This window comes from Camellia sinensis, chromosome 10 (genome assembly GCF_055761805.1).
Source record: "Camellia sinensis isolate YWXY chromosome 10, ASM5576180v1, whole genome shotgun sequence".
NCBI lineage: Eukaryota > Viridiplantae > Streptophyta > Magnoliopsida > Ericales > Theaceae > Camellia > Camellia sinensis.
Genome location: NC_138970.1, coordinates 144,069,401 through 144,141,489, shown reverse-complemented (window position 1 = coordinate 144,141,489; position 72,089 = coordinate 144,069,401). Strand labels below are relative to the sequence as shown.

Genomic DNA, 72,089 nt, shown 5'->3' with positions numbered 1-72,089 from the left:
GGTCCAGTCTCTCCATGGTGTTTGCCAACCCTTTCCTATTATTTGTCCAGGTGATTCTAGGGTCGACACTCCCGAGGTCGATAAGCTTGCATTTATTGATTCGTTCTGTGAATTTTTGAGCTCGGTTATGGTTGTAGTTAAAAGAGAAGCTTCTTCTTTCATTCTGGTTAGTGAAGTCATTAAAATCCCCTGCAACAAGCCAAGGTTTAACCATGGTATGAGCAGTTTCTTCGAGGTTATCCCATAATTCCTCCATTTGAAAAGAGTTGGGGTTGGAATTGACAGTTGATAGGATCCATTCCTCATAGTCCTCCTTGTGGATGGTAGCCTGAATGACTTGGCTGGTGGCATGAGAGGCTCGTATATTGACTTGTGTTGTATCCCAGAGTAGCCAAATCCCTCTTGCCCTTCCTATTAGGTCCACTATGGTTACCGCAGTGAACCCCAAGTTGTTGAAGAAGTTGCCCATAGAGCTGTAGGGAACTTTTGTTACCATAAGTATGAGAATTGTTGGTTTGTGGATGCTAATAAGCTCTCACATGTTGCGCTTAAAGGCATTATTGCCTGCCCCTCGGCAGTTCCAAAATAGCATACTGATAGAATCCATAGCAGGGTATTTAGCGAGGGGGTTAGTAACCAAGCTTATGAGGATACTTCGGATTCTTCTATGATCTTGGTCCCGCATAGATGCCATCTGAACTGAGAGAGTTGATGGCCCCGCTCTGTGAGTCCATCTTGGCTCTATGCTCAGTCGTAGTTGTTCGATCCCTTATACCGTAGTGACGAGGTGAATTGCTTCTCTCTCTTGATCTAACAATAGACTCAGAGGGTGGTTCTCCATCCTGTGTGTTATGACCTCCGGTCGTGTGATCTCGTCGATCTCCATGGTGGATTCCTGGGTCAGGTGGTTTCCTGTGTTTGGGGGTTGAGAGGTTATCTCTGATCCTTAAGATGGGATTTGAGGATGGTGCGTTTGGTGTTTGGTTGGGAGGTACGTGTTCAATTATCTCACCCATTGAAATTTCTAGGGTTTCAATTTCTTTACCCAAATGACTGGGATTGGCAGTCAACTAAACAATAGACTGGTGGCTATAAGTTGCTTAGGGCAGAGGGTCTCTATCTTTAGCTTTATTAGCCTTAGGTGGGGCTGATCATGGTTACTTTGGATGTGATTCTGATTTTGATTCGTAGCAGACTGGTATGAGGATAAATCTTGTGGAATGGCTTTGGTCTTACTTGACCTAGCATGGGTTTGAGGATGTGGGCTAGATAATGCCTTTTCTAGGCCCAGTCTTGAAGTTTTCTTTCCTCTATCGTGGGCCTCTTCTTGTTGGATTCATTTGCCCAGTTCGGTGAACCTGTTTGTATTTAGGCTTGACCCAGTTGGTTGGCCCTTTCTGTGAATTATGGCTTTGCGAGTTCTCTTAGTGACCATCATCCAAGGCCCGTAGGTATCTTCTTCTCCGCCTGTTTGTTGCAGGTTACCGTTGGTACCAGAGGTAGCCGTTGTAGCTGGAGCCTTGTTCCCTGAAACAGCTAGTTGGCTTTCCTCTGCCAGTGGCATAGTCCGGTGAGCCTCTAGGGGTTTGGGATTTGCCGCTTGGTATTTGCATAATTCCTTGCAATGGTCTACCCTGCCACAAAAAAAAAAAAAAAAAAAAAAATAGAATGAGTGGATTGATTCATATTCGATATCATAGCTTTTCTGACCTAATATGAATCATGGACATAGTGGTTTGCTCAGATCCACTTCAATGCACACTTGAGCAAAGCGACCTCTAGTTGCCATGGCTGTGGTCAGATTAATTTTCAGAGGTTTACCAATTTGCCAGGCGATTGCATAAAGGACCTTCTCCTGGAAATATTCAATCGGAAGCTCTGGAAACCTAACCCACACAGCGGTAGAGGTTTCAAAAGCTTCTGACACCTTGAAGTCAGGCTCCCATTTGCGCACTGTGAAGTAGTGGTCCATGATGACCCACAATCCTCCTAAGTAAACTCTAGCGCAGTCATCCAAAGATGAGAATTTGAACAAAAAGTAATTGTTGCCTAGATCTATGGCATTAAATTCCTCCTATAGGCCCCATAAGTTTTTAACTCTTGTACAGACGATTTTTGTACCCGATGCTTTTACGCAATAGGCGGACTATTAAGGTATTAGTCCAAGGTTTGCGAATCTGCTCCAGCAACTTCTTGGGGAGATGTACTTATGGGATACCCTGATGGTTCTGATGAAAATTGTCATCAGGGATATGGGTGTCTCCCTCATCATCTTCCTCATCCACCGAGAGTTGATCCATATTGTCACCATAGTACAAATCATTGTTTTTGGGAGTTGCTAGAGCTTCTTTAAACGATTTTAACTTCTGGCCCTCAGTAGGTGAGGATGAGTTACAGTGGCTTGCAAATCATGCTTAGACAAATAGTGAGAGGACAAGCTAGGGATTGCAACAATATCCATGTCGTCGTCACCTGTATCGTCTTTGCTTTTGATCTTCTTGGTGCTTCAGATCAGATGATCTTCCTCTTCTTGGGATTTCGTGACTGAATCTGAGTTGCAAGTCGTTGGGTCACTAGTCTCCAATTTTTTGCAAATTTCTTATGCTTGCTTATAAATTTTGTCATTGCTTTTAAAACAATTATATTCATTTTCTCTATCTCTTATCTTTGTTTCTCTTTACTATTTTATATTTTTATTAAAAGATTTGACAAAAAAGTAAGAATTCAGGTGCAAAATCTAAAAAATTCGATCCGTTTACGTACAATGTGAAAAAATAAAATAAAATTTTATAAATCAGCATATATTAACAAAAAATAATTTTAAAAACATATGTGTAGACACCCCATTTTTGACCGACCTTGAGACTCAGACGTCACCAGTTGAGCACTTGGTAATATTGCATGATGTGCTCGTTCAGAAGTTTCGGAGTTGCGGCCGTGAGCCCTGCCTCCGGACTCCCGAACCCTTTTCTGTGCCTTGTCTCGGTTTGCGAACCAGACTCGATTTTCTCTGTTTCTTTTCCTGAGGGAAGGGAGAGGTCCCGTAGACTATCTCTCAGTGCCCGTGGGCTACATTTGGTGGCCGTAGGCCATTTTTCCCATTTCGGAGCCCGGTTTCCGGTTTTCGGAGCCGTCAGGCCGTGTGCCTCGGTTCGGGACCGCCTAACCATCTCCGTTTGCCCCAATTTTTGGCATACTTCTTATTTTCTCCCTTTTAAGGGACACTGGGGTCTGAGAAACCCACTTCGTGGCCGAACGCCACTTTCGGTGTTTAACGGGCAGTTTCCGGGGCCCCGAACTGCGTGTTTTGGCCCCCGAACATTCGTTTTGCATCGGTTTTCGTTCATTTTTGGCAGGTACCTCTGTTTTATCACCAGGAAGGTCACTGAAGGGTGGGAGGCTAGTAATTGTTGCAGCAACCAGTTATCTCTCCTCCGGAGCCTCCCGGCGCCCGTTTTTCGCATTTCCGGGCTAATGTTGAACACCCTAGGGTTAGTGTTGCCAACTTTCAACCACATATCTGTGATCTACACACCTGAGAGGCCACTAAAAGTTGGTGGCCGGCCATTAAGGTCACCTGACCCTTTTGACCCCTTTCTTCCGGGCTAATGTTGAACCCCTTGGACCTTTTTTCTTAAACTTTGAACCACATATTTGTGATGTACACACATGGGAGGCCACTAAAAAGTGGTGGCCGGCCATTAATTCAACTTGACCCTTTTGACCCCTAGCTGGCCGGCTAGGGGGGGTGGCTGGCCGGCTAGTAGGGGTGGCTGGCCGGCTAGTAGGGGTGGCTGGCCGGCCACCTGCAGAAAAAGTGACAGGCCGGCCGTGTTCCTTACACTGTGCACTTTACAGCTGTGGGGCAATATCCCCCAGATATTTTCTGTGTCCGGGGGATATTTTGTGGGGCAGTTTTACCCTCCTTTTTGCCCCACCTTTACACCCTCTTTTTGTCCATATAACCAGCTGGTGGCCTCCTTTGTAAGGGTTAGAAAAATTGCTCTTCAAGCTTCCATAGCCAACTCCATCTTCTTCCTCCTCAATTCCTCAAAAAACCCTAAGTCACTAACCATCATTCCTTCTACACCACCAAGCTCTACCACCACCATCTCATTTCCAGCAACAAGGAAAGATTCTTGAAGGCTAAAGAAGCTGCAAATCAACCCAAGAAGCAACAAAAGCTTGGATCTTCAAGGGTAAGTTACACTTTGATCCTTTTGACCCTTTTCCTTGATCTATTTCTAAGCCCCACTTCTTTTTGGTTTCAAGCTCCGACCCTAACTGAAAAGGGCCATATTTTGAGCTCATCTTCACTTCTCATTAAGGGCTCAACCCTGTTTGAGCCCTCCATAATATACTTGCTTCATTGATCATCTTGTATGTCATGATTTTGCATGCTATTTTTGGCCCATGAGCAATCTGTTTTTGAGCATGTTATAAACTGATATAAGGCTTATTTTGAGCCCCTCTTCAACATTGGAGAAGGGCTCAACATTGTTTGGTGTCTCCATGTATCACTTGTAGTTATATCCCTTGTTTGGCTCCATTTTTGCATAAATTGGTAGCCCTCTTTTCTTCTGTTTTTGGACCTTGGTCCGAACTTAAAGTGGCCTTATTTTGGCCTATACTTAATGTTTCATTCACACTTTTTTTCTGTTTGGTGATTATTTTGTATACTTCATGTTTTAGCACCTTTTGAGCCTCATTTTGCATCATATTTTTAGCATGTTTGTATACTGATTTTGAGGCTGCCATATACTGTAAATGTTCATATTTTTGGTCCATCTTCAGTGTTGTAGAAGGAAATTTTTCAGTTTGGGTTTTGCTTATACCACTTGCTTCATTACCCCTCTTTTGGCCCCTATTCTTGCATGCTATTTTTCCCCTACCTATACTTGCAGTTTGACCATGTTTATAACTGTGAAAGTGCATCTTTTGGGACTGTCTAGCTTCTGTCTTTGCATTGCATGTCCATATTGTGCATGTTTAGCATAGCTATAGGCCATTTCGGGTGCCTAATGTTGCATTTCGGGACATTTCCTTGTATTTCATGTCATTTCGCTTCATTTCGGGACTGTTTTCCCCCATATTTTGTTGCTGAAATTCCATTGGCATGCTTGCATATCATTTTTGCCATATTTCATTGCATTTTATCACTGCCTCGGTTTGCGTGCCCGTGTGCACGCATTTCGAGGCACTCCATTTTTATCCGCCGGCATCCTATGTGAGTGTGGCTGAGGCTCACTCATGTTGGTATAAGCCCATTTGTCATTTCCATGTCATTTCATCACATTTTATCACTGCCTCGGTTTGCGTGCCCGTGTGCACGCATTTCGAGGCACTCCCGTTTTATCCGACGGCATCCGATGTGAGTGTGGCTGAGGTTCATTCATGTTGGTATAAGCCCACTTGTCATTTCCATGTCATTTCATCACATTTTATCACTGCCTCGGTTTGCGTGCCCGTGTGCACGCATTTCGAGGCACTCCCGTTTTATCCGACGGCATCCGATGTGAGTGTGACTGAGGTTCATTCATGTTGGTATAAGCCCACTTGTCATTTCCATGCCATTTCATTGCATTTTATCACTGCCTCGGTTTGCGTGCCCGTGTGCACGCATTTCGAGGCACTTCATTTTTATCCGCTGGCATCCGATGTGAGTGTGGCTGAGGCTCACTCATGTTGGTATAAGCCCACTTGTCATTTCCATGCCATTTCATTGCATTTTATCACTGCCTCGGTTTGCGTGCCCGTGTGCACGCATTTCGAGGCACTTCATTTTTATCCGCCGGCATCTTATGTGAGTGTGGCTGAGGCTCACTCATGTTAGTATAAGTCCATATTGCATTCTGTATGTCATTTGCATTGCGTATGCATTGCCTCGGTTTGCGTGCCCGTGTGCACGCATTTCGAGGCACTTCATTTTCTGCCATCGGCATCCGATGTGAGTGTGGCTGAGGCTCACTCATGTTGGTATAAGCCCATTTATCATTTCATCATATTTTATCATTGCCTCGGTTTGCGTGCCCGCGTGCACGCATTTCGAGGCACTCCTTTTTTATCCACCGGCATCCGATGTGAGTGTGGCTGAGGCTCACTCATGTTGGTATAAGCCCATTTATCATTTCCTTGTCATTTGCATTGTATCTGTCATCGCCTCGGTTTGCGTGCCCGTGTGCACGCATTTCGAGGTATCTCATTTTTACTGCATTTATCATCGCCTCGGTTTGCGTGCCCGTGTGCACGTACTTCGAGGCATCTCATTTTCATTGTATCTGTCATCGCCTCGGTTTGCGTGCCCGTGTGCACGCATTTCAAGGCATCTCATTTTCACCGTATTTATCATCGCCTCGGTTTGCGTGCCCGTGTGCACGTACTTCGAGGCATCTCATTTTCATTGCATTTATCATCGCCTCGGTTTGCGTGCCCGTGTGCACGTACTTCGAGGCATCTCATTTTCATTGCATTTATCATCGCCTCGGTTTGCGTGCCCGTGTGCATGTACTTCGAGGCATCTCATTTTCATTGCATTTATCATCGCCTCGGTTTGCGTGCCCGTGTGCACGCACTTCAAAGCATCTCATTTTCATTGCATTTATCATCGCCTCGATTTGCGTGCCTGTGTGCACGTACTTCGAGGCATCTCATTTTCATTGCATTTATCATCGCCTCGGTTTGCGTGCCCGTGTGCACGCACTTCGAAGCATCTCATTTTCATTGCATTTATCATCTCCTCGGTTTGCGTGCCCGTGTGCACGCACTTCGAGGCACCTCATTCGCATCGTTTCTGCCATCGCCTCAGTTTGCGTGTCCGTACGCACACACTTCGAGGCACCTCATCTTCATATCATTCTGCCATTTTCTCGGTTTGCGTGCCCGTGTGCACGCATTTCGAGGCATCTCATTTCCATAGCATTATGTATGTTAGGATTATATCTTAGTTGCATTTCATGCATATCATGCATATTGCATCGTGTCCGGAATAGGAGTTAGCCCGGGCACGGGAAACGAGGTACATTTCGTACTCCGAGTGACGGAATGTGTCTCAATTCCCCAGTCACCGACACTCCGGATTATCCATGATGGAGTTAGGTTTTAGCTGTAGTTCCATGTGCATTCATCCTATATTGAGTTGTGCATTTCGATTCCTCGGCCATCATGCCTCGGTATGCGTGATTGGTGGCACGAAGATCGAGACATGCATATATCTGTGCAGATACATTGCTATGCCCCCTTTCCTGCTCTCTGTTGCAGCAAAACAAAGAATCAACAACCTTTTGGGACTTGGGCGCATTTCAAGAACAGGTGTAAACAGAGGCTAATTGGGGCATTCCGGTGGATTTCCGCGCAAGACAACCCGGATATGCATCATCCATCAGAAGCAAGGCAGTCCCTGGCTTGCACGCCAGTTTTATTTGCTTTCTTAGCTAATTCATTAATTAATTAGAACTTTGTAATATTTCGGACTGTAATATTCTTTTATTCGGGACTGTAATATTCGGACTGTATATTTATTCGGACCCTCTGAGTGAGGGCACAACTGTAATAAGTGTGGGTGAGTGTGATGTATGTCTTCCAACCCCACGTCTTTCTCCCTTTTATTTATCCGCTTTTTATGGTTAGATTAGGGCATGTTTAAATTAGCATACAGTATGACAGCATGTTTTGCATTCATTCATCTGTATTGCATGCACCGGGCTCGGCGCATCATACTAACTGCATTGTACTTTCAATTTCAAAATTGAATACATGTTAGTTGTCGCATTTCATATATCATCTTAGAATAGCCGAGCCTACTATAGTTGCATTTTCGCATGTGTTGCATTAGGCATTTCGTTATACTTAGGATCATACATGATTTCTAATATAGTTCCTATTTTGGCTCGGAGTACTCGGTGAGTTTTATGCTTTAGCATCCTTGCATGCGTGTGAGTGTTGCCATGAATAGCATGCTTACCATGAGGCTATGTGCTTATGTGATATAACTGCCTGAATGCCTGTGGGTGAAGGTTGGGTTATTTGAATTGGAATAATTCATCAAATGTGTGTTTTAAGCCCACTAGATAGTGGCAAAATCATATTTTTCTAAGCCCACCTGAGGGTGGCAAATCCACGTCTTAGCCTACTTGCGGGTAGCACCATCAAACCACTTTCAAATAAACAAACATGAAATGTTTTGTTCCAATTCGGGCGACCCAGTCTATACTTATATGCTGTGCGCATCACATAGTAACCTAGGCTAATAACCGGTATAAGAACTCACAATGTTTTCAAAAATTGATATCATGGTTAGTAGAGGCCGGTCTATGACCGGGCGAGCGGGGGTGCTCACGAAGTGACCTTCCCCAATCGTACCCAAGTTCCCGAGCCGAGGCAACTTTGGTGATGACGGACACGTGGCCTTTTGGCACCGAGTCAGGGTTTCCTAAATTTCCCAAAATAAAATATTTAGGTGGCGACTCTGTATCTGGCAAAGCAGTCCATGTTTGGCACTTCTTTCAAAAATCTGTTTTTCTCAAAAATGATTTGCCGGATTTGGACTTTTTGGTTCAGACTTAGAACCGTGACTGACGAAAGTCGAGTCCGAGCTGTAGCGAGGTCCCCCGCGGGCTTGTTACAGTTTCTGGCGACTCTGCTGGGGATTTAGAGAACTTGACTCGAACTCATGATATCTGTTTTTGACTACACTTGTGTGCTTCTTTGCATTGCATTTGCATTGGTGCGCCTAGGACACCGTGTTTGCCATCTGCTATTCCTGAACGGTTTGCCGGAGGCTTGTCTTGTCAAGGCATGACCATAAGGCTGACCGGTTGTGGGCTCTGCCAGTATGGGAACACAAACCCCGGTTTTACCGGGGCACCCTTTTTGACCATTCGACCTAGTGCATATTCGGATCCATAGTGACCATTCCAAACTAGGACAGGTTGCGTACCCGTTTATAGGTTGTTTGAAACTGCTGCGTGCGTAATGAAACCCTAGCTCCTGACAAAATAGGACAGGGAAACCCTACCCCAACATAGGGGTGTTTTGGCTCTCACTCATCTGTTATGTGCTTTAGAGTGCGTCTCTATAGGAATGCATGTATCAGTGTATGAGTTTGGGCATCAGGCCTGCGGGCATCAATCAGTATCTGGGAATCAGTTTTGCCTGAGGGTATCAATTCACCGGCAGAATTTTGGGCAGAATTCAATAGAGAGCACACTCATTCAATTATGCTCGTATCTGTTCAGATGGAATCAGGCTGAGATGCTATCTGTTTTCCCTTTTGCTAGGGTAATCCTGGAACTATAGCTTCAGAAGGCTCCGATATCCCCCGGGTACATTGGATCCGTGTTGATAGACTTTGTCAGGTCGAAAATTCAGTTCAAAGGCAAATCGGTGTTCCTTCGCTGAGGTAAGACAAAGGAGGGCCAGATAGGGTTCATTTTGTTCATCTGATCCGACAGTCACCAGTCACATCATCAGCAGACTCGCGATGACGCAAAATTCGGAAGAAATTATGGTTATGGCAGCCGCATCAGACCAAGGAATCACTTTGCGGGGTGATACCGATGTTGGAGTGCCACACCCACCCAGGTCACTTGCAGCACATCCGATCTGGGAACCCCAGTTATTTCAAACCCGTGAACCCACTAATTCTGAGCTAAAAAAAATGATCGAAGACCTTCAAAGAACTGTGACGGATCTAGCTTCTGGGACATTGGCTCCATCATCAACCACAACACATGCCAGGAGTCTCACGACAAAAGGCTCCCCAATCTTGGGACGGGCTGCATTTGAAGAAGGCCGATCCCTTGACCAAGTGGGGGGAAGTGGTGAAAACAAGATAGGGACGGACATGGATCCCCATGAACACCTTCTGTTGGCTGTCGAGGCTTTGAAAGCCAAGGGACTGGACAAAGAGCAAGTCCTCACAGTCGTTGCAAAAGCTGTGGATGACACTTTCGCTACTTTGGGAGCAGTCTGAATCGAAGGGAAAACCGAGAGAAGGGTCGTTATACCAGAGGCAATCCTGTTAGCTCTAGTCCCCCACTTGGAAGAGATCAGCGAACCAGGCCAGCACCTGCCAATCCCTTTCTTGGTGCGTCTAGCAAAAATCCACAAACCTCGAAGTATCTACCCCGAGGTCAAAGAGTCTTCCATGCTCTCTATATGCCTTTGTCCAAAGCTCTCCAAATCCTTGTTGGACAAGGCCATCTCAAACCCCTTGAGCCTCGGCCTCTCCCGAACCTTCTTCCGGCTACACATGATACTACCCAGTACTGCGCGTACCATCAACAAACTGGCCATACTACCAACGCCTGCTTCCGTCTTCGCCATGAAGTACAGGATCTATTTGACAATGGGGTCATCCCCGCACCAGGTCCTACAAAGTCTATCGGCATTTGATCAGTGAATTTGTAGGGGATAATGTGATGTGATTGGAGGGATAAACCACCTGCGGGCAGCGCTCAGTTTACTCCAGATATGGTGGATGGCATGCACTGTTTTGAGCATTGGCGAATGCCGGTTTCCGACTCGGGTATTGGGTCAGTCTTGTTGTTTTGTTTTGAGTCTGTCTTTTTGTTTTGAGTCAGTCTCTTTTTATTTTGGATCTGTCTTGTTGTATCGAGTCAGTCCTGTTGTACAGGAGTCGGGTGATTCCGGGGGGGTGTTACCTCGGGCGTCACCATTTTGTTTTGTGTTTGTCTCTTCGTTTTGTTTTGAGTCTGTTTCTGCCAGGGAGCCAGTTGTACCAACAGATTTGAATGAAACAGCAGTAATTTTGCACTTCTATGTTCGCTTCTGCCGTGTGCTAGTTGTGACGGAATCTGAATGAAATGGCAGTACATTCCACCTGCTCTCTTATGCACCCCAAAATCATTGCATTTAACCTAAGTTTTTCAAAACTTTTTGAACACTGCGGTGAAAACGAAGAGGAAGGAATTCCTCGGGATTTGCAAAACTTTGATCATTTTAGAGAAAGAGAGGCATGCTAAGCCCTTAATGAATGAAATCATGCTTGTTAGCGTGAGTACTGAGAAGGACCCTGGCTTGATCCAGACTGGTTTCACACTATCTTCAGCGCGAATGATTTGTCGCTTTCTTAAAAAATTTCAAAAACAAAATGCTTTGCGCAGTCCTGCGAAGACTTGTGTGGAATCGCTCTTGAGATTGTGCAGCCTAGGATCGCTCTCGGCCTCGAGACTCAACCCCTTCGCTTCCAAATCTTGAACTTAAATTCAGAAGGTTCAATGGTCAACTACGACGTGAGGCCTGGGTGGCCAGATTTCAAAGCAGCCTTCGAACAAGAGGCAAGAAAGTCAGATCAAGAAGATCAGATGTCATCAGAGGAAGCTTACAAAGCAAAATAGTAGCCATTCTCCTGGGTTCAGATGACTTCAGGATCTCAAAACCATTTGACATGGACTAGCTACACTTTTACCCTTGAGAGGCTCGCTGGGCCGAAAACCCGAAAGGGCGACCCAGGCAAAAGTTAGAGCAAAAGAAAAATACAAAAAAAGAAGAAGCAAAAAAATGCAAAAAAGAAAAAAAGAGAACAAAAAAGAAAGATGCAAAGAAAAGAACGAAAAAATCAAAAAAGGAAAAAGAAATGAAAAGAATTGAAAAGAAAAGAAGAACAAAGCTCGCAAGGTCGAAAACCCGCAACGGGCGCCTTGGCAAAAGTTAGAGCCTAAAAAGGAGAGGTTAATACCCGAGTGTACCTTAACCCCGAACTACGTGAGGCTTGATTCCCATCTTTGGGATACGTAGGCAACTTCATTCTGAAGTCCAGCCGTAAAACACTTCAAACTCAATCATGTCCATGTAATGGTTCTGATAATCTTTGCCTTCCCTATATCTGAGAGTCTGGTTGCAATCATCGCTCTGAGGACTGATTACAATACACTACGGTGCCATTCAGACAAGGGGCAACTTTCCGTTGCCATTCAATGCACCGCGGTGTCATTCAAACAAGGGGCAACTTCCCGTTGCCATTCAATGCGCTGCGGTGCTATCCAAACAAGGGGCAACTTTCCGTTGCCATTCAATGCACCGCGGTGTCATTCAAACAAGGGGCAACTTCCCGTTGCCATTCAATGCGCTGCGGTGCTATCCAAACAATGGGCAACTTTCCGTTGCCATTCAGAACGCCGCGGTGCCATTTCAAGCAAGGGGCAACATTCCGTTGCCATGCAGTGTCCTTCAGACAAGGGGCAATTTTCCATTGCCATGGATCCGAGGTTGCGCATCTCAAGAGTAGGTCCCATGCTCGTTGAGCAGTGGTCGTTTACGAAAATAGTTTTTGAGAATTTTTACTAAGGTTGACTAATCTTCTCGAAAAGTATTCCATTTTCAAAACTGGACCATTTCTTGGACCCAAAAGAGGAAAATTTTCAGTGCTCATAGCCTGACTTGCATGATTTTAAATCAGAAAATTGAACAAGCATGATTAATCTAACTCTCATTTTGGTCAAATTTTTTTAGGAGAAAACTAAAACAAAAAATGGTCAAAATGATGAACTAGGGGCTCAGTTGAGTCAGGCTTCCTGTCTTTCCCATTGTCAGCATTCTTGCCAAGAAGGGCATTCTACCTGCCAGAATAGGGCACAACTGAAGTTAACAACAAAGGGCTGAAAGCTCTCTCATCCTCCAAGCAACGAGGTATCAAGCCGAGTGCGAAGCACAATTCGGAATGGATCAAGATGCTCCATTCCCTCATCCGGCGCATCGACAGATGTTACCGAAGGAAAAAGCCGCGAGCTGATTATGTTGGGCGTGAGCCCGCAACTTCCTGTTCATCCATCAACCACCCAGGGGAGAGATGAAAAACGAGAGATTGAAGAATAGAGAGATGTACGATGAGAGAAAAAGTGAGAAAGGGGCTTTTTCAGAAAAAAAACGGAGCTTGAGGGCCGAGTGATGTGAGAACCACAAATAAGAAAGGGTGGGAAACACTACCCGGTGAAACAGGCTCCCTGTGCACATTTGAGTGTCGTGTGTTTTTGTTTTATTTCGATTCTCGTTTTGAGTCGTTTCGAGTGTTACCCGATGTGTCTAGGTTGTGTGCCTTTTATTTCCGTGTTGAGTTGTCTTGCTGTGTTCAGTCGTAGGCTCGATACCCGGTCAAGAGCTCATTTATCAATTTCAAAATAAAATCGTTTTGCGCTCCGAGTGCCGTGCCGTTCTCCACATCTGTGCAAAACAAGATTTGTTCTTTCATAAAACCGCAGGGTTCAGCCCAGGTTATGTCAGAACAGCAAAACCAGGACCTATTTGAAGCTATAAGTTCCGGACTACGAAGCAAAAGAAAATAGGGAAAATTTTGAGCATCTGAGTGTGTTTCACCTTCAGAAAATTCTGCGATTACATTCCATATGTACCTCTTCAGGCCTTGCCAGTGCCCTGAAAAATGAGTGTGCCTCTACTCCAAGTTTAAGCATGCTTCAATCCAGAACGGTAATTAAAGCAGCAGCAGCAAATGTTATCTCCCGCCAATATGAACAGGGTGTGCCCCTTTTGAGCTGAGTGTGTTGCAAAGTCCTCTAAGAGGTAAATCAGAGGCACCAGAGTACATATTTGATGCTCCTCTACTGCATAGAATGTGCACTTTCATATACACTTCTGTGACATGCGTGCCGCGCATCGTTATGATTCATGCATAGAATATGCTTGCTCTCGATTCTGCATAGAATTTGCTTTCAATATTGCATAGAATATGCATTTCAAATCAATCGCGCTGTTTAGCGCATCGCACTGTCTAGTGCATTTCAATCGCGCTGTTTAGCGCATCGCACTGTCTAGTGCAATTTCAATCGCGCTGTTTAGCGCATCGCACTGTCTAGTGCATTTCGAATCAATCGCACTGTTTAGTGTATTTCAATCGCGCTGTTTAGCGTATCGCACTGTCCTGTGTATTTCAAATCACTCGCGCTTTCTTGCGCATTGCACTGTTTTGTGCACTTTACTTGCATTTTGCATGCATTCCATCGCGCTATCTTGCGCATCTCACCTGTACTTGTTAGTGCATTGTATCGCGCTATCTTGCGCACCTTATTTGTATCGCACTGTTTTGTGCATTCACCTTGCTCGTACTGTTTTGTACACCTTTAGCATCGCACTATTTTGTGCATCTGTATCGCACTGTTTTGTGCATTCACCTTGCTCGTACTGTTTTGTACACCTTTAGCATCGCACTATTTTGTGCATCTGTTTAGCACTGTTTTGTGCATTCACTCTGCATCGCACTGTCTTGTGCACTCCCCGGTCTAGGAGACCTTAAATCCTCTGGTCTGCGGAGACCTTAAATCCTGCATCTTTATTCGCACTGTCTTGTGCACTCCCTGGTCTAGGAGACCTTAAATCCTCTGAAGGTGCAATTCCTTTGGTGTTTGTCGTGCCCGAACGACTTTCGGTGGTCTGGTATAGCCACCTGCCTGTGTTTGCGGTGAGTTCCTTGGAGACCAACTGAGACGGTGGAAACTAGAGTTTGAATGGCTTATGCCTAGAACGCAAAGGTTCGGGATTTCCGAGACTAAAGTCTGGTTTAAATACCCAGGGGTATATCCTCGGCTTGAAATCTGTATGGCAGCCCCATAGATTGAGATAGCATCTGTATGCGCCTCAATTCTGGATACTGATCCAACCTAGTCTGTCACCCTGTTGGAGAATAGGGAAAGCTGCGACCATAGTCAGGGAGAAAAGTAATACCTACAGTTCAACCAAGAAGGAGCGAAAGATCCCCAGCAGCATGAGGTAAGTCATTGCCAATGCCCCTGTGAGGTACCTTTACCTCTTAGCTATTACATTGCATTTTAGTTATTACATTACAGTGCATTGCATGCATGAATCCTCAATTTTCAAAACCGGCTTCGCGTAGCGTATAAGTCCAACTTTCAAAACCGGCTTCGCGTAGCGTATAAGTCCAAATTTTCAAAACCGGCTTCGCGTAGCGTATAAGTCCAACTTTCAAAACGGCTTCGCGTAGCGTATAAGTCCAACTTTCAAAAACCGGCTTCGCATAGCGTATAAGTCCAATCTTCAAAATCTTCTCGCATATCATTTTGCATCTTGCCCCCCCTGCCTGAGGGCATGCCTGCGGGCACATTTCTGTTTATCTTGTATGTTTGTCTAAGTCTTCGGCCTTGTCAAAAATGGGTCGTCTCTGGGCTTTGACATTCACTCCCGTCACTTGTGACTTCCGAGTTCTATCAAAGAGGGGCAACTGTAGACACCCCATTTTTGACCGACCTTGAGACTCAGACGTCACCAGTTGAGCACTTGGTAATATTGCATGATGTGCTCGTTCAGAAGTTTCGGAGTTGCGGCCGTGAGCCCTGCCTCCGGACTCCCGAACCCTTTTCTGTGCCTTGTCTCGGTTTGCGAACCAGACTCGGTTTTCTCTGTTTCTTTTCCTGAGGGAAGGGAGAGGTCCCGTAGACTATCTCTCAGTGCCCGTGGGCTACATTTGGTGGCCGTAGGCCATTTTTCCCATTTCGGAGCCCGGTTTCCGGTTTTCGGAGCCGTCAGGCCGTGTGCCTCGGTTCGGGACCGCCTAACCATCTCCGTTTGCCCCAATTTTTGGCATACTTCTTATTTTCTCCCTTTTAAGGGACACTGGGGTCTGAGAAACCCACTTCGTGGCCGAACGCCACTTTCGGTGTTTAACGGGCAGTTTCCGGGGCCCCGAACTGCGTGTTTTGGCCCCCGAACATTCGTTTTGCATCGGTTTTCGTTCATTTTTGGCAGGTACCTCTGTTTTATCACCAGGAAGGTCACTGAAGGGTGGGAGGCTAGTAATTGTTGCAGCAACCAGTTATCTCTCCTCCGGAGCCTCCCGGCGCCCGTTTTTCGCATTTCCGGGCTAATGTTGAACACCCTAGGGTTAGTGTTGCCAACTTTCAACCACATATCTGTGATCTACACACCTGAGAGGCCACTAAAAGTTGGTGGCCGGCCATTAAGGTCACCTGACCCTTTTGACCCCTTTCTTCCGGGCTAATGTTGAACCCCTTGGACCTTTTTTCTTAAACTTTGAACCACATATTTGTGATGTACACACATGGGAGGCCACTAAAAAGTGGTGGCCGGCCATTAATTCAACTTGACCCTTTTGACCCCTAGCTGGCCGGCTAGGGGGGGGTGGCTGGCCGGCTAGTAGGGGTGGCTGGCCGGCTAGTAGGGGTGGCTGGCCGGCCACCTGCAGAAAAAGTGACAGGCCGGCCGTGTTCCTTACACTGTGCACTTTACAGCTGTGGGGCAATATCCCCCAGATATTTTCTGTGTCCGGGGGATATTTTGTGGGGCAGTTTTACCCTCCTTTTTGCCCCACCTTTACACCCTCTTTTTGTCCATATAACCAGCTGGTGGCCTCCTTTGTAAGGGTTAGAAAAATTGCTCTTCAAGCTTCCATAGCCAACTCCATCTTCTTCCTCCTCAATTCCTCAAAAAACCCTAAGTCACTAACCATCATTCCTTCTACACCACCAAGCTCTACCACCACCATCTCATTTCCAGCAACAAGGAAAGATTCTTGAAGGCTAAAGAAGCTGCAAATCAACCCAAGAAGCAACAAAAGCTTGGATCTTCAAGGGTAAGTTACACTTTGATCCTTTTGACCCTTTTCCTTGATCTATTTCTAAGCCCCACTTCTTTTTGGTTTCAAGCTCCGACCCTAACTGAAAAGGGCCATATTTTGAGCTCATCTTCACTTCTCATTAAGGGCTCAACCCTGTTTGAGCCCTCCATAATATACTTGCTTCATTGATCATCTTGTATGTCATGATTTTGCATGCTATTTTTGGCCCATGAGCAATCTGTTTTTGAGCATGTTATAAACTGATATAAGGCTTATTTTGAGCCCCTCTTCAACATTGGAGAAGGGCTCAACATTGTTTGGTGTCTCCATGTATCACTTGTAGTTATATCCCTTGTTTGGCTCCATTTTTGCATAAATTGGTAGCCCTCTTTGCTTCTGTTTTTGGACCTTGGTCCGAACTTAAAGTGGCCTTATTTTGGCCTATACTTAATGTTTCATTCACACTTTTTTTCTGTTTGGTGATTATTTTGTATACTTCATGTTTTAGCACCTTTTGAGCCTCATTTTGCATCATATTTTTAGCATGTTTGTATACTGATTTTGAGGCTGCCATATACTGTAAATGTTCATATTTTTGGTCCATCTTCAGTGTTGTAGAAGGAAATTTTTCAGTTTGGGTTTTGCTTATACCACTTGCTTCATTACCCCTCTTTTGGCCCCTATTCTTGCATGCTATTTTTCCCCTACCTATACTTGCAGTTTGACCATGTTTATAACTGTGAAAGTGCATCTTTTGGGACTGTCTAGCTTCTGTCTTTGCATTGCATGTCCATATTGTGCATGTTTAGCATAGCTATAGGCCATTTCGGGTGCCTAATGTTGCATTTCGGGACATTTCCTTGTATTTCATGTCATTTCGCTTCATTTCGGGACTGTTTTCCCCCATATTTTGTTGCTGAAATTCCATTGGCATGCTTGCATATCATTTTTGCCATATTTCATTGCATTTTATCACTGCCTCGGTTTGCGTGCCCGTGTGCACGCATTTCGAGGCACTCCATTTTTATCCGCCGGCATCCTATGTGAGTGTGGCTGAGGCTCACTCATGTTGGTATAAGCCCATTTGTCATTTCCATGTCATTTCATCACATTTTATCACTGCCTCGGTTTGCGTGCCCGTGTGCACGCATTTCGAGGCACTCCCGTTTTATCCGACGGCATCCGATGTGAGTGTGGCTGAGGTTCATTCATGTTGGTATAAGCCCACTTGTCATTTCCATGTCATTTCATCACATTTTATCACTGCCTCGGTTTGCGTGCCCGTGTGCACGCATTTCGAGGCACTCCCGTTTTATCCGACGGCATCCGATGTGAGTGTGACTGAGGTTCATTCATGTTGGTATAAGCCCACTTGTCATTTCCATGCCATTTCATTGCATTTTATCACTGCCTCGGTTTGCGTGCCCGTGTGCACGCATTTCGAGGCACTTCATTTTTATCCGCTGGCATCCGATGTGAGTGTGGCTGAGGCTCACTCATGTTGGTATAAGCCCACTTGTCATTTCCATGCCATTTCATTGCATTTTATCACTGCCTCGGTTTGCGTGCCCGTGTGCACGCATTTCGAGGCACTTCATTTTTATCCGCCGGCATCTTATGTGAGTGTGGCTGAGGCTCACTCATGTTAGTATAAGTCCATATTGCATTCTGTATGTCATTTGCATTGCGTATGCATTGCCTCGGTTTGCGTGCCCGTGTGCACGCATTTCGAGGCACTTCATTTTCTGCCATCGGCATCCGATGTGAGTGTGGCTGAGGCTCACTCATGTTGGTATAAGCCCATTTATCATTTCATCATATTTTATCATTGCCTCGGTTTGCGTGCCCGCGTGCACGCATTTCGAGGCACTCCTTTTTTATCCACCGGCATCCGATGTGAGTGTGGCTGAGGCTCACTCATGTTGGTATAAGCCCATTTATCATTTCCTTGTCATTTGCATTGTATCTGTCATCGCCTCGGTTTGCGTGCCCGTGTGCACGCATTTCGAGGTATCTCATTTTTACTGCATTTATCATCGCCTCGGTTTGCGTGCCCGTGTGCACGTACTTCGAGGCATCTCATTTTCATTGTATCTGTCATCGCCTCGGTTTGCGTGCCCGTGTGCACGCATTTCAAGGCATCTCATTTTCACCGTATTTATCATCGCCTCGGTTTACGTGCCCGTGTGCACGTACTTCGAGGCATCTCATTTTCATTGCATTTATCATCGCCTCGGTTTGCGTGCCCGTGTGCACGTACTTCGAGGCATCTCATTTTCATTGCATTTATCATCGCCTCGGTTTGCGTGCCCGTGTGCATGTACTTCGAGGCATCTCATTTTCATTGCATTTATCATCGCCTCGGTTTGCGTGCCCGTGTGCACGCACTTCAAAGCATCTCATTTTCATTGCATTTATCATCGCCTCGATTTGCGTGCCCGTGTGCACGTACTTCGAGGCATCTCATTTTCATTGCATTTATCATCGCCTCGGTTTGCGTGCCCGTGTGCACGCACTTCGAAGCATCTCATTTTCATTGCATTTATCATCTCCTCGGTTTGCGTGCCCGTGTGCACGCACTTCGAGGCACCTCATTCGCATCGTTTCTGCCATCGCCTCAGTTTGCGTGTCCGTACGCACACACTTCGAGGCACCTCATCTTCATATCATTCTGCCATTTTCTCGGTTTGCGTGCCCGTGTGCACGCATTTCGAGGCATCTCATTTCCATAGCATTATGTATGTTAGGATTATATCTTAGTTGCATTTCATGCATATCATGCATATTGCATCGTGTCCGGAATAGGAGTTAGCCCGGGCACGGGAAACGAGGTACATTTCGTACTCCGAGTGACGGAATGTGTCTCAATTCCCCAGTCACCGACACTCCGGATTATCCATGATGGAGTTAGGTTTTAGCTGTAGTTCCATGTGCATTCATCCTATATTGAGTTGTGCATTTCGATTCCTCGGCCATCATGCCTCGGTATGCGTGATTGGTGGCACGAAGATCGAGACATGCATATATCTGTGCAGATACATTGCTATGCCCCCTTTCCTGCTCTCTGTTGCAGCAAAACAAAGAATCAACAACCTTTTGGGACTTGGGCGCATTTCAAGAACAGGTGTAAACAGAGGCTAATTGGGGCATTCCGGTGGATTTCCGCGCAAGACAACCCGGATATGCATCATCCATCAGAAGCAAGGCAGTCCCTGGCTTGCACGCCAGTTTTATTTGCTTTCTTAGCTAATTCATTAATTAATTAGAACTTTGTAATATTTCGGACTGTAATATTCTTTTATTCGGGACTGTAATATTCGGACTGTATATTTATTCGGACCCTCTGAGTGAGGGCACAACTGTAATAAGTGTGGGTGAGTGTGATGTATGTCTTCCAACCCCACGTCTTTCTCCCTTTTATTTATCCGCTTTTTATGGTTAGATTAGGGCATGTTTAAATTAGCATACAGTATGACAGCATGTTTTGCATTCATTCATCTGTATTGCATGCACCGGGCTCGGCGCATCATACTAACTGCATTGTACTTTCAATTTCAAAATTGAATACATGTTAGTTGTCGCATTTCATATATCATCTTAGAATAGCCGAGCCTACTATAGTTGCATTTTCGCATGTGTTGCATTAGGCATTTCGTTATACTTAGGATCATACATGATTTCTAATATAGTTCCTATTTTGGCTCGGAGTACTCGGTGAGTTTTATGCTTTAGCATCCTTGCATGCGTGTGAGTGTTGCCATGAATAGCATGCTTACCATGAGGCTATGTGCTTATGTGATATAACTGCCTGAATGCCTGTGGGTGAAGGTTGGGTTATTTGAATTGGAATAATTCATCAAATGTGTGTTTTAAGCCCACTAGATAGTGGCAAAATCATATTTTTCTAAGCCCACCTGAGGGTGGCAAATCCACGTCTTAGCCTACTTGCGGGTAGCACCATCAAACCACTTTCAAATAAACAAACATGAAATGTTTTGTTCCAATTCGGGCGACCCAGTCTATACTTATATGCTGTGCGCATCACATAGTAACCTAGGCTAATAACCGGTATAAGAACTCACAATGTTTTCAAAAATTGATATCATGGTTAGTAGAGGCCGGTCTATGACCGGGCGAGCGGGGGTGCTCACGAAGTGACCTTCCCCAATCGTACCCAAGTTCCCGAGCCGAGGCAACTTTGGTGATGACGGACACGTGGCCTTTTGGCACCGAGTCAGGGTTTCCTAAATTTCCCAAAATAAAATATTTAGGTGGCGACTCTGTATCTGGCAAAGCAGTCCATGTTTGGCACTTCTTTCAAAAATCTGTTTTTCTCAAAAATGATTTGCCGGATTTGGACTCTTTGGTTCAGACTTAGAACCGTGACTGACGAAAGTCGAGTCCGAGCTGTAGCGAGGTCCCCCGCGGGCTTGTTACAATATGATAGAAACATACCATAATTGAAAAATAATAATCTATCATGACTTATGCAAACATGCACTATACATGTATCAACACCATTTTTTTGAGATTTTTTTCATAAATCATTTGGCTAAAAATCGTTTGATTATTTCAAAATGATAGAGAATCATTCACACAAAAAATGAAATCTCACACCCAAGTAACTATATTCATGAAATGATGTAAATAAACCAAGGGATAAATCAAGAGATTTAAAGTATAAACTGTATAGATTAGCATAAATTTTACAAAATGAATGCCTAATAACATGATTTTTTTTTTATATACAAAAAATCATTTAAAAATACATAGAACGAGCAAAAAAAAAAAAGAACTATACATATGAATTGTACAAACCTAAGTAGGGGGACACTGGGAGGGAACACCGGGAGAGAGACAGAGAGGGTGTGAAAAAAAAGACAACAATTTGAAATTGTTTCCATTATGGTATAATTAGTAATAACAATTTAAATAACTAATATGATAAGTTAGTCAATATGATTTTTTGTACTACTTTTAAAATTACAAAAAAGAGTGTTGTTATTAGCATCCGCCTAATTTTTTTGAATCTCCCAATTCTCACTTTTTTTTTATTACAATTATACCCTAAGATAAAATTACATTGAAAGACAACTTTTAATAGAACACCTACCTACCAAATGAAAACAATTACAATGACATTATATAATATTATACACCTACCTTTATCCCCATTTATACGTATTCCTTACTAATCTAAACCCTAACCGTATTCTTTTCCATCACCATCCTAAAAACACATATTCATCTTCAAAGAAAAACATTTGAAACCACCTAATCAGTTAACATTCTGTTTGATGGTTTCAAATGTGTTCAGTGTTTCAAATTAGTTAATGTTGCAAACAATCCTATTGCAGACTTCGAGTTTTTACATTTGTGATTGTTTTCACCATTCGTTGATACTTATAAAGCAATGGATAACGATGAAAACTCTGATGAGGTTGGCATTGCATTAGTAAATTTATCTATCTTATATTTACAATTCTGGGTCGTTTTCAATTCGGTATTAGTCTGTCGACTATTAAGGTTCTGTTCAGTAATACAGTGCTTAACAGAAACATTTAGTTTAGTACTACAGTGCTGAACTTAAACATTTTGTTCAGCACTGAAATGCCAAATGGTTCCATTTTGTAGGATTTTATTTTCCTATTTCTGTTTTTTTTTTGAGGATTTTTTCTTCTAAAACCCCCTGTATCGAGGGTTTTACCTCGAAATAATCAGTGTGTGTGTGTGTGTGTGTGAGATTTGGAGTTGGAGGTTACTTGAGAGAAGAAGAAAAAGACCGTCGAAGAGATTTCCGACAACATTTTTGAGTGAGATACCGTCATTTACGATAACAAGGAGAAAGAGACCATCATTTATGAGAGAAGAAGAATAAGAGAGGGACAATCCATTTGTCTCTCAATTGTTTTTTGTTCCCAATCCTCTCTCAATCGTTCATCGTTTACTAAGAGAAGAAGAAGAGAATGTGTGTAAAATTAGGTGGGTGTTCACTTGGGCACTTGGGTGTGATGATTTTGTGAATATGGATAAAATTGATATTAAGTGGAGTGTTCAAAGAAATCTTATTAAAATTTAGGGTTTAGAGTAGGAGTTAAAAAAATTGAGGGTCCAAAGAAATTAGGTAAGTGCTAATAGTAGCCCTCTTACAAAAAATAGGGTAAATTATACAAATAGTCTATGTAGTTTACACGAAATGTCAATTTGGTCTCTGTTGTTTCAATTTACTCGATTTTGTTCCTTAATTTAACGAATTGTGTCATTTTAGTCTAATAAATAACGGTTGTTAAGTTTGGTATACGGAAAGTCAAACTATGTGTCAATTTAGTCTGTGTAGTTTACACAATATTTTAATTTCAAAATCGAGCAAACTAAAACAATAGGGACCAAATTGACACATCAAGTAAATTATAGGGACAAAATTGACACATTGTGTAGGTTTTCCGTCCACCAAACTTAATAATCGTTATTTATTGGACTAAAATAACACAATCCGTTAAATTAAGGGGCAAAATCGAGCAAATTAAAATAACAGAAACCAAATTGACATATCGTGTAAACTAAAAGGACCATTTGCATAATTTACCGCAAATAATAAAAATTTAGTAGCTAAATCCAAAACCAACGCTGACCACTACAATTTTTAGTCACAAAAAATTACACTTTTGGCTACTAAATTCTTTTTTGCTTTTAAATTCAGTTACCAAAAGTGTAAATTGTTGAAGTGTAACTAATTTTATCCCTTAAAATCTTTCATTTCCTCTGGTCAACCATCAATCCAAAAAAAAATTATATTTCATTATTTTTTAATAAATAATTTATATTTACTAAGTTTACGTCTTGTTAAACCTTCTTTTGATCCATAAAGACCTCAAATGCAAAAAACCATCAAAACCTATGGATAAATTTGTATTTAGATTTAAAATAGAAAATTACATATATTACTTTAATATTATAAGAAACACATATGAAACCCATTATTAGATAAGATTCAAGAATCCAGTTTTACTTTAATATTAGAACAAACACATATGACACCCTTCAACGGTAGTAGGCATTTTACCTATCTGAATATTACTATAAAGTATATATTTTATTTTGCCTATCAACTGTTTTATGTTTTTACTCCAACCATGCTCTTTATTTTAGCTATTTATCCAAATACTATTAATTTTATAAAATTCCACGTCAACAACAAAGATTGAGGGAAATGATCCTAATGATTGAATACATTTTGCCTAGCGTTGAAGGCTAGCTACATGTAGCTAGTGAAAATGAGTTGAGCCAAAATGCCTAATCATATGCCTAGTGCATTGGAATTGAAAAAAGTGAATCATACTAGGTATTTTAACTAACAAGTATTATATGCCTAGTGCATTGGAGATGCTCTAAGACATAAGAATACAAACTGGCTATATTACAAAAAAAAAAAAAAAAAATTCAAATCACAAACAATCATCAACACAACCTTTTTAAATTACAAAATCAATAATTATCACCATTAATCTTCATTTAACAAAGACTAATGCAATACATCTCAAATAAATAAATAACAATGAAATTGTGAAAGAAACACACAACTGCAATAAAGTTGGGAAAGATTAACAAAATTGATGTGGGTTATGCTGTTATTACCTCTACTTTTTTCTAAAATAATATATTCTTTGACAATCGAATCAATAATCTTTATCCTTCTTTGAAACTTTAATTCCTTTTACAACTGTAAGTCACCAATGATTGTGTTGCCATGACTTTGAAGGTGAACAACTCGAAGTACAATGCTCAAAGGAGGAATATGAAACTGTGATCATCACAAGTGAAGAAAAATGAGAATGCTGAGATTTCCTCTACCTACATACCCTTTTTTATAGCCTTTTTTTTGTGGAAGTGATTTGGTAATTATGGGTATATATTAGATAAGATTTTGTTGACTAAAATTTAAGTTTCAAATTTCAAAAGAGAATGGGTTTTTTTCTTTTTTTTTTACATTTTAAATTATAAAAATCAAGAAATTTAGTTTGGAAATTTGGAGCTTCCATAAGCCCTTTTATTAGAAATCCCCTTTTTTCTTAATACATATTTAGACGTAGAGGGATCTATTCCTAATTCCTTTCTTATAATAAGAAAATAGGTAATTCTATTTACCCACCATCAACCGTCTTAGTACATACCATCACTAAATTTGTATAATAATAATATGATCAACTAAAATGACTATTAAAGACAGTATAAGTGTGTATATGCTCATTTCAACAATTCACATATGAAAACACAAATATCTTTGTATACACCATCACCTTGAACAAATCTCTTTCATATTACTTTTCAAACTCAAAATATTATTGTTCTGGAATATTTAGGGTTTTAAAACATTAAAGAATAATGCTTGGGACCCCCTTTTGGGGGTCACCCCCTCACCCCCCTTTGCCACGTGGCAGGGGGTGATTGGAGGAGCAGGAAAAAAAAGAAAAAGAAAAAGAAAAGGTAACTAATGAGAGAGAGAGGGGGTCAAAGGGGGTGGGTGGAAAAGGGGGGATGAATCATTACTCAACATTAAAATCAATTAATTTTAAAGATTTATATACTATGGATGACATTGATTTAGAATAAAACGACAATGAAAATATCAGTTTATTTCGTTATTTATCTTGTTCATATTGATTTAGAATAAAAGACCGTTGTTCATCTTTACAACAATGGTTTGTTCCTTCTGTACGCAAGCAAAGTTGAACATTTATAAAATGTTCAATTATTTGTATTTGAACAAAATCATTTTGTTCATATTATTAAAACTGAACAAGTATTAAACGTTCCTAAATAAAAAATTTGAACATTTTGATTTAGTTGGAATATAAATTTATGAACATATTAAGTTTTTTCAACACTGTATTCATGAACAATACTAAAATTATTTTTTTGTTTAAATTTTTAAGTAATACCACATCGATTGCTTCGTCACCGTAAAATTTCAGTCCGTCATTTGGTTCTCACCATTTGCTTTCACGTTATTTTCATAGATTCAACGTAAATCAGGGAGAGAAAGAGAGACAAACATGAATATAAAATTGTTGTGAATTGTATTTTGGACCTTATTGTCTTTTCAACTTTAATGGTATGTACATCATCTTGTGTTAGGATATGTATTGTGTTGTGTGGGTTAGGCTAAAATAATAATATTATGGTGTGTGTTGAGTGAAAAATCAGAAGTCTAAAATATTATTGATGTGAATTAAGTAATGATATATATTGAGAGGATTAATGGTGTGTAAATAAAATTACTCTAAGAAAATTTTATGGTACACATCTTGTAAATGTAAAATATGTTTATCATATATATCTTGTTACATTTTTTTTAATACATATTATATATTTTTTAGCAAATATTACGTATTACATATAAAAAAATACGTAAATTTTGTTAAAAATATATAACATACATTATAAAAATATACAACATGAGGCATAAGAATTTCCCATAATAATAATGATAGTCAGCCTCTTTTACAGGTTATGCTAAAGTAATGGACTCCATTTCTTACTTTTAAAGCCACTTTAGAACATCCAATGATTCTACACCAAACAAACAAACAAACAAAAAGAAAAAAACAACCAATGATCTCCTCATAAAAGAACAACCAATGAAAAAAGTAGATAATATTTACCATTATGAGTTTTGCTACTTCCTCTATTTTATCACTTTTAATTATATTTTTAATGAGGTAATAAGTAATTTTTTTTTTAAAAAAAGAGAAGAGTTTAAAAAAAAATTGGTTGATTAATATTATTTGTCAATTGAAAGTAATGAAATGAGAGAATGAGACATTCCTCTTACTATCATAGTGATGAGTGAATAAAATTATTTGTATTTAAACTACCTAGATGTTTTCCTTGAATTAGCCAAGCATGACGTGATTTTATTGGCCTTACTGTCACGACCCAAACATGCCCCTAAAAGTTTAGTCTATAATCGGCCTGTACATCGACCTCAAAACAAAATTTCATGAATATTTATACAAATACGGGGCCTTAAGCGGAAGCAAATACCAACATAAAGATAATGCTCATTGAGCTTGTGCATACATGAAGACTTAGATTACTTTAAGCATTTAAATACACTTTCCATATATACACATAATCACAGAACTTATATAGATCTCACACACAAATACATAAGATTCAATAAAATACACAATTCTCCAATACAAAGTTAAAGCCTCGACACAGAGGCGTAACTTGGACGGCTTGACAAAGAGACGGACCTCGATATAACTCTAGTGTGGTTCCTGATGGCTCACCTACATATATATAAAATAGGGGGTGAGCTAACACCCAGTGAGTAATATTAAAGTAAAGAGGTTAATGAATGGTGTCCTTAACATTAGGAAAACATATTTCACAATTTAGAAACGTATCATAAATCTTTTCAAAACAAACATTTCTCGTATCATAATCCATACCTTTTCGAATGGAATATATAATTGAACTATTACAAAACATTTTACGTGGTACGTGGTACGCCCACTTATACAAAAGGTTAGAAGCACATTTTAAAATAGGACATGCATATAAAATAACACATCATAACATGAGTCATATAGCGATGTCAAAACCTTTGTATTCATATCATATGTTCTGAACGACCTCGGGCCCAATCATATATCAAAACGACCTTCGATCCAAACGTATCATATCATATCATTGTATCTGATTATGGAGTAGATGGAACATCGACATGTCTCTACCTTTCCTTGGACCCAATTCATGTTTGTATGGATCCAATAGGTGACTTGTACGGATTCTAGAGGTGACTCCCACTGTAGCACTTAGTTTCGTACAACACTTTGTTCCATACCAAAAATCAATAGGTCTTAAAGACCGAACAATTCATATCATGCCAAAACATAAGTGGAACAGATAAACAGAATGGCCTTGGGCCCACCATATCATATTATAAATAATTCACGTTTCTTGTTCATAATTCATTCTGCATTTCTTGGAAACTTGTGCATCTTGACAAAATACAATATTTAGAGAATCATGTCATACATAAATCAAAATAGATAATGAAAAACATATCTTTACTATCCTATTACTCACAGTGATGGGCTCCTGGTAGCAGTGGGACGATGTCCTCGTCTTGACCTACAAACACAATGCACATAGTGCAATATATGAATATAACTGATCCCTTACTTTGATCTTTAATCAATTAGTTATGTTGGTTCTAAACTCATAGGTCTTCAATGGGTCATAATTTATATCAAGGAAAATAGGAAGAAATGAAAGGAAACTGGGTTAGGAGAGAAAATGGCATGAAACGGTTGGACAGAAAGTGAACAACCCTCACTAATTTGGAAATATCTATTTGTGTATTTTGAATTTTGGAGTGAGACCACCACCATTAGAAACTAGACTTCCGGGGCTTGGATTTAGGCTCAAGAATCACTTAAAACGGAGTCCAAGTGAGAGAGATATGCTTATTTGAAGTTGAGCTGAAATAGGGAAGTGCCGCACGTGCGGGACCAAATCCGCACGTGCGAGAAATCCAGGGCACGAGTGGGAGCACGTGCTTTTATTTTAGAATGTAACTTTGTGGGGGACACTATTGGCCACACGTACGGGAAATCCCAGGGCACGTGCACGTGCGGGACTGGACAAAAATCAGTCCGAAAATGGCTTCTTGACTTGGAACCTCTCATTTTCAAAATTAAACTTCAATTTCATGTAAATCAAAGCCCAAAATCTTTAACACGTTAAATTTCACATCCTTAGCTTCCATCAAAAATCATAACCCCAAAACAATATTCAATTTCCCATTTACAAGAATAAGGTTAAGAATCAAAACACAAAATCATAAAGTATACATGGTTGGGAGTTCCAAGCTCACGTACATGGTGAAATCCTCTTTAGCTTCTTAAGAACCATAAAACTCGTACAAGAAATCAAGTTGTGAACATAAATTCATGCTATGTACAAAGATTCAACATCTTCTTACTTGATGAAACAAAACAAATACATAAAATCATATATAACCTATGAAACTCACTCTTTAGCTTATAATCTTCAAGTATTGAGAGGGAAAATCTTACCTTAAGCATTTAATACCACTTGTTCTTGCGTAATCATGGTGAATTCAAGCTAAATCTTAGATTTCCTCTTCATTTCTACACTTTCTCCCTTCTTCTCTTTGAGTTCTCTCTCTCCTTCGTATCTCTCCCTCTCCCTCAGATATTTTTGGGCTCAAAAGTGATGAGTTCAACTCATATATATATATATATAGATATAAGCTTATCACAATTAGGGAGCCAAACACATCCTTACGAATCGTACGAAATCAAATTTCAATTAAACTTCCCAGATGACTCCAAAAATCATGCTGATCATAATTATGTACTCAATTCTGGTTTCTGAAGCCTCTAAGGCCTTCAATTTATAGTACTAAGTTAACCACCCAAACATACCTTAACGAATCAGACAAAATAAATTTTCAATTAATTTTTCCAAATAGCTCTAAAAATTCTCATTAGCATAACCATGTACTCAATTGCGGTTTCCGAACCCTTAAAAGTTGGCAATTTCAGTTCCAAGGTTGTAACTCAACAGCTAATTCTTCAATCCAAACAGATGTAATTAAATTAAGGCACATTAACCCATAATTATATAAAGATAATTCCTGATATGCATTTTGGGGTCCTTACAATTGCATATATAAATTGTTATAAAAGTTATAAATATTTATGATATGTTATGATATTTTGTGATAAAGTTAGTGATTTTTATTATGACATTTTGTGGTGAGAAAATATTATAATTTTATGATAAATTATGATTACAAATTTTAATAATTAAAATGTTAAATATTTTCATAAATTTAAAATTATTTTGAGAAGATATCACTAATATCTTGTTTGAGAATTAACTATTATAGTTGATTTTTTAATTTTTTACAAAAAGATATGTAAAAAAAAAAGAAGTGATATGACAACTTGTGAGGTCCTGGGTATGTCACCACTTCATCTTTACTTTAACTTCGTTTTATTTCATATTTTCGGGCTTTTGATTTCAATTCGAGGCCTTATCGGTTGTGTGAATTCTCCACTCTCGAAAAATTTATTGTGTTTTGTTCTCGGGGTTGAGCCTTTCGTGTTTTGGGCGTGGAGTTGAAGTCGTGGTTAGAGGTTTCATGTCAAAGCTTGCGAACCAGAGTCGATAAAAAAAATTACACGTGCGTAGGTTTGAGTCGCAGGTGCAGAGGTGGCGTCGCACGTGCGGGGATGTGTGCCGCACGTGCGGTGAACAGGTTATTTTGTGAGTTGCAAATTGAAATAAAGGCAGGTGTCGGGGGCACGTGCAGGAGGTTCGCTGCACGTGCAGTCAGGAGTCCTACATGTAAGGAAGAAAGCATGCCGCATGTGTGGATTGGGTCCCGCATGTGTGGGAGTTTTTATGTTCGAAAATCTTTAGTGCCTTGGAACTTTTTGAAGAGCTCATCAAGGGCTACAACTTGTGCAGTGAAGATCGGATTTCAACACCGTTAATTCTAGGGTTTTTTCTCATATTTTATTTCCAAACTTAAGATAGAGAGTTTCTTTGAGTGTGATATATATATATATATAATTTTAGCATGTCTTGACTTGGTATTGATGTGATTTTGTATTGGAAGTTTGGGATTTGAAAATGTTGGGTTTTAGAAATGTTTGAGGAGTGATTCCTCTCATGATTTTTGCACAAATTAGTTGCCTTATGGATTTATGAGACTCATGGGAGTCCATTGATGGAAGCATTTTTTTTTTTTTAAAAAAAAAAAGGAGAAATACGTTTTGAAGGAAAACCCTAGACTTTGGAAATTGGGGAAAAGTTAATTTTGTGGAAACCTTATGCAAATGTTGGGATTTTCATAGAGAAAAATGATGAATTTTCATAAGTTGATATGTTATTGAGATATCTGTGAGATGGATAAATTTTTGTTTTTGAGAAATTGACATGGATTGCATGATTGATACATGCTTGGATTATGAAAATTTGATATTGATTGTGAATATGGAAGATTGTCATATGTCACACACACACACACACACACATATATATTGTTGAATGATATTCGAAGAATATCGTTGATTGAGATGAATTTGAGAAATGTTGAACAGTGTGTTAACATTGAGAGAATGTTGAGAATTCGGAATTTCTTATTGAGGATATGTATACGTAGTTTCATTATATTACATTCATTGCATGGTTTTTGAATAATGTCTTATTAAAGTTATGATTTTGGGAAGATGGAGTCATTGTTTTGAGACGGCTTTTGAAACTTGAATTGTTTTTAGGATAAATACGGTGATAAGTCTAGATAGAAGGCATATAGATTGAGATTTAAGTTGCCTGAGTGTCCAAGGTGAAAGATTAAAAACACACGCAAGCAGGTACCACATGCCTTCTGGTTAGGAGCCGATAAAGTAGGTTTGGTAGAGTCTTGAGAGACTTACTTGCAGATACTAGCTTGGAGATTACCTGAGTTGTATTTACCACCCTATATTGTGATTCTATTGTATTGATATATATATATATATATATACATATATATATGTTTTCGAAAATTGAGTATTGGCATAAGATTTCAAGGAGATGAAAACTTATGTTTTTTTTTGGGAGCATGACATGCATATTTTAAGACTACTTAAAATATATATTACTTTGTTAAGATCTTCTTATTGAGTTTTGCGCTCATCCCTACTGGATTTGTGCAGGAATTGAGTTTTGCGCTTATCCCTAGTGGATTTGTGCAGGAAAGGATGTGGTGTTTTCGCTTTAGTGAAGGCGAGTGGATATTTTGTGAATATAAGGTTCTTTTGTTTGTTGTTATATTTTTGACAAGCTAAGAGTTTATATGTGTATGAGTTTGTAAACCCTTTATTTGTAATCGAGTTTAAGTCTTGGAACTTATGGCTCGATGGGCTTTACTTTGTATTTGTTTATTTTGTTATTCATCTGTCTCATATGCAATAAATTCATACATTAGAAGAGTTTAAATATGTAATTGCATGTGGATTTCTTTTGTAAATCTCTCACATATCAAGGAACTCAACTATAGAGATTTGATTACTCAATGATGATCGGAACATTATGATTATTCAACTGAGATGAATTAAATTAGAGTTATCATATATTAATTATTTTGGGACTTTATACAATTTATAATAAACTTTTAACTAAAAATCTGACTTGCAAATCGGGCCTAAAATTGTAATTTCTCCTTAAACAGTATGGGTAATGATAGTTATGATGATTATGAATCTATAAGGATGAAAAGGACCATGCATTTTCGATTGGAGTTCATTTGTTTAATCATCAACCAAATGTCCAAGTAATTATGGAATTGATTTGATTAGTGATAATGATGGAGTTCATTTGTTTAATCATCAACTAAATTTCCAGGTAATTATGGAATTGATTTGATTAGTGATAATGATTGCATGTGTTCAAGGAAATCACATTCATCTGATACTCTTTTGGCAATCCAAAAAAAAAAAAAAAAAGTCATTTTAAATTTTTTTATTTTTATTTTTATCATTAGTGATTTTTTTATTATAAAAAGTACGTCCGATCTTTTTTTGATTTATTTTCCTAAGACGAATATAAAAAGTATGTGTTTTTTTGAAAAATTTAAATTTTTTTTTTAAAAAAGGCCAAAATAAACTAAAAAATATTACTTATTTTTGTCTTTTTTGAATATTTTTAGATTTTTTTTTTAATTATAAATTTCCAATTCGATTTGTCGAGGTGAATCTAGAAATCTAAATTTTTAAAAAATTACGAAAGATAAAAATAAGCAAAAGAATTAAGGTTTATGAATCATAGAGAATTTCAAAATATTTATAGTTTTAATATATTGTTTACATATAAAGAATACTTTTATATATTTTTATACAAATTAGATATGTTCTTTTTTGTAAGAGTTTTGTTAACATTTGCCCTAAGAGAATATTAAACAAAAGTAAAAGTAAATTTTCACTTGCGACAAGCTTATAAGCTAACTTATTGGCTTATTTGGTTTATATCATCCCTCTACTTTTTACATATGTTTTTTTTATAATAAGTTAAAAAATAAACTTATGAATCACTTCCCAAAATAATCAAGCTAATAAATCTCACACACACATATATATATATATATATATATATATTTATATGGACAAAACTTAATGGGGTAGGAAATTGACAATAAACTTATTAACTATTACAATGTGGCGTGAAAGGGAATGGAAACATATCGGATTTTTTTGCGTTTCGTGTGTAAATTTTTAATTTTAAACTTAATTATTTTATTCATTTAATTTTATATTTTATCTTAAATTTGAGAGTTTTGACCTATTTATTAGGGACGTAAGAAAAATCGAAAAAATTAACTAAATTGATTGAACCAAACCAAACATACTTTACCCTACCCTATCAATGCTCTCCCAAATATATTTTTTTTATTAAAATTTAGTGGAGATAAATACAGTCAGGTCAGATAATTTTGCTATCATAGGCTTGTCTAATTGTTATCGGTTTATTTTATTTTATATTTTATAATTTATGTACAGTATCTCATTATTTTTTTAAAAAATCCAAATTTAAAAAGAGTTCTAGAATATTTTTATGTTGGTAGGGATAATTTGGTCATTCAGGTCAAACTTTTTCCTTATTATCTACAATTTGAAATCTCACACTCTAACTAGCAAACAAATTGTTGGTGCCCTTGTATTCTCCTCATTTTCCAAATTAAAAAAAAAAAATCATATAAAATCAAGTAAGGTGAAAAGATGTAAGAAAAAAAAAAAAGGAAATAAAAGGCTAAATTGGAAAGAAAGTAACAAGGGTATTTTGGTCTTATTATAAAAAATTATCATTTAATTTAGACTATAATTTTTTGATGGTGCTATATGCACTAATTAACATACACATTAGTGTTCTAACTAATATTATGTCATTATTACTGACTCCACATATTATACAAATTACAAATATTTAAAATCTCTAAAATTATACCATATCATCTGTTAGTATATTAATTAATACATTAATTGACACATATAAACATTATTCTTAATTTTGTACTAATACATAGGGAAGGCTTTGGCCTCATTATAAAAAATATTAATTAATTTAGACAGCATTTAATTTCTTACTACTTATACAAACAGAAGTAATTGTACATATTTTTAAGAACAGCGCTGTTTCAGACCCTCAGTGACGTGGCGCGTTGCCATTCGTTGAAAAAAATAATAATAATTTTTTTTTTTAGGCCAATCACAGGTCTACACGCACGACCCCCAGTGACCCTCACTAGGAGTCTTAGGCATTTTTCTTTTAAGAATATAGTTAAAAGTTACTTTTAACATTTTTTAGCGAGGGAGAAGTGGGTTAAAATGTTAACTTTTAACCCACTTTTTAAAATAGTCCTTAATACTGCGTTAACATGCTAACCAAAAAAAAACTTGTTTCGTTCCTACAATTTCAATGAGGCTTGTCTCAATTGTTTAATTATTATTTTTGTAGAATTTTAAAATATAACACGTTTGGTAATTATTTTTTTTAAAAAAAATATTAGTAAAGAAATTGAGTGAGTTCTTAGGTTTGATTTTGAATCGTTATGATAAATGAAATTTAAATATATTTTAAAATTTATTAGTTTTTCAACCAAAACTTGAATGAACTATTATTTGATAAAAAAAAGTAATTACTCAAGCTCGGCTTGAGATTGACTCAATTATATGTTATTTAAGATTGACTGAGAAGGTACATAAATAAAAATTAAACACATTTAAAGCTTGTTAAAATTTAAAGGGAGAATTACATGAGGGGCGCAAGTCACACTTATACCTCTACAACTTTTCATTTATATCTCATCACAGAATTACTTACACCTCATATGTTTTTGTAATTTTTTTTCATTTTTTTTTTGAACTATAAAAAAAGATGTTCTGAGGTGTCATCACTACAACCGTAGGCCCAGGCCCCGGAATAGCCGGTTGCCAGCCTGATTTAACCCAACCCATAGAAAGGGACCTACCATCGAGGCACCCAGGATTTTTTGCGCCCCCAGGAGTCGAACTTGACTCATGGTTGTAGAAAGGCAATGCCATCACCACTGAGCCACCACCGTCGGTAGTAATTTTTTTTCCTCTATCCCACTTTATTGTAATTTCCTCAAATTTAAGCTAAACCTAGACATTTACAACTGTAGTGAGAATGTTTAGATCTATCTCCCTTCATTGATGTCCACAGTTGTGCTTCATTTTAAAATAGGTATTCCTAGCATTGTTGACATTTTTTATAAGCATTCATCGTTAATCTGCTTTATTGATCCTTTATTTATTTTATTTTTATAATTATTTACACAATAAAAATATGTAGTACTCATCATATTAAAAAATAATAATAAATTATATGCATTGACTTGACATAAGAGTTGAAAGAACTGATGATATGAACTTGTTACTTTTAAGTGTAATTCAACTAGTAGATGGGGCACAAAAGAAAAAAAATATAAATTTAACAAATTATAAAATCGTAAGCAATAATAATGGAGAAATATCATATAAAACAAAATAAAATATCATTTAGTTGTACATTACAAATTTATAGACAATAAAACAATCACCATAAAATAAATAATGTTTTTGTGTATATACACCATCCCATCCTGAAATTGATTCGTCCTAATCAAAATCATTGATGTTTGTTAGGTTGTTTCACTAGACAAAACTATGTATAATTAGGGCTTGGCATGGTTCAACAAAACCAAATAACTACTTACAGTTTTATTAAATCTAAAATTAAATCGAATTACAAAAATATTGGAACAAAACAAACTGAACTAGAAAAATGTGGTTTGGAATCATGGTTTTTATAAAATTTTTCATCAACCGTAACATGATTACGACTTACTAAAAAATGAAACAGTCATATTATCATTTTACAAACAAAACTATTTAAATGATTGTTTAGAACTAAGTATAATATTATACATACTTGTAAAAGCAAAAGGTTAACAAATTATGAATGTGTATTGAATACTAATAAGGTACTTCAGTGTCTATTATAAATAACAAATTATATATATTTATATATATTTAAATGGTCTAGTGAAATAATGATTCACTTACTTTAATAATTAAAATCTAAGTATGTATTGAGAAAATCAAATCAAACCATGTGATTTGGTCTATATTGAAACGATTTGTAATTTTTTTCTCAACCCTAACTTTAGGGATGTATTTATAATGGGATTAGATTGTCTCCAGTTCATAATCGGACTAGATAGTCTAGTTTGGCCTAATGGCTTACTTTTGGATTTCATTTCGATAATTTGAACTTTTCATATTTTAAAATTTGTCAAGTACATTATTCTTGCAAAAAATCAAGTCGATTGAATAACGAAAACCAGGTGTTTGAATCTATTTTGTACGAACAATTTATTTTCTCATCATCTATTTTTTTCATTTAAAACTGATTCAAACATGTGATTATCGTTATTTGATCGACTTAATTTTTTACATGAATAAATATACTCAATAAATCTTAAAATATAAATAATTTAAATCATTAAAATTGAACAAAAAAAAAAAAAACGTTTATAAGGTCCAACAATACCTCCCCAATTCAATGAAAGATTACAGAGAAGCCACAGCCTTTACAATTCACTAAAAAAAAATTCTACGAAAGTGAAAGCAAAGGATAATATAGACATTTCGGAAATAGAAATAAATAGCAATAGCATATATTCGGCATATTAATATCTGAAATTAAAGAATATCCTGAAGGGTACTTTGGGTATAATAATTTATGTCCTCTTTTCTCGTGCGTACCTTAACTTCTTCATATCTCTCTTTGACCTTCGTACTCTCTCTCTCTCTCTCTCTCTACTTTTTTTTTTATTTTTTTCTCTCTCCTTTTTTCACTCTCATCACCGCCTTTTCACCGCTGTTGCAGACTCTGCCACTCCAAGTGTAATCTATACATACAAACACATATATCTATCTGCCTTTTTAGTGAGAGAAAGTAGAGAGAGAGAGGAACAGTAAACACTCAATCTCTTCCCTCCTTCGCTCTCTGAGTTCACAGTCTCTCTCCGATCCGACGGCCACGATCTTCTCGTCACCTAATCGTACGGACAGCCTTCGCTTGTCAGCCTCTTCTACGTAAGTCACCCTGAACAACATGCCTTTTTGCGACACCTCTCTCTCTCTCTCTCTCTCTCTCTCTCTATATATATATATATATGTACAGAAACTGTACGTTATGTTTGGTTCATCGATATTTCAATATTTTTAGTGAGTTTATTTCATTTTTAAAATGTAAAAATCCATACGGGTGCAATTTAGGGTGGCGATAGATTTTTAAATTTGAAAAAAAAGATTTAGAATTACATGCAGTGGATAAAATTTTGATAGCGTAAAGGGGTTTGTTGAATTTGAATGATATTATACAGTCGAGAAAATGACTAGATTTGTTTTGTTTTCTATTTATTGATTTGATATAGTTTTATTTATTTATTTATTGATTTGTATTATCTACAGTGTTCACTGTTTGGTGTTTACATAATTTCGTGGTCAAAGAGAAGTAAGGTAGATATGATATGTGGGGTATTGAATTGTAACAGTTGTTACATTTTAATTATATCCACAACTTGACATTAGAATCAATAATCTTGGTCTTACATGATGATTTTGATTACTGTTTGACATCTTTTCTGATTTTTTGCTTTAGTGGTGAGGTGTTGGAATAGATTGATTATATGTTTTTCAATATCATATTGAGTTGAATTGTTGACCGCCGATTCATTTAAAAACTTAAGTTTTAATTTTTATATTAAGCCTACGAAGAGTGATATAAATTGTAATTACCATAATAGAGAGGTTAGTAGAGAGAAAGATCTAAGCTGGCACGGGATGCTGTAGTAAAAAAAATATGAATTAATTTAATTTAATTGAGCATATAGTATTTGATAGAGCTAAATGGCATAAAATGATTCATTTAGCTGATTCCACTTGATTGGGACACGAGGCCAGTTTGGTTTGGTTTGGTTTGGTTTATCCTCAATACTACAAAATTCTTCTAGAACCGTCGTGGTGTTTTGGTTTTGTAATATGTAGAAGCTTAATAACATTAAGATTTATGTTTATTGATTTTGAGTTAACTACATGGTTGCATGGCCTTAATTGAAAATTGGTTTTGTAAAGCAGTGATATGCAATTAATTGGAAAGTCATGAGCAGTATATTTAGTAGTTTAGTTAAAAATAAGCTAAGTTATTAAGTTGCTTTGGTGGTAGTTTGTAGAACAGCCGAGTGGGAATTGCGCTCCACTTTCAAAATTGCTGCAGTTAAGTTTAGATGTCGACGTCTGTGGTTGATTTGCATTGTGTAGGTTATCCCTATTAATGGATGTGATTTTATTTGTAAACCAGCTGTTTTATTGCTATCTTCTTCGGCTGTGCCCTTTTTAATGTGATAACTAGAAATCATATGTATCTGTCAATCATGGTGGCTACTGTTTATTTATTTTATTTTATTTTATTTCTTTGGTTGTTTAAACTAAAATTGTTTGTGCACGATGTTCTACTCTTTTTTATTTTTTATTATTATTATTTTTTTCCAATTTGCTGTAGACTATCAGAATAACTTTTTGTTAGTGCAAATTGATGACTTATGTGTATGCTGGTTGTGGTTTTCTGGTAATGTGTCACAAGGGGAAACATAGTTTTCTGTTGGCTTATGTTAATTTTAATGATGTTGGTTATGGTTTTGAGGTAATCTTGGCCATCTGACTTATGTGTTATTAGAAAATAATGGTTTATTGTTCATCTTCCCTCTTTAGAATATTATTGTTCTCACCTATGTATTGATTTGTATGATGTTGGAGAATTAGTGATTATTTTAGTTTTTGTGTTGTCTTGTTTGTGTCTCATAACCTGCAACTACAATTCTGATTGTTTTATAGTCTGCAGTAGGCAAGTGGCATTTCTTTAACACTGGGTCTATGGAGCTTAATGGTGATAGAAGGGCTCGAAGAAAGGATCGCACTGCACAGGAAAATGGTGATGTGAGGTCATTAGCTTCTGCTGAAGAGCTGGATCCATGGACTGCATGGGCATACAAACCTCGTACCATTTCGTTGTTACTTGTCGGTGCATGCTTTCTTATGTGAGTTTCTTGCACTACAACCATTGTTTATTTAGATATTCTGCCAATTCTGCGGTTTCATTACTTGATAGTTGAACTCACTAAAATTGGTGGACCTGTAGATTTTTTCCCTTTAGTTGGTCCTAAATTCTGCTGGTTGTGGAAAGGTCAATTGATATTTTTTGAGCATTTAAATTTGTGAGAGTACTAAAGTTTGGTGAATATCTAAATGATTAAAGCATAAATTCTACGTCTACTTGGCCTCGTTTGGGAACAGGCTAATTTAGTAACTTTTTGGCTATTTGGCTAAAAAGGTAGGTAAAAAAAACTTGTATGTTTGGAATGACTTTTTGGCTAATTACGAAAAGATGTGCAAAAAGTAGAGAGAAAGGAGAATCTTTGACTTTTTGGTATGAGTTGTTGGCTTTTTGGCTAATTTAATAACTTTTTGGCTAATTGGCTAAAAAAGTAAGTCCCCAAACGGGGCCTAATATTAATTACCAGTCCAAGTTAGTGTAAATATACCATTGGAACCTTTAAGGTTTGCAATCAAGCCATCGTTCTTGTTGTGTGAATATTTAATTTGGCCTGCAAAATTGAAATTTGCTACCTTATTTGACCTTTTGAAAATCATGCTCTTCAGTTAAGTGTTGGTTTTAAAATTCATATTTATGGATTATGGTTCTATCTTCATGTGATGATATATCCGAATTTCAAGTTAAATGCTACATTATGGCATTTGACTACATACCCATTGGTTCCTGTCACTGTAAATGATATGGTTACTTAACAGTATATCCAAGCAAGCAACTTTGTTGTAAGCAATTGCAAACTTAAAGCTTGGTTCTGAATTTCAGCCTTTTAAAAGCCATATCTTCCAAAAGCAATTGTTTGGAAGTTACAAGTTATTGTTGTATATGCACGTTAGCTGCAGGCTCCTCATTCTTCAGCAGTGATTTCAAATTAGTGAAGCATGTGTGCCAGATGTTAATAGTGAGGTGAATTGAATAATCGATTCTCTAGGATTCTTGCAAAACATCCTAAAGGTTATTATTTTGGTTCAAGTGTCAGTAGTTATTATCGACATTGCTCTTATGACCTTCTATATATTTAGTTACTTGAGTGTATAAAATAGCATTAATTAAACTTGTTTAGCCATTTCTTGCTTGTGCATAATGCAATTAAGAGATGGCTTTAGATATTTACTGTTGAATACATTCATCATAAATGGCCATGTCTTCTTGAATGGTGCATCTTATTTATGATTAAAATTCCCAAATTTATGTCTTCGTAGCTGTATTGGGCTGTAATTATAGCGTTGGATCTTTATTGGAATATATTAACTCGTACATCCCAAATACGGGGTCATCGGGGCACTTCTCTAGTTGTGCTCCTACTGGGCTTTTGTATTGTTCTTTTCAAAGTTTCCTTTGAATGCGCTGATTACTTATGTTGTCTATTTAGTTGTTGTTGTTGTTTTAATAATTTAATTTTATTTTTATCCTGCATACCTCACACCCTGTTATATGGACTCAAAACAAGTTGTATCCACCGGCTCAAATCTCCAAAAGGACTGGCTAACGGTTTTTTGGCAAGCAAGTCCCTATTTGTGTTGTTCTGCTTTTGGTCTCACTTAATTTTGTCAATCACCTTTTCTTTTTCTTTTTTTCACGAGGCCTGGTGATAACGGGGTTCCTTGTGAAGAACTATGGTATCCCATAATCCTGCTTTTGCTGTTGCACTGTTGGCATAAATTTGTGCTTTGCTTATATTGCAGTTTCTTTTTAGATTGTTGAAAAAGTCCCTAGTCGATTAATTTTTGATTTATTTATCTGTGTGTGCTTACCAGTTGGGCAAGTGGTGCTCTTGATCCTGAAAACAGTTCATCTGGTGATATTATTACTTCTGTGAAAAGGTTTGTGCTTGTTATGTGTATCACTTATACTATTCTAGTACTCCACAAGTTTTGAAATGCCTTAGTGGGTGTTGTGTTTGATAGGGGCGTATGGGCGATGATTGCAGTTTTTCTTGCTTACTGCTTGCTTCAAGCTCCATCAACGTAAGTTGCACAATGTAGTAGTTGTAAATAAATTGGAGATTTGAGGATACCTAAAGCAGTATTTAGTTGCTCTTACTCTTCACATATTTGATTCTTAATTGTACATTGTTTTAGTATTTAGGAGGATCAGAATTGACTTGCATTGCATGGTTCTCACACTTGAGAACTTCTGAGTTCCATTTTCCTTTTTGGTGAAAGCTATCTTTTGTTTTTCAGCTTCTGGATAAGAAGGTGTAAGTTAACAGAGCCGGTGTATTCTTGTCTTTTGATCTGGCAATTGAAAACTTGTCTTTTGTTGTATATCTTTTTCTTTTTTTCAAATGGGAAGAGAAATTGTGTTGATGTCAATTATTAGGAACTTTATAAGGTTCTTTTTTTAATGGATCAAGCAGCTCTTTGGAGAAGGGTTCTTAATGTTTTGTCTGCAATAATGAGCCTTTTTTTTTTTTTTTTGGTTGACGTCTTTGATATAAAGGAATTGGGGTGCTATTTTACTTATTTGAATCCAGTTGTGTCGTAATTCGTAAGTACCAGACATCAATGGCAAGAGCATATTGTTTGTATTACGAAGTCTAATCCTAATGGTTTTTCTTCTTAACTTATCAATAAAAAACAATAATAGCTGAATTTTTTGGAAGAAGTATCTGTGAATTCTCAAAATGTCACTGATGTTTTTGCATGCTTTTGGTATGAAAACCGATAATGCAATGCTACCTAGGATTTAATAAGACAAGTGTAATTATTCGAGCTGTCCTAAGTGGTTGTCACATAGCTGAACACAGTTGTTTTTTACCAAGTCATACTACTGTGCACACTTATATTGTGTAATACTAGATATATGCCACTTTCTTTTCATGGTATCCTCATCAATGTATCTTTTCATTTTGATTTTGTGACTTGCTCTGCTTCTTTGACTGCATGTCATCTTTAAAATGCAAATATAAAATGGTAAGGCATAAAGGGACACCCAAGAGAGCAAGTGGAACTTTGGAAAATTTTATTTTGTGATTTACCTGTGTTTGCTTCTGAACTGTGATAGATTATACTTCCCGTACATTCTGTTGTATGTAAGATGGCAAAGACCAACTTCCCATTACAGTCAAACAAAGAGGGCAGAAGGACAATCTTTACTATCCTAAACTGTCCTGCTGCCCTTCTTTTTTGAACAAGATTAAGATCTGATGCATGCCCTGCAATTGCAAATTTTCAACCAAAGCCTGTCTGATGAAGGATTAGATAAAAATACAATGGGGGTAAATTTGGCTTGTATCATAGGCATGGGCTGCATGACTCGGGGTTGTAACAAATTTGGTTTTGTGACCTTGATTCGTTAGTATGTTAGTTTGATTCCTTGAAGTTTCTAGTCATGTAATCATGTCATACTGCCGTCTATGTGCTTTGATGTTTGTAAATACACTTGGCTTTCTACAGGATACTTATTAGGCCACATCCTGCAATCTGGCGATTAGTTCATGGAATGGCTGTTATTTACCTTGTTGCTCTCACTTTTTTGCTCTTTCAGGTCAGTTTTATTTGTTTTACTAAAGATAACATATAAACCTTGAATTTAAAGTGTTAAAATTTTGGTGGTCTTTTTTGCTTTTCCAAACATTTCCTTACTTCATATGGTTGGGTTCAGCAGGCTATTGGTACCACTATCATGTTCAATTAGTTGAATATATTACTTGTTTCTTTATTTTTGTGTGTGAGAGGTTAGAGATGGTCGGTTGTTGACCTCGGGTAAGATGGTGGGCACTTCAGTGGCTTGTGATCATAGGAGGTGGAGGAGGAGAAGACCAAGGCTGGCTTAGAGATGGGGGCGTGGCAGTGAAAGACCTTGAACACCTTAGGGTTGGTGTAGTGATGGAAGTGTTGTTGTATGATAATTGATGATAGCCGCTGCATGTATGGTACATTATATGTGCTCCTCTAGCATTGGAGCTCAAGCAATCTTTGGGACAGGTGGCGGGCTCTCCTTACCACTCAAGGAGCTGATATCAGCCCTACTGTCATCTGGAGTGGCAAGCCTGATATCTTCAAGGGCAACATATCATGTATGCAGAGGCATGGGTGTAAGGTCCCTATCGTCTCTCTCTAAACCTGGTCAAGGTGGAGCTGTCTTGGCTGACAAGCAATAACTTGACGGTCCCATGGTCTTAGCCTCTAGTCCACAGTCCTCCGATGTCCCAAGCGCGGATGCCTAGGCCCTGCTTCGCGCCTAGGCAGCCAAGTGGTTGGGTAGAATGAATAAGCATTGAAGCGAGCCAAGACCCAGTCTGAGGCTGTCATATGCAAGCGTATGTGGGCCAAAGGGCCAAGCAGGCATATGTGCGAGCCGGGGGCTCAACTTTAGGCTGCCAAGAGAGTGTGGGTGAGCCAAGAACCCAAATTGGGCCTGTAGGTGAACCTAGGGCCTTAGTGAGCTGTAGACCGGCTGACAGCCCAACTTATTGGAGTGCTCCATTCTTGGTGATCTGCATGTCTCCTCTTAGGCTATGCATGCAATCTCAATAGACCCTAGTGCCTCAGAGGTCTGCCATGTGGGGTGTGATGGCGACGACGTGGAGCTCAAAGGGCTCGCCACGTGCTGGGTGTGGTATAGATTTCCACAATTTTCTTCTTAGCTTGCCCGTGGTAATTTATGTGATAAAATCTTCTGCACCTAAACAAAATTACATCTTCCTCTATTATCTAGATATTTTGTCTGTGGAATTACCCTTGTTACTTTTGGTGCTCTTCATGAGTTTGTTCCTGTGTGCAATCTGTATATTATCATTGTTTTTTGATATTTCATAATTTTCCGTCCTTTATTGTGGACTTCAATCAATGGTTACTAATGGTTGTTTTCTTCATATTTGCATTTCCAGAATCGTGATGATGCTCGTCAATTTATGAAATTTCTTCATCCTGATCTTGGTGTTGGTAATGAATCTGGGTTTTGCTAGTCTTTTTATTTTTTTATTCAACATTGTTCCTTGTTCTTGAATTAAGGTCATTCATTGCTTCTATACATGACAGTTCTGGTTCCCAACTGTATTTGCATGACTTGTTTCAGAACTTCCTGAAAGATCCTATGGTGCTGATTGCCGAATTTATGTGCCTGAAAATCCCACAAACAGGTTTAAGAATGTATATGTATGATTTCTTCTTTCACAATCGTTAGTCATTAATGTTGTTCCTTTGGCATTTTTTCTTGTTTCTGGTATAGTTCAGTATAAAATTGGAGTGCCACAAGCACTCTGATTTATTTTGTTACGTTATAGGATACACTTTTTGATGAATTTGTTCCGGCTCATATCTTTGGATGGTGGGGCAAGGCTATAATGATTCGTAATCAGCCCCTTTTGTGGGTCCTTTCTATTGGATTTGAGTTGATGGAGGTTAGTGGCTTGATCTAACTGTTACAGTTCATTGTGTTACGATTATAGGTGGCACTCATATATTGTCTTGAACATTCTTGCAAGTGTGTACTTAAGTTGGCTATTTTGTGTTCATTCACACAATTAATTCTTGTATTGGAATTTTCAGCTTACCTTCCGCCACATGTTGCCAAACTTCAATGAGTGCTGGTGGGACAGCATTATTCTCGACATATTAATCTGCAATTGGTTTGGTGAGACTCTTGATGCCGCTCAGCTGTTTTGTCATAATTGAAATGTAGAAGATTAGCCTGCTTATTATTATTATTATTATTATTATTATTATTATTATTATTATTATTATCAAGTGTTTTATAAATTTTTGGTTTTCAAAATTGTTCTTTTTGTGGTCTGTCATTGCCCAATCTTTTAATATTTTTCATGAATTTATTAGATAAAATGAATGCGGAATCTAATTGTGAATTTTGTAATTTTGTTTTTATGACTGTTATTTGGGAAAAACAAGTAGGATTTTCTCACTAGCATCTTGTGCTGAGGTTTTTTCATTACGGAACAATGTATTGCTTTCTAGGCCATCTATGCTTTTTGAAAAATGATATATGTGCTTTCAATCCGTATTGAGATTTATATTTGAATTATTACTTAGAGCTAGTTTGAAAAGTTGTGATACAACACGAGGCTTGATTACATTCTCCGTTGCTTCTTGCTGTTTTTGTGAATTGTGTGGGACACAGCTGTTTTCATCTCATGATAAGCAATGAATTTAGCATGGAGATTTTATTACCTAATTTATAATTTTATTTATTCTATTTGTAATTATATACTATTTTATAATTTTGTCTTTATATTTATTATTTTATTTATTCTATTTTTAATTATAGTTTAATTAGGAGTTTTATTTTGGTTAGGAGAAGATTTATTAACATTTGTTTTCATTTAGTATTAGGTTTTGGTTTCTTATTTTGAGTTAGGGTTTTGGCCTATAAATATTTAGTCTTTTTATTGTAATATTTAGTTGCACTAACTTAAGCATCATCGGAGTGCTTGACAGTCGTTCAATAGCCCACTCAAAGTGTTTACCAGTTGCACTAACTTAAGCCTCATCGGAGTGCTTGACATTAACTTATGCATCATCGGAGTGCAATGTTTGTATTAATAATATTGAGATTAAGGTTGTGGCCATTTGAGATTAGGGTTTTATTTTTGCTTTTTTTTACATATGATTATCGGTCCTAGAAATGCCTTTGACACCAATTTGCCGCAATTTCAGCCTATTAAATGGATTGTAATTGGGGTTTGTGACGTTGATACGTATGAAGCACGGATACTTCAAAAAGGGAAACGTATCCGTATCGGATACTTATTGGATACCGATACTCCTTGGATACTCGCGAATACGTATCAGATATTTCTTAAAAGTATCAGATACTTCTTAATTAATTTTTTATTAATTTTGGAATATCGGATGCTTAATTTTAAAGTATCAGATACTTGAAGTCACATATTACTTCTAATACTTTGTTTAGTTATTTGATAAGAGGAATATAGTGAGAGTTAAAGTAATAGAATTTGTCAAATTGATGTATCCTTATTGTCTCTCTCACTTCTCTCTCACTCTCTCAATCTCTCAATCTCTCACGTTTCTTCTCTCTGCTCTCGTTCTTTTTCTGGTATTGGCATATAAGGATGATATTTAATTTGCATTTGCTTTTACTTTTAGTTTTAGATGATTTATGAATGTTTGAAGCTCTTAGCTTAATAGGAATCTCTCTTTATTTATTAATTTACTTTAGGTTTTATTTTCATGCATATTACATTATTAAAATTATAAAAAAATATTTTTTTTTTTTTTAAAAACATATTCCCGCCATATCCGTATCCTACTTTTTCAGATTTTGGCTTATCGCCGTATCCATATTCCCGTATCCGTATCTGTATCCGTGCTTCCTAGTTGATACCTAAAGAAAATGCCCAGAATCTAGCTGTCTTGCTTTACAATCCATCTCTCCTAAAACAATTCTGTAGCTTCTCATTATCAAAATCACTCAAGTGATGCCTTGGAAAACCTTTCAATGCTGGCGGCAGCAACCAGCTAATGGAAACATGCTAAAGATGATGTGGGATCTCCTCTAAAGCAAATCATTAGTGTTGATTTCCACTTGGACTTTTTTCTTTGTTTTTGGTTTTTGGTTGGGGGGGGGGGGGGGGGGGGGATTTGGTCATTGCAATTGCTGGGAAAGAAGAGTTTACAAGTAAAACTTGATTGGGCCAAAAAACTGCTTATAATTAAGGGAATAAGAACAGAAGAAAGCTTAACAATATTCTCTTCTTGAGATGTAAAACGAAATCAACGTACTATGAATCAAGCATGACAAAAACAGAGGCAATGGAGGGCTGAGGAATGTAATTGTAGGGAGCTGGGAGGTGAGGTTCAAACATTAAAGATGAATCTATGCCAACTTTTTAAAATTCTGGCAGCTCCTGTTTAGAGTTGTATTCATTTTACAGACTTTCTTGTGATGATTGAGTGCCAGAAAGGGTGTTTAGAAAGGGTGTTTTCATGCTGGAACATATACAGCCAGAATAAAAAAATGGAGAGATTAAATTGGACCAATAAAATTACTTGTAACAAAATTAAATCTCAAATTGGACCAATAAGTTGAGGTCACCCTTACTCTGAAATGAGTTTTTATTTCAATTATTCAGCCTACTTACAATTTCTATACTTTCTACAAACTTGGGATACCTTCCATTAATTGGTATAGTGTGCAATTTGGATACCTTTGCCATTCTTGCATCCATGCCTAAATTGCCAACTGGGCCTTTTAGGTGTGGGGGATCCAAAATCATCTCATAACATATTAAATGTAAAAATTTGATTGCAACAATTGTTCTTTACTCCAAAGAGAAGACAATATGCTGTTACTAGCAAACTAAAGATTGGAAAATGGAAATGCTAACCATCTATGCTTAATCCTCAACAGAACTTAGCTTTGAACCTGCTTTAGGTTGATCATAATGGACATGGTATGGATGGAAATTATTTTGTTCTGGGATCCACTTCCTTTGCTTACCTCCAAACCCCCTTTATCCATCATGATTTTGAGATACACTGTTATACACCTACCTGTAAAGTATATTGTAGGCATTCTATCTGGCACCTTGAATTTTGGTTCTTTGAAAAGGTATATTGCTAATTGTTAGACCGAATTACATGAGGTGTGTAATAATGGGTTACATGTCTGTAGTATTGATTAATACTACTTGATTTTCGATGCAGGTATCTGGGCAGGAATGCATACTGTACGGTACTTTGATGGAAAAACATATGAGTGGGTTGGTATAAGCCGGCAGCCAAATATTATGGGCAAAGTATGTCTTTGAACTCTTTTTGCTGCTTTATTGAAGTGCTTCGCTTAAGGCTCCGTTTGTTTATTTTTGCCAAAACATTATACACAATTACAGTGTTTGGTTGAACAGCAACTATGAAAAATATTTTTATAAAAAATCATTTTCACCAAAGTTGCGTAAAATGACTTCCGTGTCTAAGATCTGTAAGTTAATTTTGGGTTGCTTGATTGGAAATCTCGAGTGTGAAGAAGCATAGAGCCAATGTTGAATAGTGAGTTTGCTATTGGTATCATGAGTTACTCGGATAAGCCATGATTTTCAATCTTCTGGAAAAATATTTTTTTAAATATCAACCAAACATTAGAAAATATAATTGTAAACAATTTTTTCATAAAAATAAACTTAGAAAATATGAGGAAGAAGAACTCCGAAAATATGAGGAAGAAGGAATATATTTCTGTTATATTCAAAACTTCTTATTTTACAAGACCAAATGACACTCCTTATATAGGAGATATTACAAACATCATTATAACCCATTATATGCCACATACATATTATATATTACCACTATCTACCACTATCATATTATATACATGCCACTATCTACCACCAATATCATATTCTATACATGCCACTATCTACCACCAACACCACTATCATATTCTATACATGCCACTATCTACCACCAACACCACTATCATATTCTATACATGCCACTATCTACCACCAACACCACTATCATATTATATGCATTAACACAAATTTCCAGCACTCCCCCTCAAGCTGGTTTGAAGATATCTTCCATAGCCAGCTTGCTAGTCAGCTTATCAAATTGCTTCTTGTGTAGTCCCTTCGTTAGCACATCAGCTAATTGTTCACCTGTTGGAAGGTAGGTCATACAGATTATGCCAGCATTGATTTTCTCCTTGATGAAATGTTTATCCACTTCTATATGTTTTGTGCGATCATGTAGAACTGGATTATGAGCTATAGATATAGCTGCTTTGTTGTCACAATAGACCTTCATAGGTGTCGGGTGAGAAAGCTTTAATTCTTCAAGAATTCTTTTAATCCACATTACTTCACAGATTCCATGGGCAACAGCTCTGAACTCTGCTTCTGCACTACTTCTAGCTACCACATTCTGTTTTTTACTCCGCCATGTAACTAGGTTCCCACCTACAAAGGAGCAGTATCCGGATGTTGATCTCCTGTCTGTAACACTTCCTGCCCAGTCTGCATCTGTGTATACTTCAACTTGAAGATGTCCATGTTTCTTGAACAGTAAGCCTCTCCCTGGAGTTCCTTTCAAATATCTTAAGATCTTATAAACGGCCTCAAAGTGCTCTGCCCCTGGTGAGTGCATGAACTGACTTACCATGCTGACTGCAAAGGCAATATCAGGCCGCGTATGAGACAAGTAAATCAATTTCCCGACAAGTCGCTGATATTGTTCCCTCTCTTTGACTTCTTCAGCCTTAGCAGCTTGTAACTTCAAGTTAGGCTCGATCGGAGTCTCCACCATCTTACAACCAAGCATACCTGTTTCTCCAAGGAGATCAAGAACATATTTTCTCTGATTAACGAATATACCTTCCTTGAATCTTGCAAATTCCATTCCGAGGAAATACTTGAGAGCTCCCAGATCCTTAATGTGAAATTCTTTTGCGAGTTTCTCTTTGAGGGCTGCTAACTCTGCTTCATCATTACCAGTTAAAATGATGTCATCAACATAAACAATCAAAATTGCAATTTTACTGTTTTTTGAATGTTTATAAAATATTGTGTGATCTGCTTGACTCTGCGAGAAGCCACAACTGATAACTGCCTTCCCAAAGCGTTCAAACCACGCTCTTGGTGATTGTTTGAGTCCGTATAATGACTTGTTCAATCTGCATACTCTGTCGCTTCCAAGTCTCTGCTCAAATCCCGGCGGTAGGCTCATGAACACCTCCTCTTCAAGATCACCATTGAGAAATGCATTCTTAATGTCAAGTTGATGTAGAGGCCAATCTGAATTTACTGCAAGAGATAACAGTACTCTGATGGAATTTATTTTAGCAACAGGAGCAAACGTCTCCTGATAGTCGATCCCATAAGTTTGAGTGAAGCCTTTAGCCACCAGTCTCGCCTTGTATCTCTCAACGCTTCCATCTGCGTTACATTTTATCGTAAACACCCATTTACACCCAACTGTTTTCTTGTCTTTGGATAGATCAACTATCTCCCAAGTACCACTTCTCCTTAAAGCATTCATCTCCTCCATGACTGCTAATTTCCAATTCGGATCATCCAATGCTTCCTGTATATTTCTTGGAACAAACAAGTGTGAAATCCTAGATGTGAAAGCTCTATGGTTTTTAGACAGTCTTTGATAGGAGAGGTAATTTGCAATAGGATGTTTAATACAATTTCGGACACCTTTCCTAATTGCTATAGGAACATCAAGGTCGGAAATAGAAGGAATAGGATTACCTAAAATTTCGATGCCAGAACTCGGGTGGACATTCGGGTCATTAGGATGGACATTCAGGTCATTATTCTTCAGATGAAATCGCTTCCTAGTATAAACCTGAAGCTCAGGATTTAGATCATTTTGTAGTACTTCTCCCCCTAAACAAGAATCTTCTTGACTAGGCACCATAGAACTTGGTTCTCCTAAGTGATCATTATCAGACAGATGTGGTTTTTGTGTAGGATAAATGACATTGGGGAGCGGGATAGAAATATCCCAAAAACGGTCTTCTACTCCACTTGTCTCCCCCTGAAGAGAAGTGTTGGGGAAATAGGATTTTGTTTCCACAAATGACACATCCATACTCACATGAAATTTCTTGGTTTGAGGATCGAAACACTTATACCCCTTTTTGTTTGAGGAATATCCCAAAAAAACACATTTTATAGCACGGGGGTCAAGTTTTGAACGAAATTGACTAGGAACATGAACATAGGCAGTACATCCAAAAACTTTGGCGGGTAAATCAGAAAACAACCTCGTGTCAGGAAAAAAAGCTTTGAGACAATCGAAAGGTGTTTTGTATGTTAACACCTTTGTAGGCATCCTGTTTATCAAATAAGAGGCTGTTAAAATTGCTTCACCCCATAAATATTTAGGAACATGCATGTAAAACATTATAGCACGTGCAACTTCAAGTAGATGTTTATTTTTTCGTTCTGCAATGCCATTTTGTTGAGGGGTATCCCGACATGTAGATTGATGAAAAATCCCCTTTTTTTCCAAAAACTCACCCAACTGCTCATTGAAATATTCTGTTCCATTATCAGAATGTAAAATACCAATTTTGGTTTGAAATTGGTTTTCAATCATATTGTAAAAATTTGTGAATAAATTTTTCACGTCAGATTTTTTGTTCATCAAATAAATCCAACATAAGCGGGTATGGTCATCAATAAATGTAACAAACCATCTTTTACCAGAAAGAGTAGTGATTTTAGAAGGGCCCCAAACATCACTATGAATCAAATAAAAAGGTTTGGAAGTCTGGTAAGGTTTTGGCAAATAAGTAGAGCGATGAAATTTTGCAAAAATGCAACTTTCACAATGAAAAGAAGAACAATCAATCCCTTTAAATAATTCTGGAAATAAATGTTTCAGATAAAGAAAACTAGGATGTCCTAGCCTATAGTGCCATAGCATTATTTTTTCTCGAACAGAGATTGAACTAGTACTATTAAAGCTCTGAGCTTTTTTATTACTAACAGGTACTTCATCAAAGTAGTAAAGACCTTCAAGCATCCTAGCACGCCCAATCATCATCCCCGAGTTCTGGTCCTGAAATTCACAATGGGATTCAAAAAATGTAACACGACAATTAGAATCCTTAGATAGTTTACTGACAGACAAAAGGTTACAGGCTAAGTTGGGGACGTGAAGAACAGCATTGAGATTAATTTTCTCAGTTAGTTTAATAAATCCTTTTCCTGCAATAGGTGAAAAACTACCATCGGCTATTCTGATTTTGTCATGACCAGAACAAGGGAAATAGGTACTAAATAAATGGGAAAAACTAGTCATGTGATCGGAGGCACCGGAATCTATGATCCACGGAGAGAAGTTTAGGCAAGAGAAGGCTTTAGGATTTCTACCTGTTTGTGCCAACAAAACACTAGGAGTACCGAATGAGGAGTTGGATTTTATCAGCTTTAAGAGTTGATCAATCTGCTCTTTGTTGAAGGGACCTGAATTGGCTTCATTAGCGGTAGGAAAGCCACGATTCTTCTCTCCTTGTTTGCTGCTTTTCCAGTTGACAGGTTTGCCATGGATCTTCCAACAAGTTTCGCGTGTATGGCGAGGCTTGTTGCAAAAATCACACCAGACCCGTGGCTTATCATCAAACCTGCGCTGGTAATTTGCAGCCTTGTTGGCCGCAGCATCGCTAATTAAAGCAGAAATTTCAATTGATTCACCAGTACCTTTTTTCTTAAGCATGACGCTCCTTCGGCTCTCTTCCCTTCTGACTTCGGCAAATACTTCGCCAATGGATGGGAGAGGAGGTCTGCCAATAATTCTTCCTCGCACTTCATCGAACTCAATGTTGAGGCCGGCAAGAAACTTGTAAATACGGCTGTCTTCCACAGTTTTCTTGTGGTGGTTGCAGTCGTCAACCGATTTCCATTCGTATGTGTTGAAGATGTCAAGATCCTGCCACAACCTTTTCAACGAATTGAAATATTTGGTGACGGAATCATCTCCTTGACGAATCTCTCCCAACTTCAAAGTTAATTCGAAAACTTGAGATTGATTTCCTAAGTCAGAATACATCTGACTAACATTATCCCACAATTCTTGTGCAGTAGGATAGCACATGTAATTAGAGCTTATATCCTCCTCCATAGAATTGACCAACCATGTCATAACCATGGAGTTTTCAGCGTCCCAACTGTCGAACAGCGGATCATTAACAGCAGGAGCCTTCTTGTCACCAGTGATGTAACCGATCTTTCCTTGCCCACGGATATACATCCGGACAGATTGTGACCAGCGGAGAAAATTATCACCATTTAGGCGGATGGTGGTGATTTGGACAGAGTGAGAGTTGGACGTTTTCACCGGAATGGCAGCGGCAGGGGTTGAAGTGGTTTCGGACGTGACTTCCGACATGGCTATGACGGTTTTAGGGCTGCTGCGTTTTTTGTTGCTCTGATACCAACTTAGAAAATATGAGGAAGAAGAACTCCGAAAATATGAGGAAGAAGGAATATATTTCTGTTATATTCAAAACTTCTTATTTTACAAGACCAAATGACACTCCTTATATAGGAGATATTACAAACATCATTATAACCCATTATATGCCACATACATATTATATATTACCACTATCTACCACTATCATATTATATACATGCCACTATCTACCACCAATATCATATTCTATACATGCCACTATCTACCACCAACACCACTATCATATTCTATACATGCCACTATCTACCACCAACACCACTATCATATTATATGCATTAACACAAATTTCCAGCAAATAATTTACATAAAAAATATTTTTGTTGTAAAATATTTTACATTGAAACAAATGGAGCCTAATTGTCTTTCAGATCATCTCGTATTTATTTTCTGGTTATAATATATCCTTTTTCTGCCGGACAATTATCAGTTGAAAGAATTGTTCCTTTCTCCCAAACTCTTCTGATCTGGAAGGTTTTGGTGCCAAGGTTCGAGTATGTATAATACTCACAGCAATCCCAACACCCTTCCCATGCATATGCATTGTAAAGAAAAGTACATACTAAGCATTTAAAACAGTCGTGAGGTTGAACAATTTGAAAAAGCAGCACATCCGAGTTTGATATCACCTTTTTAATAAAGAGTTCACTGTGTGTGTATTTATGTATTTACCTATTGTCATACCTTTGTGTGAAGGACTTTCTGCCTTTATGTGTTCCTTTTTTGTTGAATGTTCCTCATGCGTCATGCTACATATCTCTGATGTATCTGCCCATTGGTAGAGGACAGAGAACAAAAGCTTTACACACTAAAGAATGACTGCTCCCACAGTACTTGATACCACATACCTACTCTTTGACATTACATATCATGACAAGCTGTCTCTTCCCCTCGTTGGTAGAGGAAAAAGATCAGATAAAATTTGCAATTAGTGAATGGGAAGGTAAATAGGTATTAAAGGTCAGTTCTTTTAAATTGTCAAGCAATTATTTGGCGTGGCATTTAACTTGTCAATAAAAATATTATGAAGGAAACATTAAGAAGTCACCAAGGACTTTTTGGGGATTGGTGGGTATGTGTGTACAACGATGCTGTCCAACGTCACCAACAGATCCCATATTTGTGCCTCAGTTTGCTAGCTTTAGGCAATTATTGCCATTGTGAGAGCTAAGACCTAAATCTTTGAGTCTTTAAGAGCTCTTTGAGAGAGTAAGGAATATCATAGGGTTGTCCCCTGGACCAGGAAACTACACACCAAGAGAAGAGAGCCTTCCACTAAGTATGTATTGCTGCTGCACATGTGCAAGCCTTAGCTGGTTCTCTGTTCCTCTCTCTCACTCCTCACTCTAGGAAAAAATAATACTTCATGTTGTCCCAAAGCAACTTGTTATTGACTTTGAAACATGCCACATTTTTTCATTCCATTGAATTTGACCTATCGTGGATAGTAGTGGGGACTTGGGGTTCTGTCTCCTCTTGGCTCTGCTATTCATTGCTCACTCTGACAGGTTGCTCTTTTAAATCTTTCCTGTTCATTCATTGGTTTATCAATTTGTTACATCCGGCTAGGGTCACTTTGCAAATTTTGGACACTAATTTGAGATTTTTGGTGGCTTGGACATGCAAATAAGTTTCCATAGTGGCTGCCTACTTGGCCAACAACTTGCATGAATGCAGGATTCTTTCGTAATTTTCATCATAAAAATGCTGGCAAATTTATTGGAAGACATGACTGCATTCAAAATATTTCTTCCATTTAGACAAATTTTTGCAATTCTTCTTCTTTTATTTTGTTAATATGAGAAAAAAAAAATGATAAACATATTGTGCTCCTCTCAGCTATAAATGATTTATTTATTTATTATTTTTGTTTCATGATGTAAGGTTTCATTTACTTTCCTGGACAGTTAATACATGGACTGTGTAAGGTCATTGACACATTATTGTTCTTATCATCTCTGATTCTTTTAGTGGCTGATGTTAGAAATTGTTCACTTGAAAGTTCTAACAGATGGAAAGGAACTTCTAGTTTCAAGTTTGGACCTTAGATTATTTTGTTCCAAATCTCGGATCTATGATGATGCTTATGGAGGATGTTGTCTATATCTTTTCACTTTCTGGTGTCTTCTTGTTAATCCTCGGGTTTTGTAAAGAAAATGATACCTGTTTTTTTTTTTTTTTTTTTGAGATCAGTTGTGGTTATTGAAAATATGCTTTGACTAAAGCACTGTGAATCTGAGTGTGCTATCCTTCTTGATATGCTTAAAAAAAATCCTTTTCTGTGGTCCTTCTGTGTGGTTTATTCAGGATCATTTAGTGTACAATTTCAATTGATATTGTAATTGAGTTCTCTAAGAGGGGTATTGCAAACATGGTTTCTTTATAGATTGAGGAAGCATGTTTCTTTGGATCTCCTTTCACATGTGGGCTAGGGTTTTGACCCTGACATTACATTTTTCTTTAAGGCTTAGTTTGTTTAGAATGAAATAGGTAGAAAGTGAAGAAAGAGAAAAAATTTAACTTCTATGAGTTTGTTTAGCTTGAAAGTGGTGGAAAGTATAAGAAAACTAATTTTCTTGTACTACCCATATTAGCATTGTAACTAATTTTTTATTTCTTGCAAAAAACACAAGAAAACACAAGAAAAATTGAATGTGTGATTTATCTGTAACCGAACTTTTAGATTTTTCTATATTTTTCTTACAAAATTTTCATCTTAATCAAATGCTTGCAAGAAAATATATTTTCTTTTCTATTTCTTTTCTTTCACTTCATTTTCTTTTACTTACACTTTCTACCAAATGTTCTTTCTAATCAAACGGAGCCCAAGGGTTGCTCATAATGGAAAACATCATTTGGAAATTCAGGGATAATGCTAGAAACAATTAAATTGATTTGATGTTAAAATTTGGTCCCTCTAAAGCATAATCTGTTTGTAGAAACATGAAGAAATTTAAATCATTGAGAGAGCTACATCCCGTGAGCAATGATTGAGATGCTTCATGCTCTACTTCTAGCTCGTCTTGGGTCAACAACCCAAACATTCGCTGTGAATGATTACATTGATTCATTTGATTACAGTGATCTCCGCTACTAAGAGAGTGACTGCTTTTAAACTTACTTTTCAGGTTAAACGAACACTCAGTCAATTTACACCAGCACAGTGGGACAAAGACGAGTGGCATCCCCTTCTTGGCCCATGGCGTTTTATACAAGTTCTGACTTTATGCATTGTGTTCTTGACAGTGGAGCTCAACACATTCTTTCTTAAGTTTTGTCTTTGGGTTCCTCCTCGAAACCCGCTGATTGTGTATAGGTTGGTCTTGTGGTGGCTAATTGCAATACCAACAATTCGTGAGTACAATTCCTACCTACAGGACCGGTACTCCCTCTCTCCCCCACTTTTTTGTCCATATATGCAAATGATGCACCCTATATTAGCAAAGGATGTCAGCATAAGCATGAGTTGATAGTAGTTTGTCTCTTCTCTCACCCTTTGCTTGATTAATGTCTGGTTTTTCAGAAAACCAGAGAAGAAGGTGGGTGCATTCTGCTGGCTTTCTCTTGCTATCTGCATTGTCGAATTGCTCATTTGTATTAAGTTTGGACATGGTGCGTTTTCTGTCTTATTATTTTCTCAAGAAGCACTTAAGGTTGTTAATTGTATATGGTTGCCAGGGTTGGTATTGTTGCCAATTCAAGTATCCATGAAAACTGCTAGGTGAAATCTCTCTATTTGTTTGTCACCAGGTTTATTCCCCAACCCAATGCCTAAGTGGTTGGTGATTTTCTGGACCTCCATCGGGCTGGCCCTTGTGATATCTTTGGCTGTATGGACATGGCAACTGCATCAGACTATTCGGAGGAAACAGCAATGATTTTGCTATTTTACTTCATTCTTCGATTCCTTTTTGCTCGGACGGTAACCAACCAACCATGTTGTAAATACTACTATCTTGTTCATAAGATGTAAATGCTTATTTCTTAGGTTAGTGGACCACAGCTTTATTCGGATGTAGAAATTTATTCTTGTTACTAATGTCAGTTTCATAAGTTAGGAAGCACAGATGCGGATGCAGGTACACCAATATGGCAAAACCCAAAAATAGTAGGATACGAGGATAGTTGGGTACATTTATATTTATACTTTATTGTACATGATACATAACAATAAAAAAATCAAACGCTGAAAATAATTAATAGTATTTTTGTAATGGTAAAATAGAACCCTAAATATTTTTCATTTTTTTGATATTTGCAAAAATATCCTATATTTTTAAAGTTTTTTAAAATAGTCACAATATAATTGTTCTGGTACCCTTATTTTAAAATATATATATACATTTTTGCCTTGATGTACCCACAAAAATACCTGAAACGTACTCATTCTATGCTCGAAATGTACCCATGTCATACCCGAGTCGTACCCATCCCGTATTCTAGCCATACACAAAGTATTCATGTAGTGAATATGTGTTTCACATACTTGGTATGTGTGTAGCTGTACCAGTACACATACCTATACCGGGTGAGTACATAGTAGTAGTACACCAATATTTTTGAAGTACCCATGCTTCATAGCTCATAAGTAATGAGTTTCCTACCATTTCCAACTGGCAAAATTTGTACAATTTTGGTTTGTGCATAAACTATTTTTGGACATTACGACCTGCTTGGATCTGTTAATGTTTTCTTTGTTTTGTTTTCGAAAACAAAAACGATGAAAAACTTGAAAACACCCGTTGTTTTCATATCGTTTTCTTTTTTGTGAAAATAGCCTTTGAAATTCAAAAACAACTCTTGGGTGTTTTATATAAAGTTAGTTGTTTTCAGAAATTTTTTTCAAACACAACTTCGAAACCAGTTCACCAAACAAGTTTAATGAAGACACAACCAAACATGCCCTTGTATTCCTGATAGGTACTGTTTTTGTTTTTCGATGTATTTGCTTTTGGTTTTTTCTTTTCATATTTTTGGAAACAAAAACTGTTAGAATTTACCATAATTCACATCCACCTACCACCTCCACTACACTTCACCTACACCTACCACCTCCACTACACTTCACCTACCACCTCCACTACCACCTTCACCTACTCCCAAATCATATCCTATATAAACAGCATCTCAACATTTGTAAATAAGATAACAATCTTGTAATCAATCAGAATCAATCAATATTACATCAGTTTATTTTTTACATGGTATCAGAGCAGGTTTAGAATCAAATAATTCTGCTTGACCGGCGGGCGGCAGTCTCACCTTGGCCGCCCGCCGGATCTATACACATACCTTCACTCCGCTGCATCTTCAACTCTCTCTCTGTATTGAAATTCAGGGAGAAAGACAGACACACACCAGTCCTCTTCTCGGCCATCACACACACAGACGCTGTGAACCACCGTGGACCACCAATAATTCTCTCGCTGTCTCTCGCTTCTTCGATCGAATTTACAGCTTCCCATTAATGGGTTCTCTGCTCGGTGACTGGCCTTCCTTCGACCCTCACAACTTCAGCCAACTTCGACCCTCTGATCCGTCAAACCCTTCGAAAATGACGCCTGTCACTTATCATCCTACTCATGATCGGACCCTTCCGCCCCCTAATCAAGTGATGTCTTCAGAAGCCAAAAATATACTTCTTAGACATATGTATGAAGGTTCTAAAGAGCTGAGACCAAAGAGACCTGCCTCCGAACTTCTGACACCAGAGCATGGCAACAAGCATCCAAGGGCTTCTGCTTCAGACACCCCTCCCACCTCCGATACCAACTCGCTTACCACAGCCGGCGGGGAATCGAAGATCTCGGTCACCGAAGCCACGGCGAATTCGACGGCCCTTAAGGACAGCAATGACGACAACAAGAAGCAGGACGAGGAGGATCCTGCTGTTTCTAATATCCAGAGGACGATCCGCCGAGCCGAGCGCTTCGGTATACCCGTGCAGCTCTCCGAGGACGAGAAGCGTCCTTCTCGCGTTCAAAGGTTTGGGATTGAGTCTACAGTGCATGGTTCAGATGCATTTAAGACATCAGAGGAGCAGAAGAGAAAGGCTACAGAGGAGCCGACGAGAAAGGCTAGCGCGGCGTGGTTCGGGCTTGTGCAATCTGAGCCTGTTGCTGGGGCGGCAAAGAAGAAAACTAGGCTTGCCAGATTTGGCTCTGCCACTAAGACAGATCCACTAGAAGCAGACAACCAATAAACAAAATAAAAAAAAATAAATAAATAAAAAGAAGATTATCACTTTCCAACCCACCGTCCACCACTTTTTGCCCATACCTATATATTTTTTTTTATTTTTTATTTTTAAACCACTCTTCACTTTTGCATCCCACTAACTGACTCCCTCCAATATCAACACTATATCCCACCACCAACGCATGTTCCCCACTTATATATTTTTTTTTTTTTCTATTTCTTTTACTCCTCTTTTTAACACAGACACGCACCACCCCCATCCCTTTCTTTTCTTTTCTTTATTCTCCACTTTCTTTCTTTTCTTTTATTTTCTTTATTTATTTATTTATTTACTTAAAACAAAAAAAAAAAAAAAAAAAAAAAACAACAAAAACAACAAAAACAACAAAAAACAAACAAACAAACACGGAGGCAGAAGACGAACTGCACACTCATTTTATTCATATCGGGCCTCACCCCGATCACCATTTTTACACACACAAAAAAAAAAAAAAAAAAAAAAAACAAACAAACAAACAAACAAACACAACAACCACACCCACAGTGGGATTTTTCTTTTCCCTTCTCTATTCTACTGCAGGTCTCTTCTTCTTACTTTTATCTTGGGTGTCCCGTGCCAGTCCGGCCTCCGGATTTCCTACGCCACCGAGCACATTTCCTCCATACTCCTCCACTGCAGCATATGGCGGCCCTCCAAATCGGAACATCACGGTGGCCTTTCGCTTCAACTCCTTGTTTTCTGCCCTTAGCACGCTTATCTCTGCTCGCGCATCCTTATACATGCGTTGGAGCAGAGCCAGCTGGGAGTTTACATGCTGCACCTCATTTGTTCTACTCTGTAGCCGGTTCGACAAATTTGTGACCGCCGTCATGCTTTCCACACATGCCTTTAGAGTATACTGATTGGCCTCCACATCTGACAGCACCGCCATTTTTTGCTCCACCGACCGCATCGGAAAATTCAACGGAGCAAACTCCGGGGCACTTGGTTGAGGTTCCAGTGCCACCGCACCAGTTCTCTCTCCTGTTGACTCGTTGAGGTCGGGAAAGAGGGTGAGCAGCCCGCGGGAAGACGAAGCCATTTTTCTGGGCTACAAAGTGTTCCACAGTTTCTCTCTCCGAAGAGGCAGAGTTTTCAGAGAAGGTTGGTTTCAGAGGTTTCAGAATGGTATGCCTCAGCCTCCGTTTTCTCTGCCTCAGCCTCAGCCTCTGTCTTATAGCCGAGGCAGCCACGCGCATCGCGCGCCTCTTACCACCAGCCGACAAACGGGCACGCAAGCCAAGGCGCCCACGTGCCTCGCCATCATGTCCGGCACACCTTTTGATGAATTGGGCACGCCTTTTGATGGCACGCCTTTTGACAAAATTGGGCACACCTTTTGAGGGTGCCACTTTTCCAAGGGTCCGACAAGACTCAGTAAACTGTCCCGACATTTGATACCGGTTAGCTTTTTTCAAGGGTCCGACAAGACTCTGTAAACTGTCCCGACATTGATTCCGGTTAGTTTCTACAAGGGTCCAGCAAGACTCCGTAAACTGTCACAACATTGTCTTCTACAACGGTCCGACATGACCCCATAAACTGTCTTCTACAACGGTCCGACACGACCCATAAACTGTCTTCTACATCGGTCTGACACCGCCATCCAGTGTCCTCTACAACGTTATGACACCACCATACAGTGTCCTCTACAACGTTATGACACCACCATCCAGTGTCTTCACCAACGGTCTGACACGACCATACAGTGTCTCCTATCTTTTTTTATTTTTATGTATTTTCTTGTTTTGTTACTCTCTCCAAACTCAAGTTGGTTAGTTTCTATCCTCCTTGAGTTTGCGGGGGGCTGTTAGAATTTACCATAATTCACATCCACCTACCACCTCCACTACACTTCACCTACACCTACCACCTCCACTACACTTCACCTACCACCTCCACTACCACCTTCACCTACTCCCAAATCATATCCTATATAAACAGCATCTCAACATTTGTAAATAAGATAACAATCTTGTAATCAATCAGAATCAATCAATATTACATCAGTTTATTTTTTACAAAAACAATGAAAAGTTAAAATACACACACTTTTCATATCATTCTCATTTTCTTTTTCTTTGCAAAAATAGTTCTCAGAAATTTACAAAACAACTCAAAAGTGTGTCCTAAAAAATAAACCAAACCAAACCAAACCAAGCCTTAAGTCCCATCAAATGGGGTCGGCTACATGAATCCTTCTTCTCCACGCGGCCCTATCAAAAGCCATTTCATTAGTCAAATTAAATAGATTCATATCTCTATTTATAACACTAGTCAACGTTAATCTAGGCCTACTCCGTCCCCTAACACTTCCATCTATCGTTACAGCATCGCATCTCTTCACTACTGCCTCTGTTGGTCTCCGTTGAATATGACCAAACCATCTCAAACGATTCTCTCTCAACTTATCTTCTATCGGTGCTACTCCTACCCATTCCCGAATACACTCATTCCTAATCCTATCCTGTCTAGTCTTACCATACATCCACCTTAGCATTCTCATCTCAGCCACATTCATCTTATCTACATGTTGTTTCTTGGTTGCCCAACACTCCGTCCCATACAACATAGCTGGTCTAATAGCCGTTCTATAGAACTTACCTTTTAGTCTAGTGGGTATTCGTTTATCGCACAATACCCCAGACGCACTTCTCCACTTATACCATCCCGCCTTAATCCTATGGGTCACATCTGCATCAATCTCTCCTGCTGTTGTGATAATCAACCCTAAATAACGAAAATGTTCACTCTTAGGCAGTTCTTGGTTCTCAATCTTCACTTCTCCTCTGCTTTCATTGTTACTGTTACTAAATTTACACTCTATGTACTCTGTCTTAGTTCTGCTTATCCGAAATCCTTTAGATTCAAGAGCTTTTCTCCAAATCTCCAACTTTGTGTTAACTCTTTCTCTAGTCTCATCCACTAACACAATATCGTCTGCAAAAAGCATACACCATGGCACGTTATCCTGAATATTTATCGTCAACTCGTCCATAACTAAAGCAAAAAGATAAGGACTTAAGGTAGATCCTTGGTGTAACCCTACAGTGATAGGAAATTCATTTGTTTCTCCAGCTGGCGATCTAATAGTGGTCACCGCCCCTTTTGTCACCCCTTTCTTCTCTAACGCCCACCATATTATATCTCGGGGCACTCTGTCATATGCTTTCTCAAGGTCGATAAACACCATATGAATGTCTCTTTTCTTTTCTTTATACTTTTCTATAACTCTCCTCAAAAGATAGATCGCTTCTATTGTTGACCTACCAAGCATAAACCCAAATTGATTCTCTGACACTTCTGTTATATCTCGCAATCGGCGTTCCATCACCCTCTCCCACACTTTCATTATATGACACATTAGCTTAATTCCTCTATAGTTGTTACAATTCTGGACATCACCTTTATTCTTATAGATTGGCACTAAAATACTCTTCCTCCACTCATCTGGCATGTTCCTAGTCAACAAAATTTTGCTAAACAACCTAGTCAACCAAGCAACTCCCTTTTTACCCAAACGCTTCCAAGTTTCAATAGGGATATCATCAGGTCCTAAAGCCTTATTTGATTTCATCTTCTTAAGTGCAATTTCTACTTCGAAGTTCCTAATCCTGCGATAAAATCTATAGTCTTGGTTTATCGTATTACTGATTCTTTCTTCCCCTATTGTCGTACTTCCATGTTCCTCATTTAACAATTTCTCAAAATAATTCTTCCATTTTTCCTTAATCTCATCATCCTTCACCAATACCTTAGAATCCTCACTCTTGATGCACTTGATTAAAATCTCTTGTTTTCCTCTCCCGTATCTTAGCAAGTTTGTATACCCTCTTCTCTCCCTCCTTACTATCTAGTCTAGTGTATAGGTCATCATAAAGTTTCAACTTAGTCTCTCTCACTACTTTCTTGACCTCCTTATTAGCCAATTTATAGCTCTTAAGGTTTTCCTCAGTTCTATCCTTCTGTCACTTTTTAAAGCACTCTTTTTTTGCCTTAACTACCGCTTGGACCTCTTCCCTCCACCACCAAGTTTCCCTAGAGCTGGGTCCCGTTCCTTTCGACTCTTCCCTAGAGCTGGGTCCCGTTCCTTTCGACTCTCCAAGCACTTCCCTTGAGATTCTCCTCATACAATTGGCCATCGAATTCCACATAGTGTTAGCATCACCTTCTAAGTCCCAAGTACCTTCCTTATCCATTCGATTCTTAAATATTTCTAATTTTTTCCCTTTTAAGTCCCACCATCTTGTCCTACGACGCCCACCATCCTTCCTAACTTGGTCATGCCCTCTAAAACATAAATCTAGTACCAAAATCCTATGTTGAGAGACTAGACTCTCACCAGGAATCACCTTACAATCATTGCATTTTAGGCAGTCCACTTTTCTCACTAAGAAATAATCTATTTGGCTCTTAACTAATCCATTCTTAAAGGTTATCAAGTTATTTTTTTGAATATTTTTCCGAAAGCAATTTTTTTGGAAATAGTTTTCTAAACAAGCTTTCCGTTTCCGTTTTTCATTTTTATATTTTCTAGAATAGAAAATGATACGAAATGCACAGTATTTGTTTTCTCTTAATTACTTTTTTGGTGAAGTTTAAATTTATTCATTTTCTAAAACATCTTTTAGCAATGGGAAATTATTGGGAAATGCAAATGACTGAAGACCAACTTCCTTTTTAATGTATGCTTGTTGAAGCTTGAATCTTTTATGAAATTCAGTCTAGAATCTATATGTGCTTTCATCGATTGGGTTCACTTTGGTTTTGACGTGAGAAAAGGCATTGGGGAGTTGTTTTCAAGTAGGCGTGTCATGTATACATCATTGAATATTAATTACCAAACCAAACCAAGTCTTAATTCCCATCAAATAGGGTCGGCTATATGAATCTTTCTTCTCCACTCAATTCTATCGAAGGCCATTTTGTTAGTCAAATTAAAGAGGTTCATTTCTCTACATCATTGAATATTAATATGAATGATAATTCTACATGGTCAATTAGATCAAATTACAACCAAGGTTTCGTTCAATTGTTAAGAGTACTACACAAGGAAATGAATTAAAGGAAATGAAAAGAGAATATAAATGATTTAGTTTTTCATTTGTTTAGTTCACCGGAAAGTTTATATATAAAAAGTAAAAATGATAGTATCGAACTAGTAGAACATTTAGGGAGAGAGAGAGAGAGACTTGTATTCGGGAGCCTCTAAATGCACCCCAAAAATATTGTTGGATAGCTCACCTTTGGTGATTTTTTGAAAAACCATTATAACACTAGGTCAAATTAAAAAAGAAAAAGAAAAAAAAAAAAAGGGACTCTCCTTGAACACCTACTCTCAACCCCCTCAGGCCATCACACCACCACCTTTGGCAGCCACCCTAGTCCTTTCCTCACTGTCATCTCCCCCCTTTTCTCACCTAGCCACCATAGCTACCCACCCCGCCACCCACCCCGCCACTCCTTTCCTCACCTCAACCTCGATCCTGTCCACCACTCCTAGAAGAGTAATGAGGTTGAAACCCAAAGGAGCTGTTTGGTGGGGGGTGGTTGCTAGAGTGGAGAACAATAAAGAGAGGAAGGGGGGGTCGGACTGAGAGGAGGTAGTGAGGGAGTCGCAGAGGGGTGACGGAGGGGCTAGACGGAAGGAAGGGAGGAGTTGGGGAGGTGGTGGTGATGGTTTTTGCGGCGATGGTTTTTGCAAGAGGAGGTGGTGGATGCAAGGTTTGGGTTTGGAAGGTTAGGGATGAGAATAGGATTGGGACTAATTGGAGTGTTCAAAGGAAGAGAACAAAATTCAAATTTGGGAATGGAATGCCCAAAGAGGGGTGTCCAACAATGTTTTTGGTGAGCATTTAGAGGCTTCCTCACCATATATGGATAATTCTATTCGCATACCGTACTTTACCTTAGTACACACCATTTGTGCTGCTCGGATATCAATTTCTAAATGAAAACAAAATGTTCAAATATCAACTTCTGAACAAAAACTAAGGGTGTGTTTGGTTTGTGTTTTGAGATAAATTTTCAAAAAAATTTTTGGAGAGAGAGTTTAGAAATTTTTTTGGTTTGTTTGGTTGTATATTTTGAAATTAGTTTTGGAGTTTGGGAGTTTGGGATGATTTGATATTTTGTTGTAGTTGGGTGGATGTGTGTGAGAGAAAAAGTGATTGAGAATGATAGAGGAGAGAGAAGAAGTGATTGATTGATGTGTAATAGAGAGAAGTAATTTTAGAATTTTTTTGAGAAAATTTGTTACCAAACATGTTTTTGAAATTTTTCTTCCAAAAACATGTTTCAAAACACATACCAAATACGCCCTAATTGTTTGAACAAAAATGCTGTTCAATAATTGATATCCAAACAGCACAGAAGGGTGTGTACTGAGACAAAGTGTGGTGTGTAAATAGAATTACCAACCATATATTTATATTAATATAGCTCAGAGTACAAAAATACCCTTGGTGATTAATGTTGGAAAAAATGGGTTTTTGGTGACTTTGGTTCTAGATTCTTTGTAACAAGATCTCTATACCACAAAAAAGAATGACCAAAAACTATTGGGAATTGAATGAGAATTGTCTCATAAAATTGGCCTCATGTATGAGAGATTGAGAATGATAATTGAGCATTTTACACGTGGTCTAATCATGAGGGACACATAGCCTAACCATGAGGGACACATGGCCCTAATAGTGTCTTAGACCATGAGGGACACATGGCCTTAATAATGTCTTAAGACCATGAGACACACATGGCCTAACCATGAGGGACACATGATTTTGGAAGCCATGAGGTACACATGGCCTTGCCATATATCTCGCCAAAGATGCCTATATAAGGGCATGCTCAACATTGTGAATATTATCACAGAATAGATTAAGTTCTCTCCTCCTCTTTTTCCCATTGTGTATAAAAGGAGACCATCTTCTTTGGTTGGAGTACATAAATCCTTTGCTCTCATGTTATAGTCAGTTTGCTCCTGTAATATTCTTTCTGTGTGAGAGAGTGCTACCATTGTTAGTTTACCGTAGCTAAACAAAAGGTGCTTCTGTGTTAGCGGGTTCTAACCATCGTATCCAGGGAGACCGAGGCCGACATACCTCCAGCACCCACGGTGAGGCTGTGAATCTGTTTTAAGGAGATTGTGGTATCACACAGGTTTCCGTTTGTTTTCTTTTTCTTGTTTTGTTATATGTATTTTTGTTCATTAAGTTGTATGATTTAGTCCTATGATTTCTTATTTTTGTAAATCAATTTAATTAAACATGAATCTATTTATTTTTTTATTTATTAAGTACACAATTTGTACAACAATTAATACATAACTCGTAACATTTCCCCTCAAGTTGGTGCTTAGATATTATTCATGCCCAACTTGCAAACAATATTGTGAAAACTTTATTCCTAAGCCCTTTGGTAAATATTAGCTTGATCACCTGAGCTCACAAAGGGCATACAAATCACACCTTTATTTGACTTATCCTTGATGAAGTTTTTGTCAATCCCAATATGCTTGGTCTGGTCTTGTCTTGTTGAATTGGGTTATAAACTATATTAATAGCAACCTTATAGACTCCCAGATCTCAAAGGAGTTCTGTAGGTGTGCATCTGCTTGAGTGGGCCTCACAAGATCTTTGTGGTGGTACTGTTCACTGCACGTGGCTTATTTACACCGCATATCATTTAAGTACATGGTTACCTAAGATATTACATGTAAATAATGGAATTCCCTCATTTGAATTCAATGAAAATTTCAAAACAATGAGATTTCAAATAAATAAAAAGTCAACCCTCCCATTTGAAAGACAGTTCATCTTTCACTGGAGAGTTTTATTATTTGGAACAGGAACAAAATACAAACACCTTAGGAGTAGCTAAAAATAATGATTTCTCAAATGAGGTATGTACCCTAAGTGTTCTAGGTCTTATTTTAGCTCCAATTACAAATATGCAAAGAGATTCATCACACAATATTTAGATTTAGGAGTTTTGACGGCTTATCTTTCAATAGCCTCTCACAGAAACTAATTTTCATAAGTTTTGGCTTTTTGAATCTCAATCGATTCCTATAAACTAACACAATATGCTCATGTCATTGTAGCTAAGATTGGATGCCTTGCATTGTCCTTGGACGTCTTCAATCCTCAGCACTTTGGACACTAAGATCTAAACACTAAACCTAGATACCAAATAAACATTTTGTCTAAAAAAATTGTCAACACACTAAATCATAAACAATGTAGCAAATTTCATGACCCAATGTTTTATTGAATATGTTTTAGATACAAGTACATGCCTGTGACTTTGGACAATTTGCTTAAACTAATCTTTCTAGGATCCTAATATGCACACATATTCCAACTTATTACATGCAAAGCTTGTCCCGTCCATCAATTTAGTTTGTCCTGCATGGTACCTTCTGGTGAACTCTCACCTTAAGACTGGAACCTTGAACTGTAAATGTGAAAATAAACTGAGATGCGCAACAAATCCACTTCGTGCTCCAAAGCAATTTCTTTCCATCCCTCGTTTGGTTGAGGATGCTTGAATTTTCATGTTGGATAAGCTTGCTAAATCCCTTCAAATTCACCAGAGTGCAAAGCTAATTAGGTTGCAAATGGCATGGTAGAGAGCTTTCTTTTCCATGAGGTCCTTCCTCTAACAATCTCTTCACTTTTGGCCTCTCCTGTCATTTGGAGTAGATGTGTATACCTCAATGGCCCCTTATCAAAGCACGCTAGGAGTCCATTACCTTCAAGGCTTCCTGATGCCATAGAAAATCCATTTATTAGGCACATGTTATTATCTTGTTGTACTCCTTTAATAATTCCATCTTCATGAGGTTCACAAAGCGATTGAACTATAGCTGAACTTCCACATTCTCTTCTATATTCTAGTGTCATACTAGACAGTTGGTGGTTCTCGAGGAATTGATCGGGGATGGTCTGAATGAAAAAATAATAATTTTAACATTTAGATGCAGTTATGGCATACTCAGATTAGAAATGGTGGCACTGTTTTGATTTTACCTCAAGCATCCATCTTACATACTTAACGTTGTTTACATGGTGGTTCATGTCCAAGTCACTCCTCTTGGGCTGCAAATCACAATTCCCATTAATAAGATTTCTCATGTAATACCAACATCAATTCTAGTGAGCTTTACCTTCAAGTCAGAGTTGACATATTTTGCTTTATCATCCAGCTTTTCAATTTTTTCATTCACCTCTTCTTTGATTGCTTGCTTCTCAATAAACCAAGGGGAAATCTCAGCCCTCACCTCCTCTGGCATCTTGGAAAGACGCCGGGTTTGCTTGTTCATCATAACCCAAGTACTGTTCCATGTTTAACCTTCAGTGCTCATCTAAATGATGAAACCTTTGAAAATACCAAGGAAAGGGCAATATAAGAACCAAAGATATATCTATACCTGGTTGCACGAACAAAAACATGGCCTGTGGCATGACTTCGGACAAGCCAGTCTCGCCGCATCCCATTTTTCCCTGATGCTCCAACCCATGTGTCAATTTCCAGTATCTCACCCCTGCAAAAGTCATCCATGTTATGATTTGTGCAAATACTACTTGTAAGTTGTATCTGAACATAGGACCATATCAAGATTTTCCAAAACAATTTGCAACTAGTCTCTGAATCTATAGATGCTTATTCTTAACTTTGTTTCAGAGACCATCACATCATTTTTGGATTTATCAGTTTTGTCATTTTTGTTGTTATTGTTGTTGTTGTTGTTGTGTGTGTGTAGAAGTGCCCTTTTATGGTTTTGATGAGTTATGAATGTATGTCCACATCATAATACCAGTAAGTGTAGTCAGTGTAACTCTTTGGCTGCCTCATTTAGAGAGAAACCTTTTTTATTTTATTTTATTTATTTATTATTTATTTTTATTTTTTTGTCGTCTTGTTGATAAATCTCATTTGGAGAGAAACCTTTTGAACATTTTCTATGTAATTAACAATATTGACATGCACTAAAACTAGGGAACTAGGATTCGCATTGAGAATGTTGAACCAGAGGAATACTATGTCATGTATATATATTGATGATATGTACAGAGAAAGGAAATAACATAAAAGGAAACAAAATCAAGGCCTAATTGATCCTAATTAATTCTAATTCCAACAATATTGTTTGATTAAAGATGTTTTATGTTTGATGTATTGTAGATATTTAATTTCATGGTTGCTTGGACCAAGTTTTATTGTTTGGCTTAAAGCCATAGACAATAACAAACAATAATGATGATGGTTATTATAAAAATTACCAGATTGGGTAATGATCCATTTCGACCTGCATTCTTGAGACAACCCAGATTAGATTGTTTTTCATCATTCCATGGGTGGCACCAAATCCATCACCAAGGAGTCCTGACATCCATACATGATTCAATGCTGTTTCCTGCATATTCGTGAATGCTTTTAGGATTTGCACGGTAGCCTATGTTATGGCCTTGGCTACAAGTATCAAGGATGTATGTGTGTGTGTCTCTAAGCATCAGACCGTTGTAAATCTAAATCTAATGATATAGGGATATGTATCCAAAAGTTGGATATGAGAACGAGGACTCGTCATTGACACGTATTGCATATTTGTATAATATTCTTAGATGAGATGTTGTAAATTATGTAAAAATGTACTTGGAATCAAATAGAATTAGAGAAAAAATAGAATTATCATCTCCTTGTCTATGTTAGAGTTACAAGTGTTTCTTTACTAGCAAATGTGAATTTGTGATTATTTAAATATTGTAAAAAGTATGATGATTTGGGCACGGGTGTCGGACACATGTCCTACACCCTTACCCTTGTCATATCTGATAGACATGGGTACTTTGGAAGAATTCCAGTGAACAATTTTCTAGTAGTCTTAAGTCTGCAAAGGGAGTTAACCATTTATAAAGTCCAAGTGTATTAAGTCTGCACTGAGCTAAATATTGGAGTCATCGTTTTTTCAAATATGATTTTTATATGATACAAATCTTCTATGTATATGATTTGCAGTGTTCACCTGAAGAAGGTTGAGGATGCTTTCAATTGTTGCAGTTTTATCGGTGCCAACTTCATAGGAACGAATGACGACAGTCTGTCTGTATCCAACACCCTCTTCAATGATGAGCCCTTGCCGGTAATGATCAACAAACTGCTTCTTTGTTGGAATATTTTGGCGATCCTCTTTGGGGATGCAAGTGCCATTTTCAGTGCCCGGAGCAACTGTGGTGCTAACAGCTCCATTTTTATGGCTTAGTACATCCACCTTAGTCGTGGTCAACAAACTAGAATTTCCATTTATCTTGATATTACTCAGTTTTTGCTTATGTGGGTCATGATGATCTCTATTGAAAGAACATTTGATGGTATAACAAGCTAGGTGAGAGAGAGAAGCCATTTGTTCCTCTTCTTAGACTTTGGCTGTGTAGAGAGAGTTTGGAAGAGGGTTTTGTATATTGGTGTGTTTTATAGGTTTTTTTTGGGCTGAGGAACCAAGGGGAAAATTTGAGTTGAGAGGACAAAAAGAGGGAACTTTGTTGTACAGTTGGGACATTTCAAAGGGAGTGTTGTGTCTGATGAGAGAGAAGATGGTAAGGGAGTTGCAAAATTTAAATTATGGTATTTTTAGGAGTGATCGAAAGTCAGAAGAGGACACATATTTAGTTTCTTTTTTAGCATTTTGGGTGTGGGAAACACAAAGAAATGTAAAGATTTGTGGGGTCTTTTAAATGGCTCGGCTGTCTGTTCCTAGAACTTGGGCTTGGAGTTTTGAAAGTTGCCAAACTATTTTTGGTTGTAGGTGTAAGTAAGCAATGAACTCATGGTGTCTTGCTGCTCTCTCTCTCTCTCTCTCTGTGTGTGTGTACACAAATGCATATTTATCTACATTTCTTATTGCTGTCTTTTCTTTTGAAAAGTATTTTAAATGCTTTGATGGAAGCTCAAAGAGATTTTGTGTTGCTGGATCCTACTAAGGGATAGCCCAGTGTAGTGGAAAATATTTTCTTGAAAAATTTCCAACAAAAAAATGTTTTGTTGTGCTTAGGTTGCAACCTTGAAAATAATGTGCTACTAGTTGTGTTATGTGCACAAAGAGAACGGGACACACAATGCACAAATGTGAGACAAAATTTGTATCTATAGTTGTGAATATGTCTCACATTTGTGCATTCTGTATTAGGTTCTCTCTGTGCGCCTAGATTTTTTGATAATGTTGGTGTGGTGATAGTGTTTTGGTGTATATGTTCATTATAGATTAACAAACCGAATTTTATTGTGTAACAATATACACTTGTCCTTAAAATATGTATGCTTTTACATCTCATTACACAGCAATATCAAACCCGGATAAGGACTAGGGTTGTGTTGAATAGTGCAATTCATAATAATGAATATATGAACAACATATGGAACCTACATGCTTGGCAACCCTAGTCTTTGTAACATATCAAGCATTATTATATTTGAAAATTTGTTATTTTTGTTTATTTTTAATATGAGCTTGACCAAGCTACTAGTACACCTCCTACGTAAATTGAGGATGTAAAAGTGCAACTATCTTTTGCTACTAGCGTCCAACCAATTGCGTCAAAATAGTAGTAAAGTTGTTTTTCTTTCTCAAATTTGGGATCTAAACAAAGCGTAAGTGAATCACTAAGGGTTTTACTTGTTTGAGTTCATCACGATGAGTTTCAATTGTTTGAGTGCATCACGAAACAATGGTTGCATCTTCGATTGCATCGCTGAGTTTAATAGAAGACAAAATTAAATAAGTGATTATTGACTCAAGTGTAAACTACTAGTGACTAATTTTGTTCCCTTGTATGGGACAAACAAGAGAGTCAAAAGTGGTCATTTTCCATGTTATCAAATAGAGGTGGAACAATTAATACTTTTTTACTAGCCCCTTTTTTCTTGATATAGAACACTCTGTACTAGGATTTTTCAGCTCAATCCATCAGAATCTCATCATAAATTCTCACAACTTTTCACACCCATGCCATTGGAAAATTATGCCATCCACAAGTGGAACCCTTGTTTGCCAATTTCATTGTTTTTCACATTTAAAGGGATAGAGAGAGATTAGACACTTTTCTTGTTTCCATCCACAAAGGGA

The 72,089-nt window shown here is 38.0% G+C and overlaps 3 protein-coding genes across 6 annotated transcripts; 2 read left to right on the top strand and 1 right to left on the bottom strand.

Moving 5' to 3' along the window:
• The first annotated feature begins 36,423 nt into the window (after positions 1-36,423).
• PSS1 (phosphatidyl serine synthase family protein) lies at positions 36,424-70,889 on the top strand. Of its 4 annotated transcripts, none has more exons than XR_014342695.1 (14): positions 36,424-36,744; positions 38,545-38,747; positions 40,576-40,641; positions 40,726-40,785; positions 42,217-42,307; positions 43,653-43,707; positions 43,841-43,920; positions 44,049-44,165; positions 44,314-44,398; positions 47,446-47,537; positions 55,854-56,107; positions 56,249-56,337; positions 56,476-56,666; positions 69,986-70,889. XR_014342695.1 is itself a non-coding variant. In XM_082892501.1 (14 exons), the coding sequence occupies exons 2-13, from the start codon at positions 38,584-38,586 to the stop codon at positions 56,601-56,603; spliced, it is 1,281 nt and encodes a 426-aa protein (XP_082748627.1). In that variant the 5' UTR covers positions 36,424-36,744; positions 38,545-38,583; the 3' UTR covers positions 56,604-56,647; positions 69,986-70,889. The 4 variants fall into 4 exon arrangements, 2 of the variants coding, with proteins under 2 accessions (XP_082748627.1, XP_082748626.1); XM_082892501.1 differs by having other exon boundaries at positions 56,476-56,647; XM_082892500.1 differs by having other exon boundaries at positions 36,426-36,744; positions 38,552-38,747; positions 56,476-56,647.
• Positions 58,055-59,418, top strand: LOC145801352 (uncharacterized). The gene has a single exon (XM_082892503.1). It carries the CDS (start codon positions 58,193-58,195, stop codon positions 58,925-58,927), a length of 735 nt encoding a protein of 244 aa, XP_082748629.1. The 5' UTR covers positions 58,055-58,192; the 3' UTR covers positions 58,928-59,418.
• Positions 67,207-70,370, bottom strand: LOC114282290 (palmitoyl-acyl carrier protein thioesterase, chloroplastic). The gene is made up of 6 exons (XM_028224943.2): positions 69,993-70,370; positions 69,250-69,383; positions 68,397-68,510; positions 68,133-68,301; positions 67,996-68,064; positions 67,207-67,911 (listed from the first exon to the last, which is right to left on the bottom strand). Exons 1-6 carry the CDS (start codon positions 70,368-70,370, stop codon positions 67,573-67,575), a joined length of 1,203 nt encoding a protein of 400 aa, XP_028080744.2. The 3' UTR covers positions 67,207-67,572.
• Positions 70,890-72,089: the final 1,200 nt, after the last annotated feature.

Excerpts from the sequence above, each read along its gene's own strand:
- LOC114282290 (XM_028224943.2), bottom strand. The coding sequence starts at position 70,370 with ATGGCTTCTCTCTCTCACCTAGCTTGTTATACCATCAAATGTTCTTTC. Across the intron at positions 69,384-69,992 it reads GCATCCTCAACCTTCTTCAG|GAAACAGCATTGAATCATGT; the intron begins GTGAACACTGCA and ends ACGAATATGCAG. Across the intron at positions 68,511-69,249 it reads ATGGATCATTACCCAATCTG|GGGTGAGATACTGGAAATTG; the intron begins GTAATTTTTATA and ends TGACTTTTGCAG.
- PSS1 (XM_082892501.1), top strand. The coding sequence starts at position 38,584 with ATGGAGCTTAATGGTGATAGAAGGGCTCGAAGAAAGGATCGCACTGCA. Across the intron at positions 40,642-40,725 it reads ATTATTACTTCTGTGAAAAG|GGGCGTATGGGCGATGATTG; the intron begins GTTTGTGCTTGT and ends TGTGTTTGATAG. Across the intron at positions 44,166-44,313 it reads TTGGATTTGAGTTGATGGAG|CTTACCTTCCGCCACATGTT; the intron begins GTTAGTGGCTTG and ends TGGAATTTTCAG.
- LOC145801352 (XM_082892503.1), top strand. The coding sequence starts at position 58,193 with ATGGGTTCTCTGCTCGGTGACTGGCCTTCCTTCGACCCTCACAACTTC.